We start from the raw sequence: 68,823 nt of genomic DNA, 5'->3' as shown, positions 1-68,823 counted from the left end.
TAATAATACTATTTATTTATAATTTTTATTTTAAAGATTTATCTATTTTATGTTCTAAAAATACATATTAAAATTATAATTTAAAATTTTGTTTATTAAAAATATAAAAAATTGAAATTTTTAACATTTTATTTTATATTTATTAAATAAAAAATTAAATTTTTTTACTAATAATAAATTTATTATGTATTTTTAAGATACATATTTGTTAGCTAATAGTACACTTAATTATTATTTATTCTATTCAATTTTGAGAATATAATTGTGTATATGTTGGAAAAAAATGTAATTCTTACGAACTAGCTCTCCGGTTGGATTCGGGGTAATGGTCAACCCAATAATACCCTTTATTGGAGTATCTCGGTCCAAATAAGAATATATATCTATATTCAAATTTAAAGGATATTGGCTTAAATTTAAAAAAATCCTATTCAAATCTTCCCACAATATTTTATCTAAATATTATAAATAAAATGTTTATTAATGTGCCTCTGAAATATATTATCTAACTCTAATTCTTATATTTTTTAAATTATTACTGAATTGATCGAGTGATCAACTTATTTATTTATTTAAGTAAATATTAAAAATTTAAATTTTGTTTTGTGTAAATAATAATTTATTAATTAATAATAAACTCTTGAATATAAATTTAAATTTACGGTGAATGAATTTTTTATTTATCGGACTAAAAATACTATGGACAACTAAAAAAAATATATGTTAAGTAGTGGATGGTGTGTTAACCTAATTTCCTTCAATGTATTAGGTTTGAGTAACTGAGCTAAGAAGTACCATATTGTCCTTTTCTTTAACATTATTTAATATTAGTTAATAAACGGACCAAATACCAAACGTACTAGATTGTGTTGTTACTCCATTAAAGGTTATATATTTATTTCCATAAGTAAATAGCTATATATATACATATGAATATGAAGGTGAGTTTGGTGAAATTAATTGTCATAAGCTAGAGGAATATTTCATTCTTTAAAAAATCGTTTGGTGGCGATTTAATATTGAATCACGTTCGTGTGGAATCACAAACCAGTCAATAATATGACATATAAATACATCCAAATACAGGGTCTATGACAATTAAGGATTATGTTCCAAGAATGTAATTTGATTGGCTCGAATTAAAAAATGTCCAATATATTAAAACATGGCTTAAAAATCTGAAGACGTAGCAGTCGGTTCAACAATGGGATACCAAATTCAACCCCTTTCTTTGTCTTATTTTGAGTCTCGTTAATTGTTTAAATAGGACCTTTAATTTAAATAAATCATTTAGACAATTAGGGTATCTAAAATAGACGTTTTCTCTTTCAGAAACAAACAACTATATGTACCCTCTTTTTGGATAAAAGATAAAGATGTGCTTATCAAGTAAAAATTAATCATATGCTTAAAAGACTATATTAAGTTAATTTTAACAGTCATCATTGCATATCAAACGGAATTTTCCGATAACTCCAATTTTTTTTATACTAAATAAATGTCTAATTATAAAACTAAAAATAATATAAAAATTTAATTATAAATTTAATAAAATTATAATGTTAATAAAATAATTAAACACTAGTAATAAAATTTTTAATAAAATTAGTAGTTTAATTTTTTTTAAACTAAATCACAACATACTTCTTTTTTAAACGTACATATATACGTATTATCGCTTCAACAATGTTATTATTGTCATCGTCGTTGTTTTTTTTTTTCTTTTGTTTATTTTCAATTTGTTATTTTCTTTTTTTTTAACATTTTTTTTTGTTTAATTTCTTTTCTTTCTTATTTTTTTCTTCTCATCTTTTGTCATTATCATTATCGTCGTTGTCGTCATTATTTTCATCTTCTTCTTTTGTATATGTTTTGAAAATAATAACATAAAAATTTTGATTCACAATATACAAATTTTAATGCACAACATAAAATTTTTTTAAAGAATCACATATATTCCAGAACATTAATATCTAACCCACAAAATAAGCATAGCACATAAATTTTAGTACACATCACAAAATATTTGACACATAATACAAAATTTTTTGAATGATTTTATGTTTAAAATATTAACTTCAACCAACAAAATACTTATAATATAAATTTTTGGGTGCATATAAATTTTTTTATGCATAATACAAAATTTTTTATATACGTCATAAAATTTTTAAAGACTACGTATTTAAAATATTGATTAACCCATACCAATAAATTATATTCGTGATAAAAAGTTATGTATTATATACAAAAATTTTTATGCTATATCAATAAATATGTATTTCCTACAAAATTTTGTATTTTGTAAAAAATTTATGTATTATATTAATAAGTTTTGATATTATCCAATAAAAATTTCTATACTAAAAATATACCCAAAAAGAAAACAATGACACATGCACATATTTTTTATTAAATTTATGTCAATTTAATTGGAGTTTGTTAAAAAAAAAAACATATATCATCGCGATGAAAATTTTAATTTATTCCTTTACAAATGTAAGATTTTTTTCCCCTTACATAACACAATTTCATGTAATAATGAGTTCTTCCCAATTACCCAACATGTCCCCACCGTGGCACAGTGTGTTTCCTTCTTTTGTGCGTAGAAAGTCAGCAATCAAAGGGCGATAGTGAGAGTGAGAGTGGCATTCCGGTAATTACACCCTCCACGCCAAAACCCAGAAAAAACACTTCACTTTCTTTTTTCCCCCCTTGTTCGTTGTTGTTTTTCACTTTCGTTTATTGTATCCGTTGAAACCCCACTCTTCCTCCACACTCTCTTTTCAATGCTTCAAAAACCCTCTCACAATTTTCTTAGCTACCAAACACTCCTTCTTCGCTAAGACAAAAAAGTATTCACTGTTTTCACACTTTCTTCTTCTTCTTCACGTCAATGGCGGTTTCCGGTAACTCCTCCGGCGAACCTCTACCTGAATTGAACACAACATCATCGGTTCTAGGCGTGAAGCTCGTGGTTCTAGTTGCAATTATCTTCATTGCGATCGTGGTAACGATCTTGCTCATCTTCTTCCTCTGCTTCAGAAGAAGCAGAACCTCCTCTTGCAGAAACCACAGAACCCTCGGGAAACATAGCTCAGGAACAATCCCTCTGGTTTCAAAGGAGATCAACGTCGTCAAATCCCTAGATCTCGAACAACAACAGCAACAGCAACAGATTCTCGAAGACGTTGTTGTTGTTGATGATGATCTAAAGAAGAAGAAGAAGAAGGAGGAGGAGGAAGGTGAAGGCACCAAGAATAAAAAGAGTGAGGGAGAAGGGAGTGATGACGTGTCAATTTCCGGTGGGAGAAGGAGTGAGGCGTCGTCGATGTCGGTGGAGGATCCGAACATCGGGTGGGGGAGGTGGTATAGTCTGAAGGAGGTGGAGGTGGCGACACGTGGCTTCGCGGAGGAGAATGTCATTGGTGAAGGTGGCTATGGGATTGTATACAGAGGAGTTCTGCAAGATGGTTCTGTTGTTGCCGTCAAGAATCTTCTCAACAACAAGTATGTTTTCAATTTTCATCTCCGTTCATTCTTTTTTTTAATTTTCTTTTATTATTCAAATTTTCAGTGCTTAAGCTATGCTTGTGTGTTTATTATCTGTGTATGTTACTTTGCTTCTTTATTTTAATTAATTCGCAAGTGGGGAATAAATTTCTGAAATGGGATATTTAGGTCTTCATTCTGGTCAAAAGTACTGGAAAGTTGGATCAAACCCGTGGAAATGAGTATTACATTTTGTTGAAATTCATTTAGAAAAAGTAACTGTCCACTTTGTTTTTCTTCTATGTTGTTAATTATATATTTTTAATGGCATGATATTAGGATATAGTTAATTGATACTTTCACTATATAAAAGTCAGTTTTTTGTTTGGGGGTGGGGTAATGTTACTTTACTCTTTACTTTTACTTTCTGTCCGTTTATTTTAACATATTATTCCATGATTGCTGGATTAACTTTGTCCTTTGGTAAGACACTTTCTTAATCCCGAGAAAACTTTAGTTTAAAATACAGGAAAAGGAGTTAATGTGTCTTGACTCTGGAACTGGATACAAGATTACAAGTACGTTAACTAACGCGCTTTATGTCTATTCCGGGATTTGCAACTACTTATTACTAATATATTGTGGTAACATCAAGTTACTTCAAATTCCAACTCATGCAGCAGAATATTAGGACTTCAGGAGTGTAGTACATGGAAGAGTCCTTAAGCCAAATCAAGTTTTCTGAAATAATACAATGCAACAACTATAATATAGTACTATTAAAAATTAATTTCTTTTTTTTTTTTTTAATGGTATGGTGAACAGGGGTCAAGCGGAGAAGGAGTTTAAGGTGGAGGTTGAAGCCATTGGAAAAGTAAGGCATAAGAATTTGGTTGGGCTGGTAGGATATTGTGCAGAAGGTCCTAAAAGGTATTGTTAATTATATTATTCTGTTTAATGCCTGATTTTCTTTTGATTCAAAGTCTTTTAGATCCCACTTTAATTTTAATGCCAATTTTGTTTATCATCTCATTCAGGATGCTTGTTTATGAATATGTTAACAATGGAAATTTGGAGCAGTGGCTGCATGGTGATGTAGGACCAGTGAGCCCCTTGACATGGGATATTCGGATGAAGATTGCCATTGGCACTGCTAAAGGGTGTGCTTATTGTTTACGGTTTTATCTCACCTTCTATATTTTTTGGTCTTTGTCAATCCTAGTCGGATTCTCTTAACCGGAAATTTGACTAATTCATCTCAAGGATTCTATCTCGTTCTTTGATAATAGTAGATACTTATCATTTAAGGATTACTTCAATTTTTTAAATTTAATTTTATAATACAATTACTTGTTAAGTGGGATCTTTCATGTCCAATAAGTATTTCAGAATGTTATTTGTTCCATGATGATTAATAAATTATGTTATCTTAAGTGAGAACTAATGGTTCTGAATTGCGAAACAGGCTAGCTTACTTGCATGAAGGCTTAGAACCCAAAGTTGTGCACCGAGATATAAAATCCAGTAACATTCTTTTGGACAAAAACTGGAATGCCAAAGTATCCGATTTTGGACTTGCCAAGCTCTTAGGATCCGAGAAAACCCACGTGACTACGCGTGTAATGGGAACATTTGGGTAATTATTGCTGTTCATCCAAATCGAACTCATTTGGTTGTCTATACTATTTCTTATTACCACTAATTTTCTGTAGATATGTGTCACCTGAATATGCAAGCACCGGTATGCTTAATGAGCGCAGTGATGTGTATAGCTTCGGAGTTCTTCTCATGGAGATAATTACAGGAAGATCCCCCATTGATTATTCTAGACCTCCTGGAGAGGTGATTACTGGTTTTTGAACTGATTTTCATTGGTTCATTCGATGAGCACCATAGTTACTTAACTCTGCTCATTTTTTATTTTGATTCAGATGAATTTGGTTGATTGGTTCAAGGGAATGGTAGCAAATCGTCGTGGTGAAGAGTTAGTCGATCCTTTAATCGAGGTTCAGCCCTCTCAAAGATCCCTGAAGCGAATGTTACTCATTTGTCTTCGCTGTATTGATTTGGATGTTGTTAAGCGACCAAAGATGGGTCAAATTGTTCATATGCTTGAGGCAGATGATTTTCCATTTCGTTCTGTAAGCCCTTTATATGCTTTTCAAAAAAATAATAATAACAAAATCTATATGCCAATTCAATTTGCCTTAAATAACTAACTCTTGTTTTGTTTATTAATTAGGAAATTCGTACACTTAAAGAGAAAGACAATGTCCCTTCTGCTGCAGATGTTTCGAGTAAAAGAGTGCCATATGAATCAAAATATGCAGAGTCCATAGGAAAATCAAGATGGAAATAACTGCTTGTATTTTATTTTTGGACACGCAAACTAAGGAGATCAAATTGTTTGTTCTTATGATTTTTTTGTATGCCATGAACAAATTAAATTAGTCAGCATTGTGCATATATGCTATACAGTGTAGTCACTTGTTCAGGTCATGCACCTTTTTTGATGTATTTGTTTATCTTGGGAACATGGAAGAGAGGAGCCTTGTAAATATGTATCTCAAGATATATCAATTTTCTGTCTGCATATCGATGTATTTTTGCAATATTACTAGTGTGTCCCATGAAATGACATGAAGGAACTTGTTAGGGATGCTACACTCTGACGTTTGTGGGTTTACTAATCCAACTACATTGATAATTTTAATGGGATGACATGGGTTTATGTTTTTATAAGCACCAATTTGCAATAAGAGAAAGAACGAATCAATTCCATACAAACTTACAAGTACTTAACCTATAATTAATGAGTTTGCAAATTTGTAAGACAATTGACATTGTATACTCCACTGCAAGGTTGCAATATTCAAAATTATAAGGCTTAATGTGATTATATTAAAGCTTCTCATTATTTATGATCAATGTTATATGAAACTCATCATTTAGGTGTGTATGTATCTAGACACCATAAAATTATACTTTTATGTTTCATTTCTCATTTATTTAAACTTGATATATAAGTGCAATTTTGTAATGTCCAAATATATGAACGCCTAAATAAAATTTATATAGCATTATTCTTTATTATAACATAAATCGAGTTTCTAAATGTATTCCATAATTTTTTATCGGCGTCCAACGCAGTATTAATTGATTTGTGGCTGTCTGAAATCATTAAGACACCTGGTTGGGATGTAACATGTTGCCTCATATACGAAAAAAATGATCAAGTCTCATTCGTCTCACTTTCGACAACTGCAAATCCAATAGACAATATGTTTAAATTGTCATCTTGAACAATAGCCATCAGCAACGTATCTTCGTATTTACCATATAAGTGGGGGTGCCATCAATGAAAATAAGTGGCTTGCAATGCTTGAAGGCCTCATCACACCGAGAAAATGTCCCGAATACCCGATGAAACATGACAGTATCAGCTGAAACAGGCTAAGGTTGTGTTACAAGTTGAACCCAAGTACTTAAATAACTCCAGATGTTATAATACAAGAGGACTAACTATGTTAAGCATACATAATTGAAGACAATGTAATGAATCTTACCAAGTAAGTACATCTGCATAGCGAATAACTAATGAAAAAGCTCGTTCTATGATTTCTCCCAATCTCCGTATATCCTACCAATGACTCTTTGCTTTTCAAGCCAAACTTTTTGGTAGGACGCCTTGTAACCGAAGTGATTCTCCACATCTCCTTGCAGAACCTTTATGCTGATGGTTGGATCTGCTTTGACCATCGTGAATATGTGCTAAGCAATCACCTTCGAATCCAACCTTCGATGGTTTTGGCCCACTGATGTTTACATGCAAGTGTGAGGACCATTATATCTCGTCACCTTCCATTTTTCATGCTTTCGATGATAAGATATGTGTATGTTCCATCTAACCGGACCCAAACTGGGTACATTGTACAACATATTTTAATTGATCACTCTCTAGTATTTTATACTCCACAGCCCTCCTGATGTTGTACGTCTTAATGGCCAACATGACTTCCTCCTTATTTTTAAACTGTTGTCCAATCTCAAACTCACTAATGAGATTCTCTTCGGGATCTCCATGACTAAATAAACAATCTGAAATCATTACCTCGAGATTTAAAGTAAAAAAGTGATCCAGCCAATTGTATGGTTGAAAAATGGCAGGTTGTGTCAGCGCGATTTGTGTATCACCATAGTAGTTCATTTCTTCTTCCTCCTCACACTCATTAGGAATTTTCGTTGGTTCAGCCTCGACATTTTCACCGTCATCGAGATTAACCTGATAAGCATCTGTTATTGGCTCCCTAATCGTAGAACCCTCATGGCTTTCAACATCACATTGCATCATGCCATCATTAGAATATTCAACGTTTGACCCCTCTTGACTATCTTCAAATGGCATATTTAGATCAACCATCGTCTTTCTAATATTTCTTCTGACTGCTCCACTAAAAGGGCTATCATCAACAGTATCCACAAATGATCCCCATCCACCTAACTCGACTAAAAAAACAAATAATTCCAATAGATGAACATTTGTCTACCGGTTGTGTCACACCCTTATAAGACGTATGTACTCGTCATTACGTAACCGATACCTAAACAAAAAAAACATAAGATATTCTCAAAAACTAAACTCTAATAAAAATAATACAAAGAAAAATCACAACATCTATGATATATCTTTTGCAAAAAAAAACGTTATTTATTTCTGAAGGATATATGTAGTAAATCTTTTTCACTCTTTTTGTGTGTTGTTGGCCAATAGAATATAATATTAAATTCTTCAATGCAGTCAAACTGTTGACTTCGAATGCCAAGTATGCAAACACTGGTTAAGCAAACCTAAATACGATAAACCTTTTTTATCATACATTATATCACATTTCATTATTATAATGAATAGATATCAACATAATTCTAGATATTGTAAAGAGTAAGTTAGAAAGGAGAATAATATAAAAAAAAAGAATAAACTACTGGTATTAAGTTTCATCCTCAATCAGCGTGGGTAATTTTGGAAGAATTGGGTGAAAATTCGCCGAGATACAGCAAACTCTATAAATAACTTAGAATTTGCCGGAGCTATAGTGAACCTTAGTAAAGTAACGAAGTTCGTCAAGGATACGACAAACTTACTTAAAATGGAAAAGAAAAAAGCTTACTTGTCAACAGCAACATTAATGGAGCCTGCAGCTAACATATAGTCGGCTAACAAATATTTCAAAATTTAAACCAAGACAGCATTATTTCCATGATTCTAGATTTCTAGGTATAGTTAAGTTTGGTGTCTTTACTGCCACTGCAAGCATGGTTCATATTCATATAGCAAGTTACGTGTCATTTTTAGTAATTATGCATGAGTGAATCTTATTCTTTTTGAGTTCTTTCTAATCTTTGGATGAACATGTGTATCTAGTTTGTTAGATGAAGATACATATAACGTTACATGAAAGTCATAACACCACCAGACACGAGAGACCTCAGAGAGAAACAGAAAGTATACGTGGGTTAGTTGGTGGTCACCGAATGTATCAACTCACATGTTTCCATTACTGATAATAATTGAATACTTACTCAAAAAGAATGTCCAATTTTATGGTGGGACATATAATAATAGAACATGTAAAAATTTCCTTGCTCATTGAATAACCCAGACTGCATGCGATACAAGAAAAAAAGAAAAAAGAAAAAAGAAAAAAAGAAAAAAAAAAGAGTAATTAAAAACGTTCATGTTTATACTAGAAGATTTATTCTATTATTATATCACACATGACTTATTATATTTTTATCTGGCTTTCTATGATATTATATAGATGTATTTTTGGTAATTTAATCTTGAATTATTAAAAGATAATTATTCATATAAAAATGTTAACTAATATGTAAACATGCATTATATTAAAAATTTTAGTTAAATATATTAATTTATCTAATATTTTTTATTTAATATTTTTACATAAAATTATTTTATGTGAATTATTACCGTACTAAAAAGATATTTAATAAGTGAAGAGTAGGATGATCTCCTTTACTAAATCATTGCATTTTGTGTATGACAGGCAAAAAGGCAATTGATTATTTGATGTATGTTTTTTGTTTTCTTTGTGTACGATTATTTGATGTATTTGCTAAATACACAAGAAAAGAAATAATGAGCAACCAGAAAAAAAAGAGCTTAATTTTTTGTAAAAAAAAAAGTCCATTTTTTTTAGTCCAGAAAAAAGGACACGTGTAACTGCAGGTCCGAAGCTGCAATCCCGCGCGAAAAGTAAAACTGCAACCGCCAATTCCCAAACCGAAACTAACTTTCTCTTTATTTTTCTTTTTTTTTTCTTTTTCAATTTCTTATTCGGAAAATAGAAAGCACGTAACGGCCTAACACCACATGTAACCAGATCTATTTTCACATCTTCTGAGAGAAGAGTGTGTGTGATTGTGAGAGTGATGGAAGAGAAACTTATACAGAGGTTGGAATCCGCGGTGTCGCGCTTGGAGGCTCTATCCGCCGGATCACATGGCGGAGCTTTCACGGCCGGTGGTGGTGGTGCTGGTGCCGATGATGCGGCGCGAGATCCGTCCGTCGTGGCATTCGGCGATCTTATTGATGAGCACCTAAGTAAGCTCTCTGCTGCGGCGGAGGTCATCGGAGGTCAGGTGTTGGGTATCAGCAACGTTGTGAAGGAAGCTTTCGCCGCGCAGAAGGAGCTTCTGATTACGCTCAAGCACACTCAGGTTCATCTAATTCTACCTCTTCTGAAATTAATGGATTTTTAATTATACGTGCGTCATTTCGTGAATCATGACAATATTATTTTCTGTGATAAGTATTCTGGAATTGAGTGCAGGGAGTTGCATGTTTTTCGTCTGATTTTTTGTTTTGTTATGTTTTAGGATTCAAATGCATGAACATTGTTATGGTTTGTGTGGATTCGATGCATCTGTTACCTGTTGTCCTTGTAAGAGAAAACAGTGAGTTCACATGTTTAATAAGATTTGGAAAAAAAAATGACACTGTCAATTCTTGAAAGAAAAAAAAATGATATAAAGAAATTTAGCTTAATGTTTTGGTATATTCATTCAGTTGAGGTTGCTATTTTTCTCGATCAAACATTTTCCCTCTCTGCTTGTGTAATTTGAAATTGATCCAGTGGGATACGGGGATTGGTTTGAGAGAATTGTAATTCTGTTTATCGCTAAGAGAAATTCATCTAGGTAGTAGGAGAAAAGAAAGTACATAAAAGATGTGGTTCAATGTTTTGATATTCGTTGGGGTGGGGATGAAAGTCCCAATGTCTGTGAATGCTGACTTAATATGTCATATTGTCACCATGCAGAAGCCCAGCCCTCAGGGAATGGCTGAATTTCTGAAACCATTGAATGACATTATCAAAAAAGCTAACGCAATGGCAGAAGGAAAGAGATCTGATTATTTCAATCACTTGAAGGCTGCTGGAGACAGTCTCTCAGCTCTAGCATGGATTGCATATACAGGGAAGGAATGTGGTAAGTGATGTATGGTTAATGGTTATTCTCATATAAATTCTGATCTTTTTGGCATCATATTTTTCTTCTGCTGTTTCAAGGTATGAGTATGCCTATTGCGCACGTGGAAGACAGTTGGCAGATGGCTGAGTTTTATAGCAACAAGGTATTCTGTCAGAGCCTTCTTGATTTATGTTGAATAATCATATACTCCTCCATATTTCAGATTAAGCAGGAATAGGATATTGTGAAGGTGACGCCTGCAACTCGCAAACGATGGAAATCATTAATAATTTTCGCAATAGAAAAGTTGTCTTTTCCCCTGTAATTTGTGAATGTATATCCATTTTTTGAGTTACATTGGCTTAATTCTGAGGAATATATTATGCTTAGACTCGGTAACTATGATGACAAATGCTGGATTTGCAATTTACCTTTGCAAATACTTTAGTTACATAATTATGTGTACCAATCTTGCAATAGCCTCTTAGACTTTTTCTTTCACTTTACTGATTCATATTCACTGAAATTTCACATGTGAAGGATTATTTTTCTTTTTGGTAATAATCAGGTGCTTGTCGAGTACAGAAATAAAGACCCAAATCATGTTGAGTGGGTCAAAGCTCTGAAAGATTTATATGTACCTGGCTTGAGGGATTATGTCAAGAAATTTCATCCTTTAGGCCCTGTATGGAGTCCAACAGGAAAAGTAATTGCTGCATCAAAAGCTCCTTCATCTAATTCACCTGCTGCCCCTCCTCCTCCACCTGCTTCTCTCCTTAGTTCTGAAACATCTCGGGCTTCATGTTCTAAGCCAAATGTAGGGATGTCTGCTGTTTTTCAACAGATCAGTTCAGGAGATATTACTTCAGGTAGTTTATTCTTACTCTTGCAATCTTGTGTGAACATTCGGCCTATATAAATTATATTTTTATATCCTAGGTTTGAGAAAGGTTACAAATGACATGAAAGCAAAGAATCGAACGGATAGAACTGGAGTTGTTGGAACTACTGAAAAAGAAAGTCATGCAGCTCCAAAGGCAACTCCTAAAGCAGGACCTCCGAAATTTGAGCTTCAAATGGGCCGCAAGTAGGTTTATATATGTCTGTCTGTGTCTTAGTCACTGTGTTATGAACGATTCAGTATTAAGAATGACACTTGTCCATTTCCCAAACCTAACTATTCTCTGCACTGTAGGTGGGTTGTTGAAAATCAAATTGAGAATAAATCTTTGGTCATTGAAGATTGTGATGCAAAGCAGTCTGTATATGTCTATGGATGCAAGAACTCTGTTTTACAGATTCAAGGTAATCATAATTGTGTTACAAGATTCTTTCTTTACTAGCTTGTTTCGAACTTATGAATTGGTGAAAATGCTAAAACTGATTTTATATCTTGTGTACAATTTTCAGGCAAGGTCAACAATATAACCGTTGACAAATGCATTAAGATGGGAGTTGTGTTTAAGGTAGTGAGGCATGAGAAATGCAGCTTTTATTTTTTTCCATAACACGAATGCAGTTGATATTGAGGGATATACAAAATTAATTTTTCTGTTGTTAAAATGTAGGATGTTGTTGCAGCTTTTGAGGTCGTAAACTGTAGTTCGATAGAGGTGCAGTGTCAGGTACTTTTATTCCTTCCTCTTCCTTTTACAGTTTACTCCCTAAACTTCTAATGTTGTTGGCACGTCAAACATGATAAAGGGTAAAAGGTTTGATCATAAATAATGATTTTAAGTCAAATCTGGTTTAGCTATAATCATGTTTTGCTTTCACTGATACAGGGTTCCGCTCCAACAATTTCCGTGGACAATACTGGAGGCTGCCAGCTTTATCTGAGCAAGGATTCTTTAGAAACATCCATATCAACGGCAAAGTCAAGTGAGATTAATGTAATGGTTCCTGGTGCTGAGCCTGATGGTGATTGGGTATGTTTCATGTTTGTTCTATTATATATTGAAAATTTTGGTTTTTCTAATATTTGTATCCTTTAATTTCTTAATAGCAAAATATGGTTTGTCATCTAAATATGAAATAAAGCCTATTCTACCCCCCATCCCCAAAAGAAGGGAAATAATTCCAACCATGTACTTCAAATCTTATCTGTTACATTGTAAATTATTGATTGGATGCATCTATCTTGTTCTTAGATTATTAGTGACCCAGGGAACTCAAGTGATTTATTTAATATTCCAAATTTAAACACTTCCTCTATTATTACAGGTGGAGCATGCTTTGCCCCAACAATATATCCATGTGTTCAAGGATGGTCGTTTTGAAACAACTCCAGCTTCTCACTCTGGAGGCTAAACTGATTTGCAGTTTGAAGCTTCTATCTACATATTCATATCATCTTATTCCTTGGATTGCTGTCAGAATGATTTTATTTGTTGTTTCTTTGATTCATTTATATATACATATAGGTTTTGATTCATCATATAAATGATCGGCTTCTTACCAGTGTAATTATTCCATTGGCTTATTGAACCATTGGAAATATAATGTCCATGTGACTTTTTTTGGAGGCAGAATTTGTGTCTGCTTGAGCTTGTTTTTCTTGTTAAGTTGGGTTATGTAATTGGATTTTTAGATTTCAGATGATCCTTATTTGCTTCTCTGCCCGAGCCAGATCCCTTAGCCAAAAGCATTAGCAATATCTATTAATATTATTGGAACTAAAAGCTTCGGTGGGAGAAAGTAGGGATGTTCATGGATCGGATGAAATCGAATTTGTCTCGACTCAAATCCGATCCTAAATATTTTTTTATTCTAACCTGGTCTTAAACCCGATAAAAACCTAAATATTTTCGGACCACAACTATAATGGTTCTAAATCGGGTCTTTAAAGTTTTAACAATAATTTATAAAGAAACTTATTATGATACACTTATTTATAAAGAAAAAACTTGTTATAAAAAAGTTGATATCCATATTTGAACTTGAATTTGTTCATAAATTCTAATTTGATGTTTTTTTTATCTATTTTTTAATTCAACAAGTGTGATTGAAAATAAAACAATAAGTTTATAATTAATAAAACATAATATCAAAATTAATTTAAAACATATATATCTTTTTTAGTTCCTTAGAGTGTATATGGAGTGGATGAAGCCGAATTTGCCTTGACCCGGATCCAACCCAAAATAATAACAGAGACTATTTTATAAGATTTTTATCCGATTCTAAACCCGGTAAAATTACACCAAATTAATTCTTAAAATATTAAGAATTCTTTAAATATTAAGAGCTGGCCATATGGACCTTAGAAGGGTTTAATAGGATATTATTAACAATATCTTTGTCATGATTTACATTTGTCTGTCACATAAATAATATGCATTATGCAGAGAATAGTGTAAAAATAAAAAAAAAATTTGCTTAGGGGAAAGAAAATTGGCAGATGCATAAATGTAATCTTCAGTTTCGTTCAAGTTTTTTCTCACTATAAAAATATATCATGGAATATTTGACAATATCATCCGTTGTCGTCCAGCGGTTAGGATATCTGGCTTTCACCCAGGAGACCCGGGTTCGATTCCCGGCAACGGAATTTTTTTATTCCTTTAGCTTAATGAAAGGTTACTAATTAATTGAGGAGAAGATTCATCATTCAACTTTATATTAAATACTTAAACTTCACTAAAAGTCAAATATAAAGCCAAGCCTGTGTGGGTTATGAAGTTGAGAAGTATAACATACGTGGAAAACCATAGGAAAAAATAATTCTCATTTAGCTATTCTGTTCACAATGATATGGTGTACACTTATTTTGAGCATTTTTCCACAAAGGTGGGCTCCTAATATGAGAGATTTGGTTTTGACTTATGAGCAAAAGAGCCACTTGTAAAATCCCGGGTTTCTCATTCGATACACAACGTAGTTTTCAAAGATTCCACCCACTCCAACTTGGCTAGTTCCCATTTAGAAAAAGATCTCATGTTGAGGTGGCCTAATTTTTCATGTTTATCCTTAATCTTAATTTGTGTTTGGTGGATGCTTGGGAAGTGGGGTAGTGTCCAAGGTTAAGACTTTAAAAGTCAATTATCTCTCGTTCTTTTTTTATTATGTTTTTCTGTACAACTATATTAATATAGTTAAACATTAAAAGAATAGAGTCACCAAAAAAAAGAATTAAAAGAATATATACTTGATTCAAGTATGCATTACTTCAAAATCTTACAAAAAGAAGACATGTTTTGAATGTATTTTACTTATTCCTATAAATGAAAGAACATTGCAGTTTCGGTTAAACTTAAACATGAATTCAACTATATTAACCTTTTTTTCTTTAGCTTCTAATGAAAAAATATAAAACAAATATCAATAATGTATGATATACACCAGAAGCTCTTAATATTCATATAAAAATACAATTTTTATTAATTAATTATATATTTAAATTATTTTAATTAACAAAAATAGTATGTAATATCAATGTCCGCGTAGCAGAGATCTTTGAATATGGCAAATTAAAAAAAAAATTGCCAGCTCAGGTCTTCGTTTCAGTAGAGATAGGAAAAGGAAATGTCCTACAAAGTACAAAATACAATTATTCTATTTATTTATTTATTTGATTTTATTATTTAAAAAATTTATAATTCATTCACACTTTCCTTCCCCGAGTTTGAACTCCACCTTTCTTCTTCTTCTTCTTCTTCTTCTTCTTCTTCTGTTTGGAAGAACAAGTTGAAAAGTAACACAGCACCAAACACAAAACTCAAGCAACCCCATCATTTCATCGGCATAAATTTCCCAACTTGCATTCATTCTGAATCACACTGCAATGTGATTGTAATTGTGGTTGTGAATTGACTTGTATTGTGTGGTGCTTCAAATTCATGTTCATATGTCCCTTTCTCAACCTAAAATGTCTGTTGCTGAGCTCAAGGAGCGTCACTTAGCTGCCACTGACACACTCAACAATCTCAAACAACGTTTAAACCATACACGCCGTTCTTTGCTTGATACTGATCGTAAACCCAAAAACAATTTCTTTTTTTCTTTTACTCTATACTGTGGAATTTGGATTTTGATCTTCTGAACTCACTGTTTGAAGCATTTTTGTTTTGTTGATTTCAGTTGCTGGGTATGCGAGGTCTCAGGGTAAGAGTCCTGTGACTTTTGGACCTACTGATCTGGTTTGCTGTAGAACTTTGCAGGGCCATACAGGAAAGGTACCCTTTTTCTTGCTGTTTTTGCCTTTTCCTCTTCTTTCCTTCATATGTGAAAAGTAATGCATTACTTTCTTGTTCTTTCCATTCAATAATTAGTTGTTTTTATCAGTTAATACTTTGTTAAATGACTATGGAATTGCCTTATCAAGTATTAGTATGAACTATTATTCATGAAATTTGAGTTTGGAGTTAAAGAATTATGGAAAAGATCATATTTGAGAAATTAATTTGATCAATAGTTATTCAATTATTTCATCTCTGCTTCCCCACATTGACCTGGTCCTTTGCTTAGTTATATATCAACAGTTTCGCGAAGATTAATACTCATCAGACTAGCAGAATTTAGAAATTTTATTTTCATTTAACTGTTGCAGGTGTATTCATTAGATTGGACATCTGAGAGGAATCGGATTGTTAGTGCATCCCAAGATGGTCGATTAATTGTGTGGAATGCTCTAACAAGGCAGAAAATCCACGCCATAAAGCTTCCTTGTGCATGGGTCATGGCAACTGCTTTCTCACCAACTGGCCAGTCAATTACATGTGGTGGACTTGACAGTGTTTGCTCTATTTTCAACCTGAATTCCGCCACCGACAAGGATGGGAATCTACCTGTTTCCCGGACGCTTTGTGGACACAAGGGTTACATTTCATCTTGTCAGTATGTTCCTGATGAAGACACTCACTTAATTACTGGTTCTGGTGATCAGACTTGTGTTCTATGGGATATTACTACCGGCCTTAAAACTTCTGTCTTTGGTGGTGAATTTCAATCTGGACATACTGCAGATGTACTTAGGTATGTTTGATGATTTAATGAATTAATTCAACTATTTGTGGATTTTTTCCGGACTTTGGACTTTGGAGTATATTACTATCCCCTTCTTTATAGTTTGCATTTACTTAATAAGATGTTCCATCTATTACACAAATGTTCAGAAGAACTCCTGCTTTGTGATAAACATAAAATTAAACTTAAAATACTGCTTAGTTCAGTTGATTTCATTGATAATTTTGTAGTCACTCTTCCCATGTGCAACTTCAAATTTGAGAAAAAAGTGAAGAGCATATTTGTTTTAGGATGCAGCAGAATTGAATGATTGCTTTGGTGTGCTGTCCAATGTTTTGAATTAAAACCAAAAGAATGAATATGCTCTTCTTTTAAACATTTCATCTCATGCAATCCCACTGAGAAAGTGGTGAAATCTTGATGGTAATCAATGTGCTGACTAGGTAACATGTTCATTGGAAAACTATTATGTGTTATTTATTGAATACTTTCTTAGGAATATGCTGTTACTTTGTCCTGCCTCAGCATCTCCATTAACGAATCCAACTCAAGAATGTTTGCATCTGGTTCCTGTGACACCACTGCTCGATTGTGGGATACACGTATGGCAAGTCGAGCAGTTCGGACATTCCATGGGCATGAAGGAGATGTTAATTCGGTCAAGCTCTTTCCAGATGGAAATAGATTCGGAACTGGCTCGGAGGACGGAACATGCAGATTGTTTGACATTCGGACTGGACACCAACTTCAAGTATACTGTCAGAAGCACAGTGACAATGAAACACCACCCGTGACCTCCATCACATTCTCCATATCAGGAAGACTCCTTTTTGCTGGATACACAAATGGAGATTGCTACGTATGGGACACTTTGTTGGCAAAGGTACTCGCTTTGTGCCTTAATGTAATGTAACTTGAAAGCTTGTTAAATTTTGTAACATATGATTGATTATTTGTTCCTTTGCAGGTGGTGTTGAATTTAGGGTCTCTTCAAGACTCTCATGAGGGCAGGATCAGCTGTTTAGGTCTGGCAGCTGATGGAAGTGCCTTGTGTACAGGAAGTTGGGACACAAACCTTAAGGTGAGCATTGAATTTTGGCCTTATCAAATCCCTCTGTTTCATTTTCTGTCATGGTAATTGTATCTTGATAAATTGATTTAATGATATACCAAAAGTGACATGGCAGATAAAAAGAAACGGAAGGAGTAACTTACATAATATATGAAGTTGATGAAATTGTGTTTACATGTCTGCTTGATATTTATGTTGTTTCATTAGTTAATTAATACTTAATAGTAGATATTATGGGATGAAAACAGTGAGGCAATTGAATCTAATATACTTTTCACTTGTAGGACTTAACTCTTGTTTTCCCCCCTTTTTTTATTGATTAGATATGGGCATTTGGAGGGCATAGGAGGATGATTTGAGCCATTGAAGGAGAGGGTACAGACTAAACTTTTGAGTTCCCTTGTTAGGTCCATTTATATGAAAGGCTATACGAGCGGCTATATACGTTCCTAAGGCATGTAGTATATAACTATATATAAGCGTTCCTAACATTTTCTCGATTGTGAATGTAGTATGAAACAATACTTACGTTCGTTATAACATTAGAATATATAGGCAAATGCTCTTTATGCATCCTAAGTCTCTCTTTTTCCTTTATTTTTTACCTTCTCTATGCATCTCAATATTTTAAACAAAGATTGCGGCTTTTCTAAGTGCGACATATCAACACTGTAACGTAATGATATCAAGAAATAAACAATAGATTTCAAAACTAAGTAGGAGAGAATATCTTTCAGACAAGACAATTGCTATTGAACAAATATCGATTCATTGTCGAAACAAATATTAAGGTGAATGCGCAAAATTTGTATAAAATGTTCTACAAAGAGAATGAAGTATAAATGTATAATAATCAAGACTTTGGAGTATGGTTGCTAGTCTAACAAGCATGCAGTAAGTGACAAATAAATGGTGCATATGCCAAGTCCAAAGCGTACAGTTCTGCAATTCTTTACACACGTCTATCTATGACTCTATGTTGCTATTTAACTCCAATTTCATCAACAGAGAAAGGCCGAGCTGAGTCGACGTTTGTTCTTTAGCCGCTTGCCACAATCTCGTGAATGGCATCACTGACGGTTTCATCCTCGGATCTGACGGCCAGTTTCATTGCAACATCCTTAGGACCGTCAAGTCCGAAGGACAACCGCACAAGCACTTTGATGTTCCCTATGTATACACCTGACAGTAAACATGTGTGCGACCTTGAATTGGGAGGGACAACCTCCGTGCCCTACAAAGTGGACAAGATGAGAGTCATGAAAAGATACACACAAATGATACTCTACTTTTATCCTTACAAAGTTCAACTTCCGATTCTTTTAAAGGAACACAATGAATGAGAGCAACAAATTCTTTTGTATGCACCAATGTACTTGAATCTATATGTGAGATATGTCAAACTCTGAAAACTTACGGTGTAGAAGATTAATCTTGTACAGAACCAAATATTGAACAATCGGCTTATTAACAGACTAAGAAGAATAGGTCTCAAAACAAGAAACATGAAACGATGCAGCAAATCGACATCAACGGCTTACCTCACAAGGCTGCATGCCAAGAAGAGTGATGACCGCATTTACAGCTTCGGCCAAACTCTCCCTCGGGCCAAGACCATATTCATCTACTCGTTCACAATCAGGTCCCATACCTTCCCAAGCATTCCTGAAATTGGAGACCCCCACTTTCAATATGTAATCTGCCGCAACAACCTCCAGATCCTCCAGCTGGTATTCATCTTCAACGCCATCTTCTTCTGCCTCACCAGTGGATGGGTCAACCTGATCAAAATCAAATTTATATAGTAGTGATGAGATTTCCAGTTTTCCGCAACCAAAAAAATGTAACCAAATTATTTTTTATACACAAACTGGATTATATGAAGTGGTGAGACCCACTCATTTATTTTCTTTTGATACTCTAAGATCCACTCATTTATGCAAAGGGAAAACGGTGTGGCCAAATCATTCTAGCAATTCCAATAAAAATTCTGATAAAACACTGGCTGCTGAGTATTTTCAACTTTTTGTTACACAAAAATATGGTAGGTTGTAATTTCAAAAAATTTCTGGCATAAGGAAAAAAAATAAAAAATACAAGCTCTAGGCATGAAATATACACATCATTATATACATACTGGGGTGACTGAGATAAAGAAAACCAAAACCTTAGAAGAATAAAAGGGAAACATACCTCTTTAACAATAAATCTCAGGATGTTAGTGAATTTTCCAACTGTTGCCAATCCCTCAGGCTTCTCGAATGCCACAAAAGTTTGCCCAGGTGAATCATAAGGAAGAGACCTGAGAGGCTTGGAGAACACCTCAGAAAATTCTTCTGCTTCTGAAGCATCCACAATTACAATAACCTGGTATATGGGAAAAGATTAAATATAGTCAACCCAGAGAGGTAGTGTAGTATGAAATTGTACAGTAAATGTATTTCACATTACATTTTCTAACAACTGCTCCGGTATTGTGTTTGTGCAGTTGTACTGAAACACAATATGCTTGTCAAATACGTGTTTAACAACATTAACAGCATATTCTGTCTCTGCTTCGGTAAGCTCCACTGGTGCTGAGGACTGGAAAGAAATATGATGTCAGCATACATATCATATTGGATATAAAAAGAAAAATATAAAACTAACGGGTTCAGGAAGAAAAAAAAAAGAAAAAAAAGGTGAAAAAACCTTGAAAAGCTTCCCAAAGTTTGCAAACTCAGGAATGGACAAAAGCATCCTTTCATATGAATCAACAGTAGACAGGGGCCCACTACTAGAGACACCCAAACCAGCTGGCTTTTTACCAGGTGCTTTCTTCTCTGCAAGAGGCGCAGACTTCACCTCCCTGGGCACTGAGTTAATGTCAAAAGGCTCTTCAGAAGGCACCTGCATTCACATTCAGAACATTAGATATGTCCTTAACAAATGAAGAGCAAGAAAAATGGATATGACTTACATAATTTTTCAAACTAGTCTCAAGATTGACAAGTGGGATATCAAATGACCCAAAGAGGAAGTCCTTCACATCTTTATCAGTCTCAACAACTGAACCATCGCCTCCAAGCGTATTCTGATAAAGTGTTGCCCTATCACGGACCTACATAGAAATTAAAAAGAACAACATAAAAGTCAAAGCAGGTAGCAGTTTTACACATCTCCAGGGGAGAAAATCTGTGATATCAAAAACCATGCAATTACAGAAATCCCTTAAAAGATATGTTTAGAAATTTACCTCATCATCACTGTCAAAAACACACCGCCTTAGCAGAACAAATATGCGGGGCTGAAAAGGGTAAATATGAGGTTTCAGACTAATTTAATAGCAACTTCACATTAAAATAACTAAAGAAAATATTACAGATATACTATCCACTAGAAAAAATAATAATAATAATAATAACAATAAAATAATAAAGAGAGGCAAGTTACACCTTTAACTCATCAACTGCAGCCCCAAACTTTGCTAGCGTGCTCACAGCACTGGCCCTAACAGTTGCATTCTCAAGATGTACTCTGTTATAAATATAACGAATATATTTGCTGGGGTCTGATGTCTTTGGGCCTTCAACTCCCAGAAAGTGTAGTATCTAGGGTATGACAGGGAAAAAACAATGATTGATGACAAGTGATAAAATTTCAAAACCACACAATAAAGAACAAAGTAAAAAAATAATACCTGTGTGGACAAATAAGTGAATTCACAATCTTCAATGAACTCACAAAGATGGAGCAGCCCACTTTCCTTAGCATCAGGGATATCTCGAATCAGAATCACAATTGAATCTACAATTGCTTTCTTGTAATCAAAACCACCTTCTTCCCTAAGAATGTTACTCAGGAAGTTCATCCTGAATAATGTCATCACAGAACCCATTAATTTAGACTAAATCACTTATCTAGAAAGATATTCGTATGAAATATGTAACATCTGGGAAAAAGGAAACCAACAGAATGACGCATATACTCACAGAGATCTATATTTTAAGGGGAACTTCAAGCATAATGATCTTATTGCTTCAACGACAACAATCTTGAATTCATCCGCAATATCAGACATGAAATTTGTAATCTGCTTCATAAGACGGTCTACGCTGGATTCGTTACCTGTTTTCAAAAGAGTGGTAATAGCTAGTGTAGCAATGCTTCTGTTCTGGTCAGAAATCAAACTTTCCATATCAATGTTGCAGTTAGTGACGGCCATTGGATGTTTCATTGCAACCTGTAAAGTTCAAAGCTATATTCAACAATTATGAAAAAAAGTAACTGATCAGGTTTGACCAACATAACTCCTATGATGCATTAGCTAACACAAAATTTATGAACTCAGAAGATTTTTTAAAAGTTTTTCAACTGACTTCCCCCAAAACATAACAGGCAAAAGGCAAAACCTCCCTTGAGGGGGGAACAGGGATTGTGCTGGACCCTTTCTCAGAATCAATGAAACCATAAAAAGCATTTTTTTTTCTCCCCTCAAATTCAAATGATAAAAGAAAGTTAACCTTGTTCAAAGTTCGGACAGCTGCAAATCTCAAAACTGGCTTAGAAGAACTCAAGAAGAGCTGAAGAACGGTAATTGCTGGTGTTAATTCTCGGCTTGTTACACCATTGAGCTCTGTAATTGCTCTGGCAGCTTCAAAAATCACCATCTCTGATTTGTGACGAAGGCAACCCTCAAGATAATCATAGAAGGGGCGGTCACCTGATTGTGTATTATTTCCTGATTCCCGAATAACCTGCAAACAATATGCATTAAATATTATGCAAACAAATATCATCCCAGCGATAGAAATACACGAAAAGTAAAGCACACCTGACTTGTATAACGAATCAAAAGGCACTGGGCCAAAGGTGAGCGGACAGTTCCCCTTGTCAAGCTGGTAACCAGCTTGCTAACAGCTAGTCGATCATTCTGCCGTATCTGCAATGTTGTAAACCACCATGTGTCACTAAACTGTTTGTAATTCACAGTTGATTACCATGTGAAAATAAAACTAGGATCCTGACTTACTAAATGATTTATAATGATCAATAAAGTATTTATTTTAGTTCAACTTATTTTGCAACACCAAGAACCTGTATATGTATGTTATCAAAGCATTCATGCAGCATACCTGATGTAGCAAAGCCAGTGCATGAAACTGTACAAGAGGTGATCTTGATTGAACAGCTTCCTGAACCTCATTGCTCCACCTTTTTACTATCTCAGGATTTGTCTGAAAGGGGTGATATAAGATAAGCAAGCAATAGAATCTGCTGAATAAGGACAAACTATAAAACTAAGTATTACCTGGAGGAGATGTATGCCACTAACGAGGGCCGCACTTGCAACGACTGGATTCTTATCTACAATGGCTTGTTTCAAATACCGCTCAATTTGGGTAAGGAGCGTTCCATCTGTGATACGACAAAGCACACGAATGGCATTTGCCCTATACATATCAATCTTACTATTCATGTCCTTCATAAGAGAGCTTGTGACAATGATAACCTTTGGAACAAAATAAAAAACAAAGGAGAGAACAGTCAGAAACTAAATTTTTAATGCACAGATCAATGTGTATCTGACAAATAATGAAGTTTGCGTGAGAATTTGTACCTCATCTGAAGAAGGGGAGAGTTCCTTTATTATGAGGTAGACCATTCTCCTAAGCCCAAGATCTCGAGACTGGAAGAGCTTTGTCACAGCAAAGAAAACTTCTGTGGCTTCAACCTACACAATTGAAGCAAGAATAAATTACAAAAAATCAATAATGACTCTAACATGATTATGCAGGATCAATCTATAAACAAGTGTTCAAGGTACAAAACAGATAACTCTCCACAACAGATAAATGGAAGCTTAGGCAAAACTCTTTACCTTTGTAAATGTATCTCCCTGATTCAGTAGGTATAACAGTTTTGTAATAACCTTGAAAAGGTACAACGAACAAACACAATGTCAAATTCAACTGCTGAATAACTCGACCGAAACAAAATAGATTACCAAGTTGAGGATAGATAAATAAATAAAAACCTGTGAACATCTCCTAGCATCTAGTTGCGGGTCATTAAAAACCCTGGCCTCCTGAAGAACAGCCCCTTTTTCAATTCCCAAGAAGGGAGAATACTCAGCTGTTAAACAAACCGGAGAAAAAATGAAATTAATACAACACATTCATGATAGTACACTCAAATTCATCTCAGTATACAAGCGTGACTCCGGAGCAACATGCGAAAACTAGCTATGAAGAATATGAATGAATCAACTGAGCAGTATAACGAATTCTAAACAATCAATTGCAAAGAAATAACGATCTGCATTGCAAATTACGTGCCTAAATCAACACAAGTATCTTAATAAACTATGTCCTATGTCGAATCGGAACCAGATCAACAAGGCACCGACACGAGGATCTAAGAATGAGAAACAGGAATTAAGCATTGGATCTGGAAGCGAAACATAGTGATGGAGGAGTGGCAGAGAAAGAAAGAAAGTAGGAAGAAGAAAGGGAAAGAAAGAATGAAGGACCTTCGTCGTCGTGGTCATCGTCCTTCTTCACTAGAGGCTGAGCCATGGGCGGAGCAGAAGGTGGTGAATCCGCGAGATCTGGAAGTTTCAGCTATGTAGGTGCCTCTGCTGAGTACCACTTAACTTCACAAATGAAAGAAAATACGAAGAAGAAGAAGAAGAAGAAGAAGAAATGTGGTATTGTAAAGTTTAAACGCAAAATCGGGGTGTACCTTCAAGTTCTACCTTTTTTTTTAAAAAAAAAAGAATAAATTAAGTTTCAATGCATAAACCACAGAGATCTAGTTAAGTAATTTCTTACAAGTAAGTAACAATTTTGATCGTTAAAGATTATAATTTTCACAAAATAAATTTCAAAAAAATAAATAATAAAATAATCTTTTAAAAATATGTTTTACTTGACAAATTCAATTAAATATTTAATTAATTTGTTTATATGCGTTTAGTTTATTTTATTATTTGTATTTTAAAAAATTTATTTTGTCTACATTGTAATTTTTTTAAATATGAATTTCAATGAGATTAAAAATTTGTCATGGATCTTCTATTAATAGATATTCAAAAATTTGTCTAAAAAAATTTAAATATTAAGTATTCTTTTGTATTGTTTTTGGTAAATAAGAAATAATTATTTTTGCAACACCTATATGAATAGTCATAAAAGTTGTAATTAAATTAAATTGTTTAAATAAATCACATAGTTAGGAACATTGAAATTTATTTAGATTAAGTTAATTCTTAAATACTTTGATAGAACATATTGGTATTTATGTATACCAAAAAATAAAATATATTAGATCCAACTCCTCTAAAATAATCCACTTAAATTGATTTGCATCATTAAAATAAGTCAATGACTTCAGACAAGTTAAATCATTTGATATTATTCATATAATAAATATTAAGTAAACAATATTTTTTATATTTATCTTAGAACTAACAGCATGCAATTCTTTAATTTTTTTTTAGTAAAAATGTTGGTGTTTTTAAATTTTTTAAAAAATCTTATTTAAGTATTTCAGAAAGAAAAAAAAAATTGCCACTTCCAGTTCAGCTCAGGTACTACACCTTGCTGCTGCTTCTTCTTCTTCTTCTTGACTTCTTCCGATTTTCTACTGAAGAAGAAGAACCCATCATTCGATCCACATAAATTTCCTAACTTGCATTCATTGTGAACAAACTGAACTTGTATTGCGCTGTGAAAAATCACATTCATATTCATATGTCCCTTTCTCAACCCAAAATGTCCGTTGCTGAGCTCAAGGAGCGTCACTTAGCTGCCACTGACACACTCAACAATCTCAAACAACGTTTAAACCATACACGCCGTTCTTTGCTTGATACTGATCGTAAACCCAAAAACAATTTCTTTTTTTTTTTTACTCTATACTGCGGAATTTGGTTTAGATCTACTGAACTCATTGTTTGAACTATTTTTGTTTTGTTGATTTCAGTTGCTGGGTATGCGAGGTCTCAGGGCAAGAGTCCTGTGACTTTTGGACCCACCGATCTGGTTTGCTGTAGAACTTTGCAGGGACATACAGGAAAGGTACCCTTTTTCATCCTCTTCTTTATGCATTATTTGCTTGTTCTTTTGCTTCAGTAAGCTTGGGTTTGACTTTTCGGTCTCAAGAACACATTTGTTGTAAATGGTTATGGAATTGCCTTATCATATCAAGCGTTAGTATGTTGAGACTTAAAGAATTATGGAAAAGATTATACCTTGAAAGTTGAAGCTGTAGAGTGGAGATTATTCTATTTATATAGCTTAGCTGCATTAACAAATTTGTTTAAGAAATTAAGCTTGATCAAAAGAGTTGTTTACTTCTTCCTTCTCTGCTTCATTGGTCAGTTATATTGACAAAATTTAGAGTAGCTTACTGAACATGAAACTTGAAGAATTTAGATAACTTCATTTTCATTCAAATGTTATAGGTGTATTCATTAGATTGGACGTCTGAGAGGAATCGGATTGTTAGTGCATCCCAAGATGGCCGATTAATCGTTTGGAATGCTCTAACAAGGCAGAAAATCCATGCCATAAAGCTGCCTTGTGCATGGGTCATGACAACTGCATTCTCGCCAACTGGTCAGTCGGTTGCATGCGGTGGTCTTGATAGTGTTTGCTCTATTTTCAATCTGAATTCTGCCACTGACAAGGATGGGAATCTACCTGTTTCCCGGATGCTTAGCGGACACAAGGGTTACATTTCATCTTGTCAATATGTTCCAGATGAAGACACTCACTTAATTACTGGTTCTGGTGATCAGACTTGTGTTCTATGGGATATTACAACTGGCCTTAAAACCTCTGTCTTCGGAGGTGAATTTCAGTCTGGACATACTGCAGATGTACTTAGGTATGTTTGGTGATTTGCTGAAACTAATTTTACTATTTGTGTCGATATTTGTTTTTCAGAGCATGGAGTATATTATTATCCCCGTCACTGTACTTTGCATTTACCATACCTTTTTCCGTTTTCATTACACAGACATACAAATAACTCCCATCTCTTTTTGGAAAACATTGCATCAACTTCAAAACAGTGCTGGGTTTACTTGATTCAATTTATCATGGATGTTTCATAGTCAAATATTATTCCCATGCCATTCATCTTTAAATTTGAGAAAAGGGAAGAGCACATTTGTTTTAGGGTGCGGCAGAGTTAAATGATTGCTTTAAGTGTCCAATGCTTTGAATTAAAACCAAAATATTGAATGTTCTCTTCCCTTTCACCACAGGACACTCGTCAGATAATCTTTTAGTCAAAGAACTTGTTAGGCATGATACTACTTTGGAAATCTTATTATTTGGCATTTTATGAATGGTACATGTATTAGGGTGAGGAGAGTAACACACTATCGATGTACAATTGTTGTTTTTAACTTGTTGGGGGAGGAAAGAATAATCTGGCCACTTTAGCTTCATAAGATGAAGTATCTATATAATTTGAATAATTTTTTTCTTCTGCACTTCCATTGATAAGATTTTGAAATTTTGATGGTGATCAATATGGTGGCTAGATATATGTTATTATGCAATCATATCTTAGGAATATGCTGTTACTTTGTCCTACCTCAGCATCTCCATTAACGGCTCCAACTCAAGAATATTTGCATCTGGTTCTTGTGATGCCACTGCTCGATTATGGGATACTCGTGTGGCAAGTCGAGCAGTTCGGACATTCCATGGGCATGAAGGAGATGTTAATTCAGTCAAGTTCTTTCCAGATGGAAATAGATTTGGTACTGGCTCAGATGATGGAACATGCAGATTGTTTGACATTCGGACTGGACACCAACTTCAAGTATATTGTCAGAAGCACAGTGACAATGACATTCCACCCGTGACCTCCATTGCATTCTCCATATCAGGAAGACTCCTTTTTGCTGGATACACAAATGGAGATTGCTATGTCTGGGACACTTTGTTGGCAAAGGTTCTCACTTTGTGCCTTAATGTAATGTAATTTGAAAGCTTGTTAAATTTTGTAAGGTATGCTTGATTATTTGTTCCTTTGCAGGTGGTGTTGAATTTAGGGTCTCTTCAAGACTCTCATGAGGGCAGGATCAGCTGTTTAGGTCTGGCAGCTGATGGAAGTGCCTTGTGTACAGGAAGTTGGGACACAAACCTAAAGGTGATCATTGCACTTTGGCCTTATAAAATATCCCCTCTATTCTTTTTTATCTAGGATGATAACTGTATCTAGATACATTGATAAAAAGAGAGTAAGATGCTACAAAGTTGGGTTACCAGTTATGAAATTAGGTTATATGTGTGCTTGACTTGAGTTTCCAATAGTCAATAGATATTATAGGATGAAAACAGTGATGCAACTGAATCTAGTATGCTTTTTTCACTTGTAGATCTTGTGTGCTAACAACTTTGCTGTCTTAGCAGATATGGGCATTTGGAGGGCATAGGAGGATGGTCTGAGCCATTGAAGGTGGGGCAAAGACTTATTGAGTTCCCTTGTTAGGTCCATTGATATGAAAGCATTATTGGTGGATGTGAATGTTCCTGGAGCATTCATTAAATGTTTCAGAAGCGTGCAGGTGTTTCTCCATTGTAGGAGAAGAATAGTGTGGAATGCGAAGGTTATAACCTTTTTGCATTGGAACTAGGGCGACTGATCATTTTACCCTTGTGTCCATTTGTGAATGTGTGTAAACCATAATGGACTTTGATTTCTTGCCTCTCCAATGTCAATGTAGCATGCAATACTATGTAGAATTGTATAAAAATATTAAAATCAAATTTGTTGTGCTGACCGTCTTATCTTTCTTTTGGTGTTCAAAAAATTAGAGTATTTTTCCAATTTTAGAATGCTCATGCAGTCGTGCGTACTATTTTAACTAAGTGAATGCGGCAAAACTTATCATTTCATTTCATTTGTGTTTTGAAGTAAACTGACTGAACCAAAACTTATCCCGATAATGATGTGTAAAGAATATATTTCAAACCTAAATAAGAGAGAATGCCTTTGAACCTTTCGCAGTAGACATTGCGATTGAACAAAATGTCAAATTCATTGACGAAACAAACATTATATGGCGAATCCGCAAAATTCATAATACATTTGCTACAAAGAAAATGATGCATAGAAGATTAAAAGTAAAATAATCACGACTTCCGAGTATGGTTGCTAGTCTAACAAGCCTGCAGTAAGTGACATAAATTGCAAATGCGTCCAAAGCGTACAGTTCTGCAATTCTTTACACACGTCTATCTATTTGCTATTTAACTCCATTTTCCTTAACAAAAAGAAAGGCCGAGTTGAATCAACAATTCTTGACTTGGTGAACTAGCCGCTAGCCACGATCTCATGAATGGCGTCGCTCACGGCTTCATCCTCAGATCTGACAGCCAGTTTCATCGCCACATCCTTAGGACCATCGAGTCCAAAGGACAACCGTACAAGCACTTTAATGTTCCCTATGTATACCCCTGACAGCAAACATGTGTGTGACCTTGAATTGGGTGGGACAACCTCCGTGCCCTGCAAAGTGGACAAGATGAAAGTTAATAAGACACCACTTTTCTGAAGAAAATAACACTATACCAGTAAATAAACCATAAGCAGATATTAAATATTTAAGAAACTCAACTTTTTTCCTAACAAACTTCAACTTCCCATTCTTTCAAAGGAAAAGATGAATCAGAGCAAGAAAGTCTTTTATATCATCATATGGGTCACCATATTTGAATCTATATATACGAGATATATCTATAACTCAGAAAACCTAGGGAGTAGAAGATTATCATGTATAGCACCAAGCAATGTACAAATGGCTTGTAACCAGACCAAAAATAAAGATCTCTAAACAAAAACATCTACCAATGCAGTAATTGACATTGACAGCTACCTCACAAGGCTGCATGCCAAGAAGATTGATGACTGTATTTACAGCTTCGGCCAGACTCTCCCTTGGGCCAAGACCATATTCATCTACTCGTTCACAATCAGCTCCCATACTTTCCCATGCATTCCTGAAATTAGAGACCCCAACTTTCAATATGTAATCTGCTGCAACAACATCCAGTTCCTCCAGCTGGTATTCATCTTCAACTCCATCTTCTTCAGCCTCACCAGTGGATGGGTCAACCTGATCAAAATTTATGTAGTAGTGATGAAGTTTCCACAACCACAAAATGCAACCAATTTTTTTTTACACAAAACATGGTGATAGTTGGATGAAATAAAGTGGAAAGACTGACCTAGTTATTTATGCGAGGGTTACTGGCATTGTAACATCATTCTACAAATAAAATTCTGACAAAAATACTTGTTGTCTACTATGTTCCTTGCACAAAAATATTGTAGGTTTTGTTTTCTAAAAAGTTCTTGGTGTCAAAAAAGAATACAAGCTCTAGGCATGAAACATACACATCATCATACATATTGGGAGACTGGGACAAAGAGAAGTAGAGAACCAAGAGCTTAGAAGAATAAAAGGGAAACATACCTCTTTAACAAAAAATTTCAGAATGTTAGAAAATTTTCCAACTGTTGGCAATCCCTCAGGCTTCTCAAATGCCACAAAAGTCTGCCCAGGTGAATCATAAGGAAGAGACCTGAGAGGCTTGGAGAACACCTCGGAAAATTCTTCTGCTTCTGAAGCATCCACAATTACAATAACCTGGTATTGGGGGGAAAAGATCAAATATAATTGAACCAGAGTTAACTGTAGAATAAAAATGTACAGTATCTAATATTGGTCATTACATCTTCCAATAACTGTTCTGGTATTGTGTTTGTGCAGTTGTACTGAAACACAATATGCCTGTCAAATATGTGTTTAACAACATTAACAGCATATTCTGTCTCTGCTTCAGTAAGCTCCACTGGTGCTGAGGACTGGAAAGACATGATGTCAGCATACATTTCAAATTAGATATCTAGACATCAAGACATCCAAAGAAAATTACAGAACTAAAACATTCTGAAAATGTTGGGTGAAAGAACCTTGAATAGCTTTCCAAAGTTTGCAAATTCAGGAATGGACAAAAGCATCCTTTCATATGCATCTGCAGTAGATGGAGGCCCACTAGGAGGAGCACCCAAACCAGTTGGCTTTTTACCCGCTGCTTTCTTCTCTGCAAGAGGTGCAGACTTCACCTCCTTGGGTACTGAGTTAATATCAAAAGGCTCTTCGGAAGGCTCCTGCATTCACATACAGAACATGAGGTATGTCCTTAACAAATGAAGAGCAAGAAAAATGGAAAGCACTTACATAATTTTTCAAACTAGTCTCAAAATTGACAAGTGGAATATCAAATGACCCAAATAGGAAGTCCTTCACATCTTTATCTGTCTCAACAACTGAACCATCACCTCCAAGTGTGTTCAGATAAAGTGTTGCCCTATCACGGACCTGCATAGAAATGAAAATGTTCAACAAAAAATCAAAGAGGGAAGCAGTTCACATACCTCTAGGGCATAAAATCTGCTGATATCATAAACCATGTAATTGTTGTCGGTAGAAACATTGACTAATGACAACATAGAAACTAGGCAAACCTAGTAACTAGTTGCATAGAAACTAAGCACTCCTAGAAAATTATCACTCTAATTTATTATAACGTTTTACAATAGCCTTTTATATTTTTGTATATCAATAAACAAGTCAGTTGTCCATATTTTTCACAATCATATTCTTCAAGGTTCCCTTCATGAGAGGATTAATCCAATAAGAGAACATTTATCTACTCATTGATTTAGGAAAGTTAGAATACTTTCTTTGAATTGAAGTTGCTCAATCAAGCATAGGTGTTGTTATCTCTCTAAAGAAGTATGCTCTGGATATACTGAAGGAAAATGGGATGATAAATTGTGACCAACTGATGACTGTATGGATCTGAATCTCAAGTTATTACCTAATCAATGGGAACTAGTTTCAGGTCCTGAAAAGTACAGAAGACTAGGTGGAAACCTCCTCTATCTCATTATTATTATACCTGATATTTGTTTTACAGTTAGAGTAGTAAGTCAATTTTTGCAATCTCCTTGCTCAAATAAATGGAATGCAATAATGCAAATATTGAGATATATTAAAGGATCTACTGGACGGCGGATACTTTAGGAAGACAGAGGGAGTTCTCAGACTATTGGCTTCAGCGATGCAGATTGGGCAGACTGTCCTATTGATAGGCGATCTACTACAAGTTATTGTGTTTTTTTCTTGGAAAAGTAAAAGGCAAAATATTTTAGCTCATTCTAGTATTGAAGCAGAATACCATGCTATGGCTTGTGAGCTCATTTGGATCAAACACCTTCAAGACTTAAGATTTGGTGACTTCAAAGAAACAAAATTATATTATGATAATTAGACAACTCTTCATATAGATTCTAATCCAGTATTTCTGGGAAGAACAAAACACATTGAAGTTGGTTGTCATTTTGTTCGAGAGAAAGTCCACACAAAAGTAGTGACTGAATCAGTAAGCTCCAGGGAACAACTAGTAGCCAATATCTTCACGAAATCTCTCAGAGGACCTCAGATTTAGTATTTTTGTAGCAAACTTGAAGCATTTAACTTATATGCTCCAGCTTGAGGGGAAATATTGGAAAGAAACATGGTCTACATAGAAACTATGCAAACCTAGTATCTGGCTTTATAGAAACGATGCACACCTAAAAAAGTATCACTCTCAGTTATTGTAATTTCTGAGTTCTGACTATAGTCTTTTACATTTTTGTATATGAATGTTCTACTGTCAATATCAATAGGCAAATCAATTGTTCATATTTTTCACAATCATATTCTCCAAAAGAAAACTTACCTCATCATCACTGTCAAAAACACACCTCCTTAGCAGAACAAATATGCGAGGCTGAAAAGGGCATATATGAGGTTTTAAAGTGAGTTAATACCAATTGTCACATAAAAAAAAAAATAAAAGTAAAATCCTAGAGAAATACCATCAACTAGAAAAAATAATTAATAAACAGAGCCAAGTAGCACCTTCAATTCATCAACTGCAGCACCAAACTTTGCCAGTGTGCTCACAGCACTGGCCCTAACAGTTGCATTCTCAAGATGTACTCTGTTATAAATATAACGAATATATTTGCTGGGGTCTGATGTCTTTGGACCTTCAACTCCCAAGAAGTGTAGTATCTAGGGTACAACAGAAAAATGACTGATGCCAAACGATAAAATTCCAAAACCAAATGGTAAAGAACAAAGCACAAAACAAGAGATAATACCTGTGTGGATAAATAAGTGAATTCACAATCTTCAATGAACTCACAAAGATGGAGCAACCCACTTTCCTTAGCATCAGGGATATCTCGAATCAGAATCACAATTGAATCTACGATTGCTTTCTTGTAATCAAAACCACCTTCTTCTCTGAGAATGTTACTTAGGAAGTTCATCCTGAATAATAACATAACAGAACCTGGTAACTTAGACCACTTATCTAGAAAGATATTCATAAGAAAGATGTAACATCCGTGAAAAGAGACCAATAGAGTGACGCATATACTCACAGAGATCTATATTTTAAAGGGAACTTCAAGCACAATGATCTTATTGCTTCTACAACAACAATTTTGAATTCATCAGCAATATCAGACATGAAATTTGTAATCTGCTTCATAAGACGGTCTACACTTGATTCATTTCCTGTCTTTAAAAGAGTGGTAATAGCAAGTGTAGCAATGCTTCTGTTCTGGTCAGAAATTAAACTTTCCATGTCGATGTTGCAGTTAGTTACAGCCATTGGATGTGTCATTGCAACCTGCAAAGTTCAAAGCAATACTCATTAGTTATAAATAAAAGTAATGATCAATTTTAAATCCTGAGATGCATTCGCTGTAAAAGAAAATTTATGAAACTCAGAAGATTTTTCTATTAACAAAAAAATAAAGAAAGAAAAATCAACCAACTTTCCTCAAAATGTAACAGAAAAAATGCTTCCTTAAGGGGGACAAGGGTTGTAATGCAACCTTTCCCAAAATCAACAAGCATAACAAGCATTTCTTATGAAATTCAAACAATTAAAGAAGGTAGACCTTGTTCAAAGTGCGGACAGCTGCAAATCTCAAAACTGGCTTAGAAGAACTCAAGAAGAGTTGAAGAACAGTAATTGCAGGTGTTAATTCTCGACTTGTTACACCATTGAGCTCTGTAATTGCTCTGGCAGCTTCAAAAATAACCATCTCTGACTTGTGACGTAGGCAACTCTCAAGATAATCATAGAAAGGACGGTCCCCTGGTTGTGTATTATTTCCTGACTCACGGATAACCTGCAAAGACTATGCTAAGTGAATTGCATGCAAATAAATATCAAGACAGTGATAGCTACCCATGAAAAAGAAAGCACACCTGACTAGTATAACGGATCAAAAGGCATTGAGCCAAAGGCGAGCGAACAGTTCCCCTTGTCAAGCTGGTAACCAGCTTGCTAACAGCTAGTCGATCATTCTGCCGTATCTGCAATGGCATAAGCCACCACAGGTCACTAACTCTGTTTATAATGCTTAGTAGATTACTATGTAACAATGTAATAATAAAACTAGTATCTTGAGAAGGTAAACCAGATCAGGTTATGTGGATATTTATATAGAACTTTAGAGGAACAGAAATGAACAACAGAATTTGCATTGACTTACAACATTGTTATTAATGATGACACGTTATTATTTAGTATAATTTATTTTGAAACACCTATAGCCGCCTGTATATTATCAAACCATTTGTGCAGTATACCTGATGTAACAAAGCCAGTGCATGAAACTGTACAAGAGGTGCTCTTGATTGAACAGCTTCCTGAACCTCATTGCTCCACCTTTTTACAATCTCGGGATTTGTCTGAAAGGAGTGACATGAGATAAGCAAGCAATGTAATCGAATATGCAGAATAAGAAAACAAATAAAATTTAGTAATACCTGGAGTAGATGAATACCACTAACTAGGGCCGCACTTGCAACAACAGGATTCTTATCTACAATTGCTTGTTTCAAATACCGCTCAATTTGGGTGAGGAGAGTTCCATCCGTGATACGACAAAGCACACGAATGGCATTTGCCCTATACATATCAGTCTTACTATTCATGTCCTTCATGAGAGAGCTTGTGACAATGATAACCTTTGGAACAAAAAAAGAAGAAGGGGGGAGGGAATAAAAATGGAAATAGAACAGTCAGAAACTAAATTTGTAACACCAATATTTATATCTGACTAGTAATAAAGTTTGGATGAGAATTTGTAACCTCGTCTGAAGACGGTGAAAGTTCCTTTATTATGAGGTAGACCATTCTCCTTAGCCCAAGATCTCGAGACTGGAAGAGCTTAGTCACGGCAAAGAAAACTTCTGTGGCTTCGATCTATGCAATTGCAGCAAGAACAAATTATGCAAAGGGGCTAAGAAGGACTCTATAAATAAGCAAGGATCTTTAATATATATTAAAGATAACTCCATAAAATAAACAAATTAAAAGGCTCAGGTGAAACTGTTTACCTTTGTAAATGTATCTCCCTGATTCAGTAGGTATAACAGTTTTGTGATAACCTTGAAAATGTACAACATAAAACAACGTCAAAATTCAACTGCTGAATAACTCAAGGGAAACAATATAAATTATGCAGCTGCAGATAAATAAATAAAGAAATAAATAGAAACCTGTGAACATCTCCTAGCATCTAGTTGTGGATCATTAAAAACTCTGGCCTCCTGAAGGACGGCCCCCTTTTCAATTCCCAAGAAGGGAGAATACTCGGCTGTTAAAATAACCAGAGTAAAAAAAATATATCAACACCAATATACCTTACATTCATGATAGCATAGTCCAATTCATCAAAATATACCACCGTTATTTGGCACTAAAAATGCAAAATGGAGTTATGAAGAAATCTATCTAGAATATCTATCAACTCAGCAGGATAAGCATTCCTACTTCTAAACAATCCATTGCGCAGAACTAACGATGCGCATTGCAAATTACGTTCCTAGATCAACTCAAGTTTGTTAAAACGATGTTGAATGGAACCAGATCAACACGCGAGAGGTTCAACAGCACACTAACCGAACGATCTAAGCAAATCCTATCGCATCTAGAATGGGAAACGGGAATTAAGCATTGGATCTGGAAGCGAAACTTAGCGATCAAGCAGTAGCAGCATAGAGAGAAAAGAAACTAGGAATTTGCGAAGCAGAAGCACGTAGATAACAGATCGAATTAAGATAGAGATAAGCAAGCGAGAGAATGAATGACCTTCGTCGTCGCGGTCATCGTCTTTCTTCACTAGCGGCTGAGCCATGGGAGGAGCAGAAGATGAATCTGCAAGATCTGGAAGATTCAGCTATGCGAATCTCTCTCTCTGTCTGAAGGTGCCTCTGCTAGTGCACCACTTAACTCCACCAATGGAAAATACGAAGAATAAGAGGAAGAAGAAAATGTGTTATTGTGAAGCTTAAACGCATAGCAGAACAATGATAATAGGTGAGGTGGTAATTTAATTTTTTATTTCTTTATTTATTTGTATTTGGGACCTTATATTTGACTAATAATACAATACAAATTACTGTAAGTACTTGACGAAATGAAAAATTACAACACGAATTTATCAGTTGTGTGAATATTGTAATTATTTGAAAAATTATAAGTCCAACATTTTAATTTTTTAAAACTTAATTGATACTTTATTTTTTTAAAAATTTATCATAATTTTTTCGAAAAAATTGTTGGTATTTTTTTGACAATTTATAAATTCAAAAATCAATTATCTTATTATTCTTTTATTTATATTTACCAAAAATTATTATGAAAAGATTGAATTTTAAAAAAAAATATTTTTTTTTAAAAATTAATAGACAAAAATTATTTTATATTTGGATTAGATTATTTAAAAAATATTTTTAAGTATTAAAAATGTCTTTTATTTTTATCTTTTTAACTAAAATATTGTTAGCTTCTAAAAAATATAAATAATTTATTTTTTAAAAAAATATATTCAAATAGATTTAAAATTGAATAAAAATACTTTGTTTTTGAAAAAATATATTTTTTCATTCAAAATAACTTATCTAAACACATATTTTTATGCAAAACAGAGCAAAAATTTGACAAAAATGACTATAAAAAAAGAAATTTTTGATAGAGTAATCATGATAACAAAGAGAAATATAGGAGTAAGGGAAGAAAAAAATATGATAATAGTTCATACCATGCCTAAACACTTAAAGTTATGGTCGAAAAAGAGTTATTTAAAAGAAATTGACCTAAAGAAGTGTTTAGAGGAGAGTGTGTCCAACCCAACTTATTTAAAACACGAATATCATTATCTATATCTCATCCGACTTGAAGAATAAGTAACTGTTCTTTCACTATTATTAATATTGTCCACTTAATGAATAACTGCTACAATATAGGTTAATTTCTTATATATTTAGAAAAGAAATCGCCCACTATTTTCATAGATGAAAGATTCAAGAGTAATATCATAATATGCTGCTTTGCCATCATATGCTAAAGATACCAGCATATGCTGCTTTGCCATCCTTATAAATTGAACTGTCCAAGTTTAGCAAAATGTTATTTGTGAAAATGTCAATGAATTTGTCTTTCTTAAATTCACCAATTTTTCTTTTTGTTTGAGAGAATTTTGTTTGGACCAAATAATAGTCTTTAGCTAAGTAATATGACTCCACCTCCAAGGCGTTGGATCTGTCAAAAATGAATTTGTTACAATAGAACCATATAGTACTCATACAAAAATAAGAGGCTACAAAACTCCTTTAAAGAGAGATTGGGCAGATATATATTCTTCACTAACCAAGCTAAGAGAGGTTTGTTGAAGAAATTATCACAATTCAATCTAACATCCAAGTTCTTTCATAGTTTCATGTTCTATGAGCAATCATGCAATTGCAGAGGACGATTAACAAATACTTGAAATTACTACAAGCAACACAACTATTATCTTGAGTCATATGTCTTCTACAACAAAAGATGAAAAATATTTTTATATTTTTTATTAATTAATTTTTTAAATTAAAAATAAAAAATTTATTTATCATCTTCTCTATATAAATAATAATTATTCAGCTTGTTTAAACTTTATATTTTGAATTTTATATTTTAAAATGACTCCTATAAATAGATTTTATAACCTCCAATAGAAATAGAGACTAATTGTTAATCCTTAAACATGGTGATATTAGATTATACCTTTTTTTTTCTATCAAATATAAGGAGACTCGAACCCATAATTTCTAAGTGAATATGAGAAAATTATGCCATTAAACTATAATTCATTGACAATATTAAATTATATTATTTGAACTATAATTCATTAGAACAAATATTTTTATAATTAAATTTAACTAAGTTACACAAATTTAACAAAAAAATGTGTGCATGTATCACTTTTTTTGTATTTTTCAACACATAATCTTTTATTAAAAAGTACAAAATTTTATTAATATAGTACATAAATTTTTATGAACAATACAAAAAAATTTATACATAAAACATTTTATCAATATAACATAATTTTTTACATAACACAAAATTTTTTATTTATAACATAACTTTTGTTGTAAAAACTTAGGTACAATTAATTTTATATAAAATTGATAATTAAAAATTATTAAAAAAATTGAGTAATTTAATTAAATTATTATCTAAAACTCTCGATTATCAATTTCACATCAAATTAACTACAACTAAATTTTCACCAATATTTATACATGACACATAAATTTGCATAACTCATGCGAAGTTACTTAATCACGTAGTTTTCTTGTCCGGAAAATGCACAATAGACTTTATCTACATAATTTGTTAATTAGCTCGTTTCGTGTTCTTAGGTCTTACAAGTTACAACAGTGAACTGCAGAAATAGGATTAGGGCAAAAAAAAAAAAGAGAAAGTTGGAAATTTGTACTAATTTGTAATTTGCCATTTAAGTGAAGTTTATTTATTAAATTAGTGTGTGAATCAGCTACAGCTGTCAGCAGGGGAATATTCTTCTCAATATTAGAAGAAAAAAAATAAAAAAGAAGAAGAAAAAAGATTGGGGGTTGTGTTGTGTGTGTGCTTTGATTTGAGGAGGACTAGAAAGCTCGCCCCAAGTCTCAACTCTCAACGCAACTGCTTTGCTGAGACTCTCAACAGAAAGCGGTTACACCTTTTTCCGATCTCTCTAACAGAACAACAACAACAACAAAAAGCGGTTACACTTTTTTTTCCCGATCGGTGAAAAAGTAACCATGCCTTCCAGAAGAAGAACTCTATTGAAGGTCATCATTCTCGGTGACAGCGGGTAAGTTACTTTTCGATTCCAGTCTTTCTTCTTTGTTGCAATCATGATTTCTCTGCAGATCTTTGCTTTAACCTTCACGATTTCCGTTTTTCTGCCACCTACTTAGCTCAATTCGATCGAATTTTTTTTCTCCCTAGGATCTTGTATTTTTGTCGCTTTCTGCTGCGGAAATTGCCTTTTGTTTTCAACTCTTTTTCTTGATGCATACGCACGATTGGTTGATACTGGAAAGAAATTTTCACTATATTTGATCGTGATTTGAATCATATGTGCACTTTCAATCTTGGTAGCAGCTTGCGTTTATGTAACACTGTTTGTGCTGTTGCAGGGTAGGGAAGACATCTTTGATGAATCAGTATCCTTTGGTGTTTGGTTCTTCAAATTCATTCGTCCTTGCTTTCTTTTTTTTTTTTTTACGCGATTTGTTTGGTATAGTTTAGCGCTGTACCAAGGGGTTACATATTGAATTTCGGTTGAGTAGACTTAAAAGCATGCATTTCCCTAACAAATATAATTTAGATATGTGAATAAGAAGTTTAGCAACCAGTACAAGGCAACCATCTTTTTTTTTTTTTTTTTGTGTGTGTGTGTGTGCTTGACCATATCCATATGCATAAGCTGGATAATTAGGTAAGGTGGCGAATCTCGGGGATATATCTGACTAGTTGCTTGAAAAATGCTATGTGTTGGACTATTAATTTATCTGATACTACTTAGATTTTTCTGTATTTTATATGTTATATTTCATAATACATACTGATTTTAGGTAAAGAACTTAGGCTGCAACTCTCTAAGTGAACGAAGTTGGATATGTTGTTTCTGAGTGATATCAGCTTGTGGAAAAAAAACACTTAGTTGGAAATGCATAACATATTTACCCCAGACTCTTACCATTTGTGATGATTTCTCGGATTAAGATTCTTTCCTTGTTGTACCTTTAATATTAGAAAGCCTAAGCCTTAAAGTGTATCAGTTGATGTCTTTGAAACCTATTGGTTCTTCTTCTTGATGTCTTTGAAAATGGGATCTTGGTTGTATCAGTTGGTACTGTTTCCTATTGTGTCTCAGAAATTGTTTTTCATCATATGACACATTTCGATGAGGCACATACATGTGATTAGATATAATGATCTCACTCTTGGAGTGCTATCTGATACATCTATGTAACTTTGTCATATAAATAATGCTTGGACTCTTATCTACATACATGACACAACAATTCTCTTGTTATCTCTTGAAAGTTTTAAGCTACAACAGTTGTCAAGTTTTACTATTCTTTATTCTTATTTTAATATTTGCTCCTTGCAGATTTGGGATACAGCTGGTCAGGAAAGATTCCAAAGCCTAGGAGTTGCTTTCTACCGTGGGGCTGATTGCTGTGTTCTTGTATATGATGTTAATTCAATGAAATCATTCGACAACCTTAACAACTGGAGGGAGGAATTTCTGATTCAGGTAGGCCTGCGTTCCTCTTGCTGGACATATTTCTCAGTCTTATTATCACAAGCAATGTCTAAGTGATTTTTCAAATGTTAAGCTGTGCAATAATTTTTTCAGGCTAGTCCTTCCGATCCAGAGAATTTTCCTTTTGTTGTTATAGGAAACAAGGTAGATATTGATGGTGGAAACAGTAGAGTGGTACGTTTTCTCTTTCCTAGAGTTGGCTGTTTTCCATGTTTCTTTTCTTTCCGTCAAATGTTTGATTAGCTCAGATGTGTTCATACTCATAAAATACCTGAAATATACTGCTGGACAGCTGAACTACTTAACACAAGAAAGTGATTGTGTCACTGCAGGTTTCGGAAAAGAAGGCTCGGGCTTGGTGTGCATCAAAAGGAAATATCCCATATTTTGAGACATCTGCCAAGGAAGGTATTAACGTTGAAGAAGCATTCCAGTGCATAGCCAAGAATGCCCTGAAAAGTGGGGAAGAAGAGGAATTGTAAGTTCTCAAATGTTATCTCTCTTCTTCTTTAGTGTATGTGGACAAATGCAGGCACAAATACATTTAGAATCCCTGATTATAGCATCAGTTAATTGGTTGGGGGAACATACTATAATTCCATTGGTGTTTTAGCTCACAAGAGACATGTTGTCTCTCACTCTCTTCAAAGGGGAAGATCTATAAATGATGATTATGGAAACAATTACAAACCATTACTGACATAATAATAATAATAATAATAAGGCGGGCATCCTTGAATAGTTGACTACTCATTATTAAACCTTGAAGTTACATTAGATAGTACCACCGCACTTTAAAGTTACATTGGATATAGTGGTTCCAGTTTATATAATCATACCCTGCAAATGAGTATAACCGATTCTTTTAAGTTAGCTCTTCGATTCATTTTTTTCTTGATTTAGTTACCAGATATTAGGCTGTGTTCAGTTCTGAGAACAGAACAAGACAGGATACTGAGAACAAGACACAGATGACAAGGACACAAAAATGAGTGTTGTATTTTGTTTGATGATAAATTAAATATAAGAAAGAATAAATTATGAAAGTCTAATTTAATCATTTTTTTCTTGCAAAAAATTTTAGGAAAAATAATATAAAGATAAAAAATATAATTATGTAAAGCTGATAGATAATAAAAGAAGAAATGAAAAAATAAATTGTCGTTTTTTAGTATCCTAGTCTCTTTCTTGTCATGAAGGAAACAAAATATACTAATTCAATGACTCTAGACACAATGTTTGTGTCCATCTCTCATTTGCCAAATATGATTGTGTCTTTATCTCAGTATCCCGTGTCTGGAAACAAACACAGCCTTATAGATCTCGTATATAATTTGGAAAAACTGAAATAATCCGATATGTTATTGATTTCGCGTCTTGACCGAAGCTCTGATTGTGGTAACTGTTTTATTGTAGATACCTACCCGACACAATTGATGTTGGAACCAGCAGTCAGCAACGGACAACAGGTTGTGAATGCTGAGATATAGACTTGTTTTCAATACAATAAAATTTGTCTGTGTTAGCTATTTCTGGTGTCTGAGGCTTCATTGTACATTGGTGTTTGCTCAAAAACATATTGGTCAAGACCTATTTGCATGGTGCCTGTTTGATCGGATTAATTTTTCACCTTGTATGTCATTCCATTATTGTGACAGGCTTGCACGGCTAAGATAATCCTCCAGTTATGAATACTTGATTGCTTATTTTTCTTATTAGATACAATCGCCTAGAGTTCAACGAATCAAGGATAATAATATGATTTTTCCTCGGTCACTAGTTGATAATTGTTATTTCATTTAGTTTAAACATTGTTCAAATTAGATGGGTAAAGACATGGTTTATAGAAAAAATAAATTGTCGTTGTGACTCGGTTGAGGCATGATCAGTAATTACCCGTTGATTGAAATTCGCCAAGCATGATTTTGGGCTTTTGGCACCAGGATTGCGGCTGAATCATAATTAGCTATCAGAATGAATAAATGTGAGGACACACACACATGTATTATATAAGGTGCGCCTTAGGATTCGATAAAATTTTTACACACATCTACGAACAGAATCTAAATTTGGTTCGCTCTATCATGTTTGAGCTTTGGCAATTCCACTGAACTTATGTCAAGGAAAAACATAACCTAATGTTTTCCCGTCTGAGAGTAACCAAAATATTTAAGTACACCCTTTAAATACGTCTTCAAAACCGCTTAAAGGGGAGATTCCTTAATTTTCAAAGTTCGGTTGGGAAGCGGATTTGGATAAAAGAGAATGGTAAAACGAGCAGCATTGCCTTGCCAACTTGTGAAAATATTCTTTAATAAAGTCGCCCAAATTTCCATATGCTGCTCCTAACCAATAATGAAATAGTAAATAGCATTTTTAAGTTACAGGGATTGAACGCACCAGTTTTGCACAACTATCCACTTGTTCAAGTTATCAAACCATCCTCAAAACTACAAAACCAATTGCCCTCTACAAATTCAAATATATATCGTATCACTAAATATTTCATCCTCTCATTTCTAGCCACTCATTATATATAGAAAAGATGAGCCTACAACAATGCACTATTGTGGTCACTGAGCTCCCAATAGCTGTCAATTTAGAGTTAGTCCTCACCAGCACTTGACCTTCGTCAAATTGACTGCATCAAATACTGATCATTAGTTAATAATGCAAACAAGAGCAGCTAATCTCTAGAAAGTAGCAAGATTAGAACCAAATAAGCAACTAGAGCAGCAAACAAGCCATTTGGGGCTGTCAAATAAATTAACAAGCACAGAAGGATAAACCAACCAGTTGCTCTGGCATTTTATAAGGATAAACTAAACCAGCACAGAAGGTGGAAGGAGAATGGATCAAACACATTTTTTACAATAAAGAAAAAGTAGTTTGCAATGAAGCACTGGTTAACCATTCATTCATTCATTCCTCTCGTAGTCTATCATAATCAGATTTATTAAATGGAATCATACTTAGAAGAATGGGGAGCTGAGGACAATGCTGGGCAAAGAAAACAAAATCTAGTTGTAAATATCCCCAATATACCAGAGTGAAAAACAGGTTGAAAGAAGAGCAATCTACGTGTAAAAAGCATGATTTCTATCAATTGAAATAGGATTTTATGTATTCTTAACTAGGAATATTTGATTTCATGTATATTCTCAAGTTGTGTTGCATATGTTCATTCTAATTCCATTGCAGTTCCTAGTTCTGGTCTGTCTGCTTAACTATACACAGAATTTATCTTAATATATGTCATCATTCATTTGATGAAGGAAATGAACCACGACAAAATCAAAATGTTTACTCACATTGTCAAAGTGGTGGCAGGTGATCAGTAAGTAAGACGACTATAACTATTTTCTTCCATATGTAGTCTACATTTATTTTGTCCCAACAGACGAAAGTTTTTCCTGGCTCGGTGGCCGAACTGCATTTCCTGCTGCAGTTGCAGATGCTAATGGGTTTGGAATGGTAGCAGCTGCCGTGCTAAAAGGTCGAGGAATTGGTGGTCTTTGGGGATTCATCATCATTTGTGGTCTTGGGAGCGAGTTTGCAAAATTCATAGGAATTCTATTGGCTGGCAAGTTTGGTGGTGCACCTCTAGATGAGGAAGGTGGTATACCAAGCCGGGAAGCAATTATCATAGCACGCTCATGGAAAAGCTTATGCCGTGATCGCTCCAAATGTTCCCTTACCCTCATTACTAAGTTCTCCATATCGCTGAAAAAAGCCAACTTTGCTTGCAACTTATGCAACTGCAAGTTGATGAAATTCACCAACAAAGTCAACGAATCAGCACATATAAATACAATGCAATGAACCTTACAAGCAAAGAGATTACCTGCTTTTCTATCAATGAAGAAGCAAGTTCTCGGATTTGGTCCTCTTCCTCATTTGCTAGAATTTTTGCCTTTACTGCTGCTGCAGCAAGTGTTGTGACTGCAGCACATTTTACTTTCTCAAAATTGTTATGATCTTTCTTCTCCGTCCTATCGTCTTCTCCTTTTGCACCATTCTCTGTTTGATCTTTGCCTGTCATTATATGAAGGTTATATTCGTTTTCATTAACTGATATATTTATGACGCACCCAAAATAAAAATTAAAGAGACAAAAAAAAAAACTCATACTGAATTAGACCTTTGTTTCTACATACACCCCTTATTAATTTACAAATAACCACTGCATTCGTTTTTCTTCTAAATGTGTCTGGATGTTGGGAAAAAAGGACAGACCTGCTTTTGTGCCATTTTCAGCACCAGAAATTGTTCCAACTGGATGTGAAGGAGACATCATATCCACATCATTTTCTTTCCCATTATGTTCGGTTGAAACTGAAGCACATGGTGGCTGAGATTCACTTTTCTCTGGCAGCTCAACATCCATTACGGAGTCTTTCTTTTGCAGAGTGTCACCAGCAGAACTTGAAGATAGCGTTTGTGACTTGTCCTTGTCTGAGGGCACAGAATCAGACACAACATCAGTATTCTTTGTTTTCTCTACTGGTTCTGGATGGTTTCCTGCAAGATTAGCTTTAACAGACTGCCGAAGACCATTCTTGTCCGACAGACACAAGTCCGAAGCAGGCATGTCCTTTGTTTCCACTTCTGAATGGGACAGTTCTTTATTCAAACTTCGCTCTTGTAGCTCCTCAGAACTAGGTGGATTTTCAGCCTTGGATGTTGAACCACCAGAATCATGCAGAGTGGATGGTGCTTGATCATTGGGTAGCTTCGAATTGCTGGAGCCGTTACCATTGTCAAGTCCACCCTCATGGTTGATAATAGCTTGCTCCTTTGAAGTATTTGATTTTTCCAAGTCTCCATTTTCAGAAGCTAGCTGTTTCTTATCTTCTGGAACATTATCTTCAATTTCCATGTTGTTGTGATCATTCGCTAAATCTTTGTCCTCTGAGATTGGTTTATCCTGCTTTGCATTTACCCCATCCTGGCCTTCCTCATTTTTAGAATTCCTATGAAAATATTGGATACAAAGTTGTAAGTCCCAACCAATCATAAATGGAATAGTTATGGAATTTCCAAAAGTGCACACTTTCCATAACATCACATACCTCGTAGTTGGTTCCTTATTATCTGGTTGATCTCCCAGAATAAAAGAATTCCTTGCAGCAAGCTCGGTGCCAGGAGAATTTCCCAAAATGGATTTTAAGGCGGTATGAGCTGAAGCAACAGCCACATCAGGACCCACCAGGCGTGCGAGGAAAGCTGCCTGTAGAAAGAAAAAGCATGACATCAATGCATAAGACTGAACATTGACAAGGAGACATATACATGAGATGAAGGAAAGGAAGTAGAAGCATAGTATTAGTTAAGCAGTAACGAATAGTATATAAGAAAAAAAATTAAATACTAGCAAGTTAGTTGTTACTTATCATGCAAGAAATAGATATAACAGTATAAAACAAGATGATAGCAACAACATATACAGAAAACTATAAAAATTAATTTTAAATCATTTTTTTGAACTGATAAGACTTTAAATAAATAATTCAGACCAAGTTCTTGTTGACTGTCCAAAAACATGGGAATTGGAAATGCAATTGTTCATACACTCAAGCATTTAACTTACCAATGCCATGACAGGATTACCAACTTCAGCAAATGAAGATGGGCCTTCAGGTTCAGGAGAATAACCAACAGCTACAAATGCTTCCTTGAGAGCAATCAGGGCACAGTCATTGCCTTCTTCTGGACAAATTTTGACTTTATTGGCATCTTCTGATTTAGAAGTTCCCTCACAGGTTTTCTCACCCACACCATCCTCTTGATTCGGAATCTCCTGATCTACTTTTGCCTTAACCTCTTCAGACTTAGAAGCTTCACCATGGCCTTCAGTATTATCACCAGTGTTATTCTCATTACATTCAGAAGCATCTTTATTTGCAGATGCATCATTGTTAGTTGCAGCTGGATCTGCTGTTTCTTTACAACTGGTTTCAACATCATCTTTACAATCCATAAAGGCATCCTCAATAGGCATTTGAACAAAGTGCAAAATGCATTGAGCTTTTGATTTTGTGCCAACGTGCTCTGCAATTTCGTTCCAATTTTCTTTATACAGTTCTAGTGCTTCAAGAAGCAAGAGGGTTTCCTGATCAGTCCATTTTCCACCACTAACTCCTGCAACTTCAGCTGGTTCCATGAGTATAAAATCCGATGAGGACATCCCGGAGCCAAACTTTCTATTATTAAAGCAGTCGGAACATAGATCAAAATCTGCCTGTCAGACACATCACACAACTGATGAAATATATAACATGAAACAAAGATGCAAATAAATAATCATCAATGGAACAAGCATTCCAACAATGCATGTTTGATAAATCAACTAAAAGTTAAAATAGTTAAACCAACTAGTTGCAAACTAAACGAAAATCATTATGCCAACAAAAAACCTACATGAATAAGGACATTCTAAATCTGCAAACACCAGGCCTAATGCATTCTCTTCTAAGTTAGCCAGTATTTGAACAGGTCACTGAGTTGATTTTTCAGAACTATTGAATATGATGTTCGTAACATATTAACTTCTGCTTATGCTTCCGCCACTGATAGATGTTACTATAGGGCACTTAATGAACAAATATTTTGAGAGATCTAATTCAATTCAGGTAAGATTAAAATTGGTTCAGAACCATAAACCCACAAGGTATCTGAAATCTGACACAATATATCTGCTGCAGAGATGACAAATAGAAGTTACCAAATAAGATTTCTAGAAGCAAAACATGTTAAAATTTTTACTCAGATGGTAGGAAATGCAACTACACTAAACAATGTACATTACCCTGTGTTTCTACAAGAACATCAAGCTTCGAAGAACACCATATTTGAGAAGTACAGTAGGAACTATAAATTAAATATATCTAGTTAAGGTTAGGCAAATGAAAAAGTCCTTCATGAACCACTTAATTACAAACTTCAATGACTAACTCAAAGTCAGATAACAACCTGCTTCTGGCAATGGTAACGCTTGCGGGAACAATCAGCCGAACAAGAGTTGCAATGATACTCAAGCATCTCAACTGCTGGCCCCTCTTGTTTCACCAATTCTTCAGCAATTGCAGACTCCGGAAACAAGCCAGAGGTCGTAGCTTGAGTCATTAGGCTAGCCTTTTGAACAACAGGCGGACACAATTGGTGCATTCCAAAATAGTACAATTTTTCAAGCAAGGAATTCCTTTCCGCCTCCCCATCATCACTTGTACTGGCATCAGCAGAACCCATAGATGGGAAAGGGTGGTAATTAATTAGACCCCAATAGTCCAAAAACTCCATTATCTCTTGCCTAGAATCCAAGTCTCCAACATTAATCTCTGACAAATCTTTCACTTCTATTTGTGTGTTGGGATTTGCATGAAACTTCTTCATTACCCAATTCCTTATCTCCATGTATATATCAGGAGTACGACTTTCAGTTTTGCCATTAAAGAAAGAAGGCATCATAAACTTTTCAATTGGATGAATATCAGTCCATGAAAACCAACCTGAAACTCAATGCCAAATGTGAAAGGATAAATCATAAGTCAATAACTAAACATTGAAAATTTATTTTGAGAAGAAACCCGCTAAGCTTGCCTAACTCAAATTTCTGAATTCAGAATAACACATTCAATTTCCTCGCCTTCTTCAACCAAATATACAAACTAAGGGTAACATAATACAACAATTGCAGATACCAATAGAACTAAAGAAAAAAAAATCAAAATGCAAATGGTTGAAAGTAAAATGCCAATTGACAGAGTCTATCATATCTTCAAACGCCAGTTAAGCTGAATCACTCATTTCAAGAGACCGAAGTGAACAATTATCACATGAAGTAAGATAAAGAATGTGTCATGTACAATTCACAACATTGAAACCATAAAATTTAAGTCCCAAAGCTAAACAAGAACAAATTAGGAACAAATCCTCACCGCAATGACTCGGAACGACATGAGAATCAGTTCCACGAGATCTGATAGCTTCGAAAGCAGCTTCCATCGAAGCTTCCAGAGACTCCCGCTCGCTCGCCTTCCTGATCTCCTCAGCCAGCGCCACCGCGTCCGCGCCTAAACAGCGCTCCGAGTGCTTCACAGCCGGCGGAGCAGAAGCAGAAGCAGCGGCAGAACCGGGCGCGGAAGACGACGCAGAGGCGGCGGAGGCGGGGATTTGACGCGCCCTAGTGAGAGGACCATTGTGGTGAAGGGGAGGAGTGTGGTGGTGGAGAGGTGAGGGCTTGTCGCGAGTGACGCGCTTGGAAGGCGTGGAGGAGGAGGAATTTCCGGAGAGGGAGCTGGCCTTACGCTTCTGAGCTCCGGCACGGCGGCGCGTGGATGTAGGCTCAGATGCGGGTGAATCAGCGGTGGCGGAAGGAGGTGGAGGTGCGGCATCGCGGCGTTTCTCCTCCATTGGAAGCGAGAAATTGGGGGTTTGGGTTGGTTTGTGTTGTCTTCTTTGAGTGTTCTCAATCTCGAGAGATATACGTCATCGCATCAAACGAAAATTTAATATTTCCACTTTTCTCCATATTGCCTTGCCCCTAACCGCTTCTCCCCTTTGCCCTTTCTTTCTCTCCCTCCCTCCTAGCTCAAAGCTAGGAGTTTATATTAAATCACTTTATTATTACAATGTTTTTAGGCTAAATTATCATTTTTATCCGGTAAGTTTTAAAGTTGTCTCTAACATTTGAATTGTCCTATTTAAATCTTTAATGTTTCAAAATTAACTTAATATTGTCCTGCTATTAGGAGTCTGTTAACCGAATTAAATGCGAAACAAAATTGAGATGATTTTAAAACGTCAGGAACTTAAATAGGACGAAAATATTAGGGACAAAAACAATCTTTTTACGGTACATAGTAGGGGTGTGCAGGCCCGACCCAGCCCCAAGCACTTTAGGAGCTAATTCGGTGTGATTTCATCGGGTTTAGGGTCGGGTAATGGTCTCACAAATAGACCCGGTCATTATTTCGGGTCACCCGAAGTCGGCCCGATAGCCCGGTCATCATACACAATTAATATTTTGTGTTATTAGTGATGGATGATGGCTATTTTTATGTGGAATTTAAGTATTGTAAACCTTAATATTTTGTGTTATTAGTTATTATACTATAAGTTAATGTTTTATGTTTAAAATGCATAAGATTTTAGACTAATGCATAATATTGTATTATTTGTATTGATTTAAATATTTGGTGATATTATACAATATTAGTATTGATTATGGTTATGCTTTAATTTTAGAGAAGAGTTGGTTCTTGTTATATTTTTCTAAATGAATTTTACCATGTCAAATAATAGTTGGAGCCTTTAAAGAAATTTGGATATTTTCACTTGCTAACTTATAAGAAGGTATTAAGGTAATGTAATGTTAACGGCTCGGTTTTCACCCAAATTTTTACCCGGTATAATCGTGGCCCAAAAGTGTATAGGTTTCATCGGGTCTAGGATCAGGTTCGAGTCTAATAAATAGGTTCGGTATATATTTCGGATCGGGTATGGGTCACATCAAACCCGGTTTCACCCGACCCATGCACACCCCTAATACATAGTTATTCAATTATTTTTTAATCACATCTAAGTAAATTACACTTAATCACATTATTTTATTGTAAATAATTTTTTTATAATTTTACTATTAAAAATTTTTACTCATCATAGTACATCAATTTGTGGAAAAAAATGATATATATACAATAAAGTAATGTGATTCTAGTTATTTACAAACATTTCATGATGAGTAAAAATCTTTAAGAGTAGAATTATAAAAAAATAAATTTATTTAGAATCAAAATAATGTGATTAAGTGTAATTAACTTAAATGTGATTAAAAAATAATTGAATAATTATATACCATAAAAGATTTATATTAGTGAAGGATAAAATTAAAATTTATTTATACGTATCTTTTTTGTTCTAACGTTTTTGTCCTATTTAAGTGTCTAACGTTTTAAAATCATCTTAATTTTGTCCCACTGTCAATTCCGCTAACAAATTCGTAACGGCAGGACAACATTGAGTCAATATTGAAACTTTAAGAACTTAAATAGGACGATTCAAACGTTAAGGACAATTTTGAGACTTACCCCAAACGTTGAGGACAAAAACAATACTTTACTCTAATTTTTATATATATAATTTATTGCATAATATTATATCAATAAAAATAATTATATTTTATATTGGCAATGTGAATTATAGATAAATATTGGTCCGAGAGTTACCTGAAACGTTTATTTGGGTCTGAGTGTGAGGTCCATGTCCTTTGTATGGCAGCGTCCGACTTATTGATGTCGATGTGCTATTTGTCCGAGTTCCTCGTGAAGAGGTGGGGGTAATACTTGCAAAAAACTCCGATGCTTAAGTTAGTAAGGACTTTAGGTAAAATTTTTTTTAGTAGATTAGAACGTGTCTTATACCTCAGGTATGTCCGTGTATTTATAGTAGTGTCAGTAACCACTTTTATTAGAGTAGTTCTATCTTTATGGATAAATGTTCCCTTTTTTGGGGAGTCTGTTAAGATCCCTATCTAAATGTAGCGGAGGAATATTTAGAGACAATTACTTATTTGAACAAGTAGAGTTGGACCCTCTGTTAATGTCCAACCTCTTAAAAGAGGTTGAGTATGAAATAGAGGCTACCTTTTAAGGTTGGGCCCTTTATTCATATTGGGCTTAACTTTATGCTTTGAATTAAGGCACGAACAAATATAATTCAATCATAAGACTTCTGATTAGTTTGGTAAAAAAAATTTCTATGCTTTGTCTCATCATCGTTTTTGTTCTGCTTTATTTTGTTAAACTTTTATTCTGTATTGTTTCATCAAAACTTTTATCCTATATCTTTATTTTTGGAGCTCACGTCATTTTAGATTTATTCTTATATCTCATTCTTCTTTTCTTGCGACTAAATTTAGCATTGTTATGGACAAAATTTTCAATTTGTTTCTTTTATACGAATGATTGTTGATTCTATTAGAGGTTATTTACACAAAATTAAAGAAATTTGAATATATGCAATCTGTTGTGGTGTTGATGATATTGTTTAATTTGTTATTTTGTTTGTTATGCTATTTGACATCTTTTTTCAATTTAGATTCAAATTTAAATCTAGTAGAGACCCAATATAAAATTGGCCAGAATTATTGAAGTTTTGTTGAATTTAGGATCAAGTAAAGTTTGAAAAAATGACATAGATATGTTTGGAATTAAATATGGACTAAGTTAAATCCGATTTCTTCAACCTATGCATATCTTCTAAAATGATTTAAAAGAATAAATATGATTAGACAATTTAATAAAATATTTTATATTATCAACGTATTAAAATTAAACTCTTATTATTATATTTTTTGAAATAATATTTATGTTTGGTAAAATCTGTATTTATCAAAATAAAATATTTAATATAATTTCATATATTAATGACTATTTAAATTTAATTACTCTTATATTTACATATATTATGATATTTTAAGATTTTAAAATTATTTTACTAAATAATTATTATTTATTTATTAAAAATATTTTTAATTTAATTTATCAATTATAATATTAAAATATTTAAAATACTATATTTTAAAAATTAATTTTAATAAACTACCTTTAAAAAATAAGATTGTTATCAAATCACTCTAAAGATAAAGAAACTTTAATGTTCTATTATTAAAGTTGAAGCTCTAGTAAAACCATCGAAGTGTTTGTGTTTGAACTCTCTACCTGCTAACTCTAAAAGGAAATTATCATAAAAACGGAAGAAAAATAAATTGTTATGCAGTCCTAGATACATAACTAGATCTAAAATTGAATGTTTGAATTTTGAGGAGAGTTTCACCTAATTCCATGCCACTAATTCCAATATGAATTATCATCATATATCATATATACCAACTAAATTTATATTTTAATCGGTTTATAGATCACTTTTAAAAGAATGTTATTTATAATTTTTAAAAAGAGTTAATAATTAGTTTGACTTTTAGAAGATTGTAATTTTAACAAAATGATTTTTATAAAATAATAATAAAATAATCTCTAAAAAATATATTTTATTTAATCAATAGTTATTTTACTTAGTCAATCATTAAAATTTTTACAAAATTATCAGTTTATCTTTATTTTCTCTTATAAAATTTTTATCCTATTTTTCTCTCTTTTTAAATTTTCTTTCTCTTTTTCATCATCATCACTCGTGATCAACTCTTTTTTTCCTTTTTTTTTTTATAAAAATTACCATCATCAATCTTTTTTCATCACCATTACTCATCACCAATTTTTTCATCCCTAACTTATTTTATTCCATTGCTACCATCTCATTGTCGCCGCTTTACACCCATTAGCATCGTCTTACAATCTTATCACTGTCACACTTTCTCAATCGTTGCCATTATCCTCGTTGACTATCACATCCACCTCCATTTCTTTAAAATTTTCTCTTACTATATTTTTCTAATTATTCTATCATTTTCTCTCTCTCTCAATTTTCAATTTGTTTCTTCCTCCCAATTTTTTTTTTATTATTATTGATGATGATAATAATTTTAAGTGTATGATAGCGATAAAAGAGTTAGGGTTAAGTATTTGATAGTAGAGATTGAAAGTGACAATAGTAGTAGGTGAGAGGCTGTGAAAAATAAGGTGTGATAAAGATGATAATATTACCAATGAGTGAAGGTGCGACAGGTGAGGTGGATTGGTGGCAATAAGATGGGATATGATAGTATTATCAGTAATGATGATGATGATGATTCCAACCGTGGGTGAATGGTGGTGGATGGGGTAATGCGCAGTGACAGTAAAATTGTGTAGGATAGAAGTTGATGGTGACAAAAATGGATGACGGCAATAATATAAGGTGGTGGTAGTGGGATAGAATAAGAGAGAACAAAAGTGATATTGATGATATTTGAGGGAAAAAAAGACAAATATAAATCAAGAATATCATAACGGTTGTGATAAGGATTATGATGTGGATGTCCATTCATTATGAGCGGCTCACACATTCTCAAAACTGATTACATTAAAGAGATTTGAAAGTGTAAACATTTCACCTCTATAAATAGTGAAATGTAATTGTACATTCGTGCACTACAACAACACAATAACATATCCACTTTCTCTTTCTTTTATACACAGCAATAATATTCTTCCTTTTCTATTCATTGTTAATATTTCTCTTCTTCTCTTTTATGTTGCTACATATATATAAATATATTTGAATCATCTCTTTTATATTGAGATAGTAATTGTGGTTAATATTATCTAGTTATATTTCTTTATTTTATGTTTGTTACCTCTTATTTATTTATTTATTTCATAACACGTTATCAGCACGAAACTCTAACAAAATTTTAGAAAGACTCAAGGTAAAAAATTTTCATTATGTTAAAACTCTTTTATCTTGAATTTAATGCTCTTAATATATCTGAAAATAATTATCTATCATGGATACTAGATGGTAAAATCCATCTTGATTCAATAGATCTTGGAGATACCATTGAGGCTGAAAAATAATACATCCCAAAATGATAAAGCCAAAGCTATGATTTTCCTTCATCGTCATCTTGACGTATGATTGAAAAATGAAGATCCCACATTAAAAGATCCTGCAGATCTATGGAAAGACCTTGAAGAAAGGTACAATCATCAAAAGACGGTGATACTTCCTCAAGCCCGATATGTTAGAAAAAATTTTCTCGACCTTCCATGCCTCGAATGTGCTCCTGCAGCAACAATATCGAGAAAAAAGGATTTAAAAAAATTTGAGCTAATTTATTGCTTTCTTGTTGCTGAACGCAACAATGAGTTGCTCTTAAGAAATTATGAAGCGCACCAAGCTGGCACCGCCCCATTTTCTGAAGCAAATGCAGCAAATTATAATAGAAGAGGTAAATGGCAAGATTTTGATAACAATAAAAATTATGGAAGGAAAAGAAATTATGTTCACAAGAAAAGATTTCACCAGAAGTGGGATAAAGAAAAAAATAATGGGCAAAGTATATCAATTGAGGATAAATGCTTCTGTTGTGGTGGAAATGGCCATTGGTCACGTACCTCTCGTACCCCAAGGCACCTAGTTGATCTTTATCAAGCATTCTTGAAAAAAGATGACAAAGAAAAGGAAATAAATTTTGTTTTAAATGATGGAAATTTCACCACTCATTATGATGTATCTAATTTCTTTAAGGATTCTGAAGGAAATATTGGCTATTGGATCAATGATGGAATAGTTTGATATATGTATGTGTTTATTAAGTATTCATGTGAATAATTTTACTGTGCATGTACTTCTACTCATTTTATTATTATTATCATTTGTTTTTGAAGGAAAATGGCAAGGACATATTCTGAAGATATTTGCCTTGCGGATAGTGCAAGTTCGCACACTATTTTTAAAAGTACTATGGAAGAGCTATAATTTTGTTTCCCGGAGGAACAAAATTTATAATAAATAATGCACTATTATCTACCAAGTCTCTGAGGAACTTGTTGAGTTTCAAAGATATTCGCCAAAATGGATATCATATTGAAACAATGAATGAGGAAAAATCATGAGTATTTATGTATCACGACTCATGATTTAAATAAAAATGTTATATTAGAAAAGTTACCATCACTTTCATCTGGATTGTATTATACCAAGATTAGTGCAATTGAATCACATGTCATTGTAAACCAGAAGTTTACTAGCCCAAATAAATTCATAACTTGGCATGATAGATTGGGTCATCCGGGAACAACCATGATGAGGAGAATTATTGAAAACTCTCATGGACATTCACTAAAGAACCAGAAGATTCTTAAATCAAGTGAATTTTGTTATGCTGCATGTTCTCAAAGAAAGTTAATTTTAAGGCCATCACCAGTAAAGATTGGATTTGAGTCCCCTGAATTCCCATAAAAGATTCAAGGTGATATATGTGGACCTATTCATCCACCATGTGGATCTTTTAGATATTTTATGGTCCCAATAGACGCATCTTCGAGATGGTCACATGTGTGCTTATTATCTTCTCGCAACCTGGCGTTTGCGAGATTACTGGCTCAAATTATTCGATTAAAAGTATAATTTTCAGAAAATTTAATCAAAGCAATTCATCTTGATAATGCTGGTGAATTTACTTCCCAAACTTTTGATGCTTATTGTATGGCTAATGGAATAAGTGTTGAACATCCAGGAGCTTATGTTCACACACAAAATGGGTTAGCAGAATCACTTATTAAGCACCTCCAATTAATTGCTAGACCCTTGCTTATGAGAACAAATCTCCCAACCTCGATTTGGAGACATGCTATTTTACATGCCGCAGCACTTATTCGTTTGAGACCAACGAGTTACCATCAGTTCTCTCCTATGCAATTAGTTTTTGGCCAGCAGCCAAATGTTTCCCATTTAAGAATATTTGGGTGTGCGATATATGTTCCCATTGCACCACCTCATCGCACCAAAATGGGACCCCAAAAAAATTGGGGATATATGTTAGATATGATTCTCCTTCTATAGTGAGGTATATTGAGATACAAATTGGAGATGTATTTAAAACCCGGTTTTGCGGATTGTCATTTTGATAAATCAAAATTTCCAACATTAGGGGGAGAGAATAAGCTTCCTGAAAAGGAACTTAATTGAAATGCATCATCGTTGATGCATTTAGATCTTCGATCAGGGCAATGTAAACTAGAAGTTCAAAAGATTATACATTTGCAAAGAATAGCAAATGAATTGTCTGACGCATTTTCTGATACAAAGAGGATAACTAAATCTTATATACCAGCGGAAAATGCCCCAATTCAAACTGATGTCCCAGTAGGACAAGTAGCCACTGAAGCAAATTCACGTCAGAAGCGTGGCAGGCCTGTCGGTTCCAAAGACAAAAATTTTCGAAAAAGAAAAGAGGCAAATACGATTCCTGTTGAAAAAGACATAGTAAAGATACCTGTAGTTGTCCAAAATTCTGATATAGTTTTAACGCCAGAAGACGTTCAAGTACCTGAAAATTGTGAAAATGACGAGATCTCGATAAATTATGTCTTTACAGGAGAGAAATAGGACCGAAATAAGACAATTGTCAATGAAATATTTGCATATAATGTGGCATTGAATATCATGCATGAAAGTAAGGATCTTAGCCAAGATCAGTCAAAGAATGTTGACAAAGGAATGATTGGCCAAAATGGAAAGAGGCCATGAAAGCTGAGTTAAACTCACTTGCAAAACGTGAAGTCTTTGAACCTGTAGTCCGTATACCTGCAGATGTAAAACCTGTTGGATACCGATGGGTATTTGTGAGAAAAAAAAGAGAAAAATGAAGTTGTGCACTACAAAGCTCGACTTGCGGCACAAGGTTTTTAACGAAGCAGTTCTCATCACAAAGGATAATGTACTCTTTTTTCTTCACTAAAGTTTTTTTTCCATTGGATTTTTCTTTAGTAAGGTTTTAACAAGGCATAATCCTGAATGGTCATCCAAGAAGGAGTGTTGTGATAAAGATTATGATGTGGATGCCCATTCATTATGGGCGGCTCACACATTCTCAAAACTTATTACATTAAAGAGGTTTGAAAGTGTAAACATTTCACTTCTATAAATAGTAAAATGTAATTGTACATTCGTGCACTACAACAACACAATAACATATCCACTTTCTCTTTCTTTTATACACAGCAATAATATTCTTCCTTTTCTATTCATTGTTAATATTTCTCTTCTTCTTTTTTATGTTGCTACATATATATAAATATATTTGAATCATCTCTTTTATATTGAGATAGTAATTGTGGTTAATTTTATCTAATTATATTTCTTTACTTTATGTTTGTTACCTCTTATTTATTTATTTATTTCACAACAATAACAAATTTAACAGTTGATGAACCATAAACTAATATTTAGATCATTTTATCAAACAGAATATATTTTTTGAGATAATTTTATCGTTATCATTTTATAAGAATTATTTTGTCAAAATGAAGATCTTTTGAAAATCAAAATAATTATTTACTCTTAAAAAAATAATTGTACGATTGTTATGTTAATAATTTGTTCGATCGAATAATAAGATTATGAACCAAACCAATATTTATAAGACGGGAATAATCGTGATTATTTTATGAAAATTTGAAATAATTAAAGGAACTAGTGTACTCAAATAATAAGTCAAGGATTAATAATATAAGCCAAAAGGAGGAGCTAATGGTGTATATATATTAAGATGAAATTACGGATAGCCCAAACCCCAAATAATGCTATGCAAGCCATCTTCGTATATATAATCAACTACATATATATATCAACAAAATTATTTATATATACACATTCTGTTCCTTTGTTATGACTTGTGAGAACTATTGAGTAATGATTTCACGTGCAAATGTATGTGGCTGAAAAACAACACTTTGGAATTTGGATTCTAGTTCCACTCAAACCAAGGGACAGTCAAAGATTCGATATTTAATGTTGTTAGGCCATGGCAGTTGCCACTTTTGCAACTGAAAAAAACCGAAACAGTGGAGTGTATATGTGTGTGTGTGTGTTAGTTTGTTGTCAATTCTCAACTGTCCCTTGTGAAATGTAAAGCTTCCACAAATCGCAATAATGATAATGATAATATATATAGATAGGTCAAATTATTGCAAGTGCTATTGGTCTCAATAAGTGATTGGATAATGCAAAGTTTAGTTTATTCTTACTTTAACTTACTACCATGCTCTAAGTGTATATAAAAATAGTTTCTTGGAAAAAGATCTTGGTTTTGAAAATTAGAAAGTAAAACCTTTACAAATATATCGTTCTATTCCATATGTGAAGACAAGTAGACAACATCTTAAAAAAAAAGTAAAAAAAAAAATAATAAATGAATGAAACGTAAGCAAATTTTTTTAAATAACCTAATATATAGATGCAAAAGGCTATAATTGTTAATGTAATAACATTAAATAAGTTTACATGCTAGCTAATTGAGTAAGTTTCTTCTTTGTTTAATTTGTATGCTTCAAATTTTTTAAGCTCCTATATATAGTCTTGAGTTTATAGTTTTGGGTGATTTTTGTATTTGTATTTTGTGGACTAGACATAGGAAGATATAAATAACTTTAATGTTAGTGTATAATAAATGTAAAGTTATCATGATTCATAATATATTTTTATGATTAATAAATTTAACAAATTTATCATTAATGTATTTATAATAATGATAACATAGATCAAGTATGCATTAAGATATCATATTACCTAAAAGGTGGGTACCTAAATTTAGAATATTCTACCTTTTTTATTTGAAAAAATGAAAAATGGATCCTGACTTTTTAATTTTTTGACAAATATATTTCTGACAAATTTTAAATAAAAAAAGTTTTTGACTTTAATAAATAGAGGATAATTTAATTCTTCCGTTTATTTGCATCTCATACACTAAACGGAATTGGCTGACGTGGTTAAAACGGTATTTAGGTGTCCGTTACGGTACCACGCTAGAAGGGGAATAAAGTTCGAAGAACAAATAAATCCTTGCTAATGAAAACGACGTCGTTTTGCAAATAAAATTCGAAAGGACAAATATGTTCTTGAGAATTTAGTTCATTATGCTTCTATTATGAGAAGTTAGTTTATAAAATTATGCTTGTATTTTAAAATCTAATTAACTTGTTGTATTATGCAATTTAGATTATTTGTATTAAAATTACAGAAATTAGACTTGTTCTGTTTCTACTTTTTTTTCTTAAATTGCATTAGTTCAGTTTTCTCACATTAGTTAGCATTAGTTAAAATTAGTGCATTTGTGTATTATATTAGAATTTGTTAAATTGCATTAGTTCAGTTTTCATCATACCAGTGGCATTAGTTAGCATCAATTCATTTATGCATCAAGTTAGTATCAGTTCAATTGTGCATCATTCATGTATTAAGTTAGCATTAGTGCATTTATATATTATATTAGAATTTGTTAAATTGCATTAGTTCAGTTTTCTCGTACCAATAGCATTAGTTAGCATTAGTTCATTTATGCTCAAGAGTGCACTAGTTCACTTGTGCATCATTTATGTATTAAGTTAGCATTAGTGCATTTGTGTATTATATTAGAATTTGCTAAATTGCATTAGTTCAGTTTTCTCATGGCATTAGTTAGCATTAGTTCATTTATGCTTCAAAAGTGCACTAGTTCACTTGTGCATCATTCATGTATTAAGTTAGCATTAGTGCATTCTTGTATTAGATTAGAATTTGATAAATTGCATTAGTTCAGTTTTCTCATACCAGTGGCATTAGTTAGCATTAGTTCATTTATGCATCAAGAGTGCATTAGTTTACTTGTGCATTATTTGTGTATTAGAATTTGTTATATCAAGGGCCTATTTGTCCTTCGAACTTTATTTGCAAAACGACGTTGTTTTCATTAGCAAGAACCTATTTGTCCTTCGAACTTTATTCTTCTTTCAGCGTGGCATCATAACAGATACCTGGACACCGTTTCAACCATGTCAGTCAGTTCTGTTTGATGTATGAGAAGCAAATAGATGAAATGATTAAACTGTCTTCCATTTGTTAGAGTCAGTAAATTTTTTGTATTTAAATTTTGTGGGAATATATTTGTCAAAAATTTAAAAAGTTAGAGATCTATCTGTCTTTTTTTCTTTTTATTTTTGTTTATTTTTTTTCTTTTTGTGACACTCTATGGCTCTTATTTTTGTACGGTAACTTTTTGTCAAAAATTCAGCTAAGACTACAGAGCCATTTCTATACATAAACTCGAATGATATATGTTTTTGGACAAAAGACTTGACAAAAAGATTCCCTTAGTTCTCTTCCACATAATGGGCTCATCATGATCGTAATAAACTTACTTGGGGAAAGAGGAATGGACCTTCATGTGATTTGGGTTTAATACTTAATCGGCTGGGCTTCCGGTTGAATATATTTGGATAAAAAAAAGGAGCATGGCCTTAGGGCGGTTTTTTATAAGCAGAGGCTGAGCGGCCCAAGAAATAAAAGAAAACTAAATTAGGGAAGAGCGAGAATTTTGCGTATTTGTTGCGATTCTTGGCTAATTTTGTTTTCTCTTAACATGATCATTCAAACATAAAATTACACATATTCTTTTTAGTTTACACATAAGTACTACCAACAAAATGCTATTGTTCAATGAGCATGAACCATGTAGCATGCGTATCCTAATTAGGATTACGTTATGTGTACACTAAAATCAATCATCAAAGTCTACTATCAATATAAAATACATGCTAAAATATAAATACATGTTAAAAATAAATTAAATTACACATATATTTATATACAAATACATTGGTGACTGATTTTAGTGTAGAAGTAACACTTGTGTTCTAAATAAGATCTGTCAATTCATATAAATATAATACCATATTATTTATTAGAGTAATATTGCGTGTACATCAAAAGCAGTCATTGTCAAAATTAGCTACCAGTATAAAATATATGTTGGAATATAAATATACATTAAAAATAAATTAAATCGCATATGTATTTATACACAAATACATTTGTGACTAATTTTAGTGATTGATTTCGGTGTAAAAAAACATTTTTGTATTTATTATTGGATACAAAGAAAGTTATTACTACACACAAGTTTCCAATTGTGCGTTAATCCATCTTTATTTAATATATTAATTTAATATATTAATCTTTTTTATTAAGATAAACACAAAATATATTAATTTAATATTATTAAATACAATATTTTTATTCATATCTCATCTATTAAACATAATTTTATGTCTTTATTTTCTTATTTCAATGTTTCATATCTATAAACAAATACAACCTAATATATAAAATCAGATTTCTAGCACCCTCATCTATCTAGTCCTTTGTCCCATATTCTTGATTATTTCTCTAATTTATTATTGTTTTATCTTATTATTAGTCTTTTAGCTGGGAAGAGTATGAATATTCAAATCATGCATGATGTAATGTGGGGAAAGCCTTCTAATAATGGTCGACGACAACAATATATTTCATTTGTAGTAGAGATATCCTAACATAAAACCCTCCAAAAAAAAGCCATGCCTAACACAAACTTGATATAATAATAATAATAATAATAATAATCAAAGTCAAAATATTTTATCAGATGTTAAAAAAAATAAAATTAAAAAATTCAACTCGTGATCTAAATAATTTAACACAAAAGATAAAATACTTTTAATGATTATTTTATCACAGATAATAAAAAGAAGAAACGAGAGTCGAATACACGACTATATTCGATTGCCAACTTTTTTAACATACAGTCTACAAGTTACTCTTTAAATATTTCAATTCTCATATTTATAATTTTGGTCTCTCATTATTATTTAAAACAAAAATATAATTTGTACATCAAAATCAGTTACTATATATACATATATAAATAGATGTATAATTAATTTATTTTTAATATATTTTTTCTATTTTAATGTGTATTCAACTAATAATTAATTTTAATATATACCTAACATGTTATTTAAATTATGGATTTGTCCCTAATTTTAGAATTGGTTCAATTTTATGAGAGATATAATTATTCATATTAGTTTTTCTTATCAGATTAAGTTATTGAAAAAAAGTAGTATCATCCCATGATATTTACCAATCAAAGCAAAGCCATCGTTAGTCATCGCAGGCGGAATTAGACTAAATTTTTAGAGAGAAGCAAAAATTAATTTTATAATATAAAGAGATTAGACTAAATAATATTATGGGGGACTGAAGTAAAATTTTATATAATTTATAAAAAAGCCTAAGATTTAGAGGGAATCATTGTCCCCCTTTCTAATTTACATGAGACTCCGATTCTGAACCATTATTATTTGGACCATGAAAGAACTGGCCGATTTATTATGTATTCAATACATAGAAAGTAATAACTGCACTCAAATTTCCAATTGTGCGTTAGTCCATCTAGTCATTATACTTAGTGACACTTGGAATGGGTTCAAATTCTTTATTATAAGTAGTAACACTTGGTCTTGGTTCAAATTCACTCTTCTTTAACTTGGAATGAATATTGTCATTGTTGTAAGCTGTAACACTTGGCCTTGGCTCAAATTCGTTGTTCTTTATCATGACATTAGCATTGTCATTGTTGTAAGCAGTAACACTCGGTCTTGGCTCAAATCCACTATTTTTCAACTTGGATTGAATGTTATCATTGTTGTAAGCAGTAACACTTGGTCTTGGCTCAAATTCTTTATTCTTCAACTTAGAATGAATATTGTCATCATTGTAAGCTGTAACACTTGGTCTTGGTTCAAAATCTTCTAGAATCATCTCTATTTCCATTATCACTTTCTTCTCTTCACATTTCTGCTTATTAGGACCTTCATCAAGTAATATCTCTTGAGCATTTGCCTTATTCTCAGCCTTCAATTGGAGAAGGCTTTGAAATCCTTCTACCATTCCTGGCTCTTTTCTTGATTCCACAGAGGTAACAACCTTATCCACAAAAAATATGAGAACATCAATACAATAATCTCATCAACTCCCAATTCAGGAAGGTAACATTAGATAATTTTAATTTATAAACAAATATAAAAATGAATAATTAAAAATAATTTCAAGATTAATTATTAAAAATTCCACTGTAGAATTATTTATGCATGATTTTAGAATATAATGAAGCATATAATGCCTAGCACAAAAAAAGCGGGGTGTATATGCTATGTTCCTCGTAATATTTCTTCGATATATATTAACTACTTTGTTAGTTTCTATAATTTTATTAAATTTATAATTAGATTTTTATAATTTTTTTAAATTTAATTTTTAGGTTATTTTTTATTTTATAATTAAAATTTTGTCAATATAATTTATGAATAATTAAATTATATATATATACTCTAAGTTACTATTGAGTATGAATTGATTGTTGACGTTAATGAAGGAGTACTAGAATGCGAGAACAAATAATGAGTTAAAGACAATAATGAAGTACACCATTATAATCAAAAGTGCAAATAAATGAATGAAAAGGAAAGCATACCAAAAGGAGGAAGAGAAGGGAGAGGGAAGCAAGAGTAGTTGGCTTCATCATGATTCTCAAGCCTCACTTTTTCTATTATTGCTTTGTTTGTATAGTATGTATGAGTGTGGAATGATAGGTCATCTAATCATCTATTTATAGGATAAGCAGCATATGATAGTGGAATATCATATAAATTATTACTGGATGACTATTATTTATAATTAACTTATGGAAAATTCAAAAGAATTATTTTATTTTCATCTGGAAAAATATTTTGTTTTGGTATATATATGTAGGTCCAAAAAATTATTAAAGAATTTGGATTTCTGTAAATTGATTTTAGAAAGCTCGAATTGTTATTTGGAATGAGTTGAACTAAAAATTTTATAATTAATCTTGTAGGGATATTAGAAAATGATTTTATTGAGATTTAATCCAAATGTTTTCAGAAATACTTGTGTTGAATAATGACCAAAAGAATAGAAAAATATTAGTGACTAAAAACTAAAATTTGCGGTCAATATACCAAAAATATATTTAAGGCAAAGTATTATTACTAATATATTAAGTATTTGTATAATTTAAATTATCATTGAATTTAACCAAGAAGGATATAGTTAGTGGTAAGTTAACTAGCTTCTGAATGAATAAGAGTATCAAGCTACATTGTAAATATCACTATAGCAAATACGAAGGATAACGGAGATTAATTGGTGGTTATTTATCAAATCGCTACAAATTAATAAGATAGAAGCAGTTATAATAGGTTTAGATTTTTGCTATAAAAAAAATTAAGATAGCAGCAGTTAATTTTTTAATTGTCGTAAGCCAGTGCTCTAAGTGTTCTGTCATCCACTCGACCAGAATTCTAGAATTCTAAAGTCTGAATCATTCTTCTTTCTCCAACCTAGTTTTTCTTTGACTAGCAACGTAGTACCACCCCAGCGTCTCTGTTAGAATCATATAACCACCACCATCGATCATCCACCTTCGCCGAATAACCACCGTAAAAATCCTTTCTCTCTTTCTCTTTTCTTGTCTGCTGCCTTCTTTTCTGTCTCGCCGCTGGCTACCATCCAATGTCTCTGTGACCATCTTCTTCTTCTCATCACAACCTTGCATTGTGGCTCTCTAGCTCACCCCTGCCTCCCTCATTCCCAGTCGCAGAATCAGAACAGAGCTATTCTAGTTCCAGCGAGTTCAGACGCAGCAGCAACTGGTCACTGCCACTGTATATCCCTCTCTCCTGATTCTTGCTCTGTTCTTTGACTCAGGTTTTCAGATCACCTTTTCTTCTCTAATCTATTTTAGTTAATTTAGGATTAGTTATATGTTGATTGTAGTGTTAATTTAATTTGGTTAGGATTATTTGTTGCTGTTAGTTGAATTTATCTTAGAATTAATGTTAGTTTATACATAATTAAACATGTTTTTAAGAGCTTCTTGAGTTTGAATTTTAATTTATTTGAATTTATTGATTGATACTTTACTAAATTCTTGCAAAATGCTGCTGATTTTTTATGCCATTAATACTGAATTTTAATTTGGTATTACGAAAAATGTTTATTAATGTTATTTTATGTTGTTTATGTTTTTGCATGCTAAGTGTTTGATAATATGCTAAATATTTTAAATATGTTTTACCATATTATTCCAAATAATTTCGACAATATTTTGCTACATTTTGGCACTAATAAGTGCAATTATGAAAGTTTAATTCCTGTTGTTATATTTATTTATTTGAATATCAAAAAGTGTAAAAGAGTATATAACTTTATGTATTATTGTGAAGAGATCTTTTTGCAACAACAAGATTTTTATATATACAATTTTTTTTAGATTATTTACAACAATTATATCCATAAAATTAAATAGGAGAAATGACAAAAGCAACTCTAAAATATAATTAGTCATCTCCATCGATATTATCAACCAAAGACAATTAAATACTCATGAGAGCCACTGTCAAAAAATAAAACAGTAAATTAACCAAAAAAACAAACATATACATTAAATTAATAAAGAAAATTCATTGCATAACGAAGAGAAAAAAGGAGATAAATATTAAATTGGTATTTAGAAAATGGTATTTAATTTTTATTATTGACAAAATAATTCTTAAAAGATTTTAAAATTTGACAAGCGTGCTCTCGAACTTGGCGGAGCACATCTCCGACAAGCACGCTGCTGACGTGACCACCGTATTTTGCTGAGATGGCAAAAATCCTCCCCAACTCTAGTCCCTCCCCTCTCCAATGCACTCTCTCTCTTCCCCACCTAACACACTCTCTCCCTTCTCATCCTCACACATATACTAAAAGTTACCAGCAACAAACTACCAAGAATCCTACTCCATATGAGAATGGCTAAATGTCAATGTAAAAATTTCTCCTCTTAGTTTCTATTATGATGGCAATAAAAACTTGAAAATATGTTCATAAGCTTTACAACTAAAGATAAAGATATCTCATCTAGCCACATTTTCTACTTCATTATTAAGAAAGTACCAAACCCAGAATCCTTTTATATCCAGGTTCAAACCATAAACACAATTCACTCTCTTCCAAAGTGAGTCAAAGATCATTACTTTAATGGCTAAATACTTACCCCACAGCAATTTCAGAAAAAAATGAGAAGTCACAAATTATATTCCTTCCTATTATTGTTGTTCTTATTCTTTTGAGAAGGTTGAGAAGCACGACACACAGAAGCAGAGGCGGAGGCAGATAAGGCAAATCACGGTGAAGCCAAGACAACTGTTTCAACACAGACAGAAGAGACACGACAAGGCAGCGACTGACGGCGAGTATCGAGCAGATATGAGCGGCAAATAGAGGTGAGCAGCGAGCTGTTGGGATCGAAGCACGAGCTATATCAACGAGCTGTTGCGAGCAGCGATTGGCGGCGGGGAGACGAGGCACAACTACCGGCGAGAGGCACGGAGACGAGGTCGATGAGTGAGGCGCCGCTGCTGTGTGTCCTGTTCTTTTGCTTGACCGCATGGAGAGAAGCGGGACGGTGCAGGGATGACGCAACAAGGCAATGACTATGCGGCTTTTTGAGGGTGAGAAGTTGAGACGTCGTTTTGGCCCGTCTCATAGTGAGAGAGCAAGAGTGTATTAGGGTGGAGGAAGGGAGGATTAGGATTGGAAAATTTTCACTTATTATTGATCTAATTTAATTATTAATTACATCTAAGTAATTAGTCTAGGAATGCTGCCATCTTAGCAAAATACGGTGACTACGTCAGTAGCGTGGTCGCTAGAGATATGCTCAAGCAAGTTCGGGGACTTGCTTATCAAAATTTAAAATCTTTCAGGGAATATTTTGTCAATAACAAAAGTCAGGTACCATTTTATCAGTGTTAGAATTTTTCGAGTACCAATTTAAAATTTACCTTGAGAAAAAAATTACAAACTTGACTTAAAATATTTAATATTAATTTTCTTTTTGTCTTTGACAAACTCATCAAGTCTATCAGAATATATTAGAATGAATTAGTATTTATTAGAATTATTTAATAATCTGAATATTTATTATAGAATATTACGTCTTTATTATTACGATTCCCTTAATACTTATAAATACTATTTTATATTGTATCATTTTAGACAACTTAAATATATTTAATAATACATAATTTTTTTTTAATTTAGTTTCTTATTTTTAACAAAGCCCAAGAAAAGGACTAGGTCGGAGACCTCGAGGATGTCATGGCCATCGCTATCTCAAGCTGGTGGAACAAAAAGTATTATTAATAAAGAATTATTCAATGAGACAATCAGATTCTCTAGGATCCTCATCATCGACTATCTATCTAATCCCCTTGTCCCATATTCTTGGTCAATTTTTAATTTATTATTGTTGTTTTATTTATATTGTATGTTTTAGACTTTTAGCTAGAAAGAGTATCAATAATATGCAATATAATGCACGATGTAATTCTAGGAAAGCCTTCTAATAATTTGGTGTCCATCATTATTTAAAATTTAGATTTGTTCGTAACTTTTTTTAGAGAAAAGAAACTCAGTAGAACAGGGTAGAACGAAATCATATAAATTATCTAAATAAAAACGCAATAAGAAAGCAAATTAAAATGACTAGTTTTATGCCTACCAATATACTAGACCGACCTAATAACAAGACCTACCAATATATATACTAGATCTAATGAGACTATAATCGATTTTCAATTTCATGTTTGACAAAACCATCAACAATCAAATGTTACACCATTCTTTATATCTTACCAATGATTTATGTGAATAATTTCTCTAACTTCTCACTGTACCATAGAAGGCTTTTAGCGGCAAATTTTTCTTGAACTGCCGCTAAACAGCTTAGCAGTGGTCTCCATCCTTTAAGGAGTTGGTAAATGATTTTGCGACGATTTTCAACAACAGCTAACAGCTAATATAATCACTGCTAAATAAATACTGATTTGCGATGATTTATAACTACTGATTATCTTTTTTACAAAAAGATATTCTCGTATCTACTAATCAAATACATATTTTAAATAATAACAAAGAATTCAATAAAGTAACAACTCAAGCAACAAATAATGTTCAACAATTTCAATATCTTTTTTTAGGTAACACACATATATATAATTTCTATGCTGAATAATACCTAATTTATTCAATTTCTCTTTAATAAGACAACTAAAACAAATCTGGTGATCAGAACCCTAATTATATAGTCTATATTTTAAATAATATAAAATTGAATAAATCTTAAAATGCTGAAAATAAAATTGGAATAAAATAAAATAGATTTAAAGAATAAGATTAAAATTTTGACAAAAGGTGAGGGTATGTAAAACTTTTGCTTTTTCCCTTCCAAAAATTAGTATTTTAATCTCATCATTAAGCACACCATAAACGTTCTACATCAAAATAAACATCATGCAAAAGATTTCTTACTATGTGATGTGGGGGCCTTCGCACTGCACTAAATTATCTTCATTTTGTATAGATTTTAATCATACTAAGTGTATATCAGAATTAATTATTAAAATTAGTTAATAATAGAAAATATTATTAAAATATAAAATATATATTAAAAATAAATT

At 33.1% G+C, this 68,823-nt stretch overlaps 8 protein-coding genes and 1 non-coding gene across 13 annotated transcripts; 6 read left to right on the top strand and 3 right to left on the bottom strand.

Annotated features, from left to right (window-relative positions):
• Positions 1–2,713: 2,713 nt before the first annotated feature.
• Positions 2,714–6,109, top strand: LOC107476672 (probable receptor-like serine/threonine-protein kinase At4g34500). Its single transcript, XM_016096525.3, has 7 exons — positions 2,714–3,510; positions 4,318–4,422; positions 4,530–4,652; positions 4,958–5,128; positions 5,205–5,334; positions 5,424–5,633; positions 5,735–6,109. The coding sequence occupies exons 1-7, from the start codon at positions 2,897–2,899 to the stop codon at positions 5,849–5,851; spliced, it is 1,470 nt and encodes a 489-aa protein (XP_015952011.1). The 5' UTR covers positions 2,714–2,896; the 3' UTR covers positions 5,852–6,109.
• Positions 6,110–9,816: 3,707 nt separating this feature from the next.
• On the top strand, positions 9,817–13,579 carry LOC107476676 (cyclase-associated protein 1). The gene is made up of 10 exons (XM_016096533.3): positions 9,817–10,230; positions 10,833–11,001; positions 11,082–11,146; positions 11,552–11,852; positions 11,923–12,070; positions 12,179–12,288; positions 12,394–12,449; positions 12,552–12,608; positions 12,768–12,911; positions 13,207–13,579. The coding sequence occupies exons 1-10, from the start codon at positions 9,943–9,945 to the stop codon at positions 13,291–13,293; spliced, it is 1,425 nt and encodes a 474-aa protein (XP_015952019.1). The 5' UTR covers positions 9,817–9,942; the 3' UTR covers positions 13,294–13,579.
• An 882-nt stretch (positions 13,580–14,461) lies between these two features.
• On the top strand, positions 14,462–14,533 carry TRNAE-UUC (transfer RNA glutamic acid (anticodon UUC)). The gene has a single exon. It is a non-coding gene; the product is annotated as a tRNA-Glu (tRNA).
• A 1,064-nt stretch (positions 14,534–15,597) lies between these two features.
• LOC107476680 (guanine nucleotide-binding protein subunit beta-1) lies at positions 15,598–18,592 on the top strand. Of its 2 annotated transcripts, XM_016096538.3 has the most exons (6): positions 15,601–15,956; positions 16,063–16,157; positions 16,532–16,956; positions 17,473–17,830; positions 17,915–18,028; positions 18,343–18,592. In XM_016096538.3, the coding sequence occupies exons 1-6, from the start codon at positions 15,830–15,832 to the stop codon at positions 18,376–18,378; spliced, it is 1,155 nt and encodes a 384-aa protein (XP_015952024.1). In that variant the 5' UTR covers positions 15,601–15,829; the 3' UTR covers positions 18,379–18,592. The 2 variants fall into 2 exon arrangements, 1 of the variants encoding a protein (XP_015952024.1); XR_008007007.1 differs by lacking the exon at positions 18,343–18,592 and having other exon boundaries at positions 15,598–15,956; positions 17,444–17,830.
• A 213-nt stretch (positions 18,593–18,805) lies between these two features.
• Positions 18,806–36,452, bottom strand: LOC107476677 (coatomer subunit gamma-2). 3 transcript variants are annotated; one of them, XM_052258898.1, is made up of 19 exons: positions 36,256–36,452; positions 35,664–35,761; positions 35,502–35,552; positions 35,254–35,367; positions 34,929–35,129; positions 34,749–34,850; positions 34,365–34,472; positions 34,052–34,285; positions 33,527–33,777; positions 33,379–33,413; positions 21,699–21,835; positions 21,454–21,609; positions 21,255–21,305; positions 20,979–21,119; positions 20,711–20,908; positions 20,471–20,602; positions 20,213–20,386; positions 19,561–19,800; positions 18,806–19,253 (listed from the first exon to the last, which is right to left on the bottom strand). In XM_052258898.1, exons 1-19 carry the CDS (start codon positions 36,299–36,301, stop codon positions 19,059–19,061), a joined length of 2,664 nt encoding a protein of 887 aa, XP_052114858.1. In that variant the 5' UTR covers positions 36,302–36,452; the 3' UTR covers positions 18,806–19,058. The 3 variants fall into 3 exon arrangements, with proteins under 3 accessions (XP_052114858.1, XP_015952022.1, XP_015952021.1); XM_016096536.3 differs by lacking the exons at positions 33,379–33,413; positions 33,527–33,777; positions 34,052–34,285; ... (5 more) ...; positions 35,664–35,761; positions 36,256–36,452 and adding exons at positions 21,991–22,241; positions 22,522–22,755; positions 22,833–22,940; ... (4 more) ...; positions 24,036–24,133; positions 24,531–24,728 and having other exon boundaries at positions 21,699–21,870; XM_016096535.3 differs by lacking the exons at positions 18,806–19,253; positions 19,561–19,800; positions 20,213–20,386; ... (4 more) ...; positions 21,454–21,609; positions 21,699–21,835 and adding exons at positions 29,042–29,530; positions 29,898–30,137; positions 30,498–30,671; ... (3 more) ...; positions 32,815–32,865; positions 32,997–33,152 and having other exon boundaries at positions 33,242–33,413; positions 36,256–36,450.
• Positions 25,567–28,809, top strand: LOC107476679 (guanine nucleotide-binding protein subunit beta). Its single transcript, XM_016096537.3, has 6 exons — positions 25,567–25,879; positions 25,985–26,079; positions 26,466–26,890; positions 27,613–27,970; positions 28,055–28,168; positions 28,432–28,809. Exons 1-6 carry the CDS (start codon positions 25,753–25,755, stop codon positions 28,465–28,467), a joined length of 1,155 nt encoding a protein of 384 aa, XP_015952023.1. The 5' UTR covers positions 25,567–25,752; the 3' UTR covers positions 28,468–28,809.
• Positions 36,453–39,045: 2,593 nt separating the features above from the next.
• On the top strand, positions 39,046–42,465 carry LOC107476681 (ras-related protein Rab7). Its single transcript, XM_016096539.3, has 7 exons — positions 39,046–39,307; positions 39,636–39,662; positions 39,827–39,886; positions 40,573–40,762; positions 40,865–40,945; positions 41,104–41,249; positions 42,188–42,465. Exons 1-7 carry the CDS (start codon positions 39,255–39,257, stop codon positions 42,252–42,254), a joined length of 624 nt encoding a protein of 207 aa, XP_015952025.1. The 5' UTR covers positions 39,046–39,254; the 3' UTR covers positions 42,255–42,465.
• Positions 42,466–43,067: 602 nt separating this feature from the next.
• On the bottom strand, positions 43,068–49,336 carry LOC107476682 (SWI/SNF complex subunit SWI3D). 2 transcript variants are annotated; one of them, XM_016096541.3, is made up of 8 exons: positions 48,709–49,336; positions 47,744–48,279; positions 46,362–47,012; positions 45,844–46,001; positions 45,008–45,744; positions 44,616–44,806; positions 44,083–44,529; positions 43,068–43,424 (listed from the first exon to the last, which is right to left on the bottom strand). In XM_016096541.3, exons 1-7 carry the CDS (start codon positions 49,181–49,183, stop codon positions 44,155–44,157), a joined length of 3,123 nt encoding a protein of 1,040 aa, XP_015952027.1. In that variant the 5' UTR covers positions 49,184–49,336; the 3' UTR covers positions 43,068–43,424; positions 44,083–44,154. The 2 variants fall into 2 exon arrangements, with proteins under 2 accessions (XP_015952027.1, XP_015952026.1); XM_016096540.3 differs by having other exon boundaries at positions 43,068–43,412.
• Positions 49,337–62,479: 13,143 nt separating this feature from the next.
• On the bottom strand, positions 62,480–63,868 carry LOC107476686 (organ-specific protein S2). The gene is made up of 2 exons (XM_016096544.3): positions 63,768–63,868; positions 62,480–63,220 (listed from the first exon to the last, which is right to left on the bottom strand). Exons 1-2 carry the CDS (start codon positions 63,816–63,818, stop codon positions 62,687–62,689), a joined length of 585 nt encoding a protein of 194 aa, XP_015952030.1. The 5' UTR covers positions 63,819–63,868; the 3' UTR covers positions 62,480–62,686.
• Positions 63,869–68,823: the final 4,955 nt, after the last annotated feature.

Source organism: Arachis duranensis, chromosome 3, assembly GCF_000817695.3.
Source record: "Arachis duranensis cultivar V14167 chromosome 3, aradu.V14167.gnm2.J7QH, whole genome shotgun sequence".
Taxonomy (NCBI): domain Eukaryota; kingdom Viridiplantae; phylum Streptophyta; class Magnoliopsida; order Fabales; family Fabaceae; genus Arachis; species Arachis duranensis.
This window is presented reverse-complemented; position numbering and strand designations above follow the sequence as displayed.

What these genes read in the sequence shown, in the direction of transcription:
- LOC107476672 (XM_016096525.3), top strand. Translation starts at nt 2,897, where the DNA reads ATGGCGGTTTCCGGTAACTCCTCCGGCGAACCTCTACCTGAATTGAAC. An exon ending in TGTGCAGAAGGTCCTAAAAG is followed by an intron (nt 4,423 to 4,529) that starts GTATTGTTAATT and finishes CATCTCATTCAG; the next exon opens with GATGCTTGTTTATGAATATG. An exon ending in CGTGTAATGGGAACATTTGG is followed by an intron (nt 5,129 to 5,204) that starts GTAATTATTGCT and finishes AATTTTCTGTAG; the next exon opens with ATATGTGTCACCTGAATATG.
- LOC107476682 (XM_016096541.3), bottom strand. Translation starts at nt 49,183, where the DNA reads ATGGAGGAGAAACGCCGCGATGCCGCACCTCCACCTCCTTCCGCCACC. An exon ending in GTTACCATTGCCAGAAGCAG is followed by an intron (nt 47,013 to 47,743) that starts GTTGTTATCTGA and finishes TGTGTCTGACAG; the next exon opens with GCAGATTTTGATCTATGTTC. An exon ending in AATAAGGAACCAACTACGAG is followed by an intron (nt 45,745 to 45,843) that starts GTATGTGATGTT and finishes ATATTTTCATAG; the next exon opens with GAATTCTAAAAATGAGGAAG.
- LOC107476686 (XM_016096544.3), bottom strand. Translation starts at nt 63,818, where the DNA reads ATGATGAAGCCAACTACTCTTGCTTCCCTCTCCCTTCTCTTCCTCCTT. An exon ending in CCCTTCTCTTCCTCCTTTTG is followed by an intron (nt 63,221 to 63,767) that starts GTATGCTTTCCT and finishes TTTGTGGATAAG; the next exon opens with GTTGTTACCTCTGTGGAATC.
- LOC107476679 (XM_016096537.3), top strand. Translation starts at nt 25,753, where the DNA reads ATGTCCCTTTCTCAACCCAAAATGTCCGTTGCTGAGCTCAAGGAGCGT. An exon ending in CATACTGCAGATGTACTTAG is followed by an intron (nt 26,891 to 27,612) that starts GTATGTTTGGTG and finishes GTCCTACCTCAG; the next exon opens with CATCTCCATTAACGGCTCCA. An exon ending in GTTGGGACACAAACCTAAAG is followed by an intron (nt 28,169 to 28,431) that starts GTGATCATTGCA and finishes CTGTCTTAGCAG; the next exon opens with ATATGGGCATTTGGAGGGCA.
- LOC107476681 (XM_016096539.3), top strand. Translation starts at nt 39,255, where the DNA reads ATGCCTTCCAGAAGAAGAACTCTATTGAAGGTCATCATTCTCGGTGAC. An exon ending in ATCTTTTTTTTTTTTTTTTT is followed by an intron (nt 39,887 to 40,572) that starts GTGTGTGTGTGT and finishes ACAGTTGTCAAG; the next exon opens with TTTTACTATTCTTTATTCTT. An exon ending in ATGGTGGAAACAGTAGAGTG is followed by an intron (nt 40,946 to 41,103) that starts GTACGTTTTCTC and finishes GTGTCACTGCAG; the next exon opens with GTTTCGGAAAAGAAGGCTCG.
- LOC107476676 (XM_016096533.3), top strand. Translation starts at nt 9,943, where the DNA reads ATGGAAGAGAAACTTATACAGAGGTTGGAATCCGCGGTGTCGCGCTTG. An exon ending in CTCTGTTTTACAGATTCAAG is followed by an intron (nt 12,289 to 12,393) that starts GTAATCATAATT and finishes TACAATTTTCAG; the next exon opens with GCAAGGTCAACAATATAACC. An exon ending in AGATGGGAGTTGTGTTTAAG is followed by an intron (nt 12,450 to 12,551) that starts GTAGTGAGGCAT and finishes GTTAAAATGTAG; the next exon opens with GATGTTGTTGCAGCTTTTGA.
- LOC107476677 (XM_052258898.1), bottom strand. Translation starts at nt 36,301, where the DNA reads ATGGCTCAGCCGCTAGTGAAGAAAGACGATGACCGCGACGACGAAG. An exon ending in CGATGACCGCGACGACGAAG is followed by an intron (nt 35,762 to 36,255) that starts GTCATTCATTCT and finishes TTATTTTAACAG; the next exon opens with CCGAGTATTCTCCCTTCTTG. An exon ending in TTTCACCGTCTTCAGACGAG is followed by an intron (nt 35,130 to 35,253) that starts GTTACAAATTCT and finishes TTTGTTCCAAAG; the next exon opens with GTTATCATTGTCACAAGCTC.
- LOC107476680 (XM_016096538.3), top strand. Translation starts at nt 15,830, where the DNA reads ATGTCCCTTTCTCAACCTAAAATGTCTGTTGCTGAGCTCAAGGAGCGT. An exon ending in TGCAGGGCCATACAGGAAAG is followed by an intron (nt 16,158 to 16,531) that starts GTACCCTTTTTC and finishes TAACTGTTGCAG; the next exon opens with GTGTATTCATTAGATTGGAC. An exon ending in GGGACACTTTGTTGGCAAAG is followed by an intron (nt 17,831 to 17,914) that starts GTACTCGCTTTG and finishes GTTCCTTTGCAG; the next exon opens with GTGGTGTTGAATTTAGGGTC.